Below are 70,202 nucleotides of genomic sequence, written 5' to 3'. Positions count from 1 at the left end.
CAGAGCCACCCCCCACTCTCCCCAGACTCTGCCCGGGGAAGGGCCACTCTGGCTGGGCATGGCCTCCGCCGAGCACCCCCTGGAACCCCCGGAGCACCTCCAGAGCCACCCCCCACTCCTCCAGACTCACCCCGGGGAAGGGCAACTCTGGCTGGGCATGGCCCCCACTGAGCACCCCCTGGAACCCCTGGAGCCCCTGGAGCACCTCCAGGGCCACCCCCCCACTCCACCAGACTCAGCCCCGACCCGGGCACACTCTTCCCCGGGTCCTGGGCTCCGGGACTCCGGGGATGACCACCGGGGACCAGGCTCTCCCTCCGAACCCGGGGACCCACCCTTAAGCACCCCCTCGCGGGCTAAACCCCTTAGGGGCAGCCGCCTGGAAGCCCGTGCCCTTGGTACTCTGACATGGAAGCCCGTGCCCTTGGTACTCTTAACCACACTTTGAAATTTTTCGAGTATAGTGTACTATTTCGGTTTTTACTCTAAGTCCCTCAGGGGCATAGTGTACTATACTATGATGGTCAGATCACCTCCAGGCCCCAGGGGAGTGCTTTTCTGGGGTCAAACAGTGCACTGATGATGGGGGATTATTTCATTTTGCTCATTTTGGTGTTTTTTCACATTTTAATCTATTTTCACCCCTTTTGCTCACAACTTCATACTACGGCCCGGAAAAACGACAGAGTCCCTCGGGTATAGTGTACTATTGCCGAAAAATGACAGAGTCTTTTCGGGAATAGTGTACTATTTCGGTTTTTACTCTAAGTCCCTCAGGGGCATATGGTGCTATACTCTGAAGGTCAGATCACCTCCAGGCCCCAGGGGAGTGCTTTTCTGGGGTCAAACAGTGCACTGATGATGGGGGATTATTTCATTTAGCTCATTTTGGTGTTTTTTCACATTTTAACCCATTTTCACCCCTTTTGCTCACAACTTCATACTACGGCCCGGGAAAACGACAGAGTCGATGGGCATAGTGTACTATTGCCGAAAAACGACAGAGTCCCTCGGGTATAGTGTACTATTGCCGAAAAACGACAGAGTCCCTCGGGTATAGTGTACTATTGCCGAAAAACGACAGAGTCCCTCGGGTATAGTGTACTATTGCCGAAAAACGACAGAGTCCCTCGGGTATAGTGTACTATTGGCTGGAAGCTCGGTTTTTTTTCTAAGTCCAGCAGGGGTATATGGTACTATATTCTGGTGGTCAGATCACCTCCAGGCCCCAGGGGAGTGCTTTTCTGGGGGCAAACTGTGCACTGATGATGGGGGATTATTTCATTTTGCTCATTTTGGTGTTTTTTCACATTTTAACCCATTTTCACCCCTTTTGCTCACATCTTCAAACTCGGGCCCTGATTACAAGTTCTGACCAAATGATGACAAACACGGTATTTATTATGTATTTTTTTCATTTTTTTTATTTTTCCAACTTATACATCCATCATTGGTGCCAGGCAGGTTGTGGAGAAAGCAGTGAAGAAAGGAGAGAGCCATCACAGAAAAGATGTCCATCCAGGGTCAAGGTACCCTGCACTTTTACATATCCAAATGACAGCATTTAAAGTTTTTTAGCGTATGGTATCTCTCGTTGCATGGAACCGCACAGAGGCCAACGCCACACTGACGGCACCTGTACTTTGTTTGCCGCCTGCCTTTGGTACGAGAGCGGTCAGAGCACACGGCGCAGTCTGGACGTCCCTCTGCTTGACAAAGCCAATGACGCTCTGTGAGTCTCTGTGGCATTTCACCCTCCGGTCTTGAGCGCCTTTCTTGTTTTTTGGAGTGATCAGCCAGTAATGCATCAATAATGTTCTGAATGTAAACCTTTAAAGGTTTGTGTGGGCCTGGAGTGGATTTGGTGTATATGATGTGTGAGTTGACAATACTTATGCTTATAATGGCATTGAATATGCGATGATACCATTTCCGGGACCTGTGTGGAAAGAGGTATGTCTTCATCCTCTGGTCAGCAGTGTCCACTCCACCCATGTAGGCGTTGTACTGGTCGACACATACAGGTCTTTTGATGTCACGGAAGCCAGTGTCATCTGTCTTGGATCGGATCCTCCTCTGAACACAATCATTTCCATGGACTGTGGACAACATGGTGAGACGTTTAGTATCGTGCCAAGCACAAGCCAGGAGTTTTCCCTTTCTGCAAAAAACTGGGTCATCTCCTTTTTTCAGCTGTAAGACACTTTTACCAAGGCATTTTGGCATCCCCAACCTGGTAATCCTTACCGTCCCACACAGTCCAGTTTCCAAATCTGCTAATTCATTTGCAATTACAGGCGAGGTATAGTAACTGTCCATGTAAATCTCGTGTCCTTTGCCCGTAAAGGGAGAAACCAACTCACGGACAACTGCGTGTGTTGCACTGATGTTGCTTGCATTATTTTTGTACTGTCCAGTGTGCATTGACCAGCGCAAAACATACCCTGAACAGCTTTCACTCAGGGCATACACTCTATAGCCATATTTGTCAGGTTTATTCGGAGAGTAACATTTTAGTGAAGATCTCCCCTTGAAAGCTATTGTCATTTCATCTAAAGAAAGCTCCTTGATTGGACTGTAAACTGCTGCAAATTTGGGAATAATCAAATCTATTATTGGGCGGACTTTGAACAGTTTATCGTGCCCGGGCTCGCCTGTTCTCACATAATCATTATTGTTGACAAAATGAAAGAACGAAAGAATGATTTCAAATCTGTTTCTTGACATTACATTTCCAAATCCAGGCGTTTGTGTAAGCCAAAATGTTCCCCAGTAATCCTCGATTTCAGGTTTCTCAACAAGGCCCATGGAGAGATGCAAAGCGAAGAAAGCTTTCATTTCGGTGACTGATACATCATACCACTCAAGAAATCTTGAATGTGGCTTCAGAATCATAGGTGCCATACACTGATGTGCATATCTATTTGTCTCATCAGTAATGAAAGTCCAAAACTGATCGGTCAGAAAGAGTGACAGAATATCAAATGGATTAGCATCCGTCAGATCCATCTCTCCTGTGTAGCCAACTGGGTCTTCAAAAGGTTTGATCCATGCCTCAAATACCTCGACCTCTCTCAGCATGTCCCAGCTCTCATCCACCGGGCAAGTTTTACTACAGCCACTGGTTCCACTGGTTCCTTGCCTCCGTCTGTCCTTTGCACCTGTCCGTTGTTTCGAAGTCCCTTCATCTCCACTTGGAAATCCATCGTCACTCTCGGGGAGATAATACCCTTCAGAGTCAGAATCTGCTGTAAATTGCATGCCACGTGTACTTCCTCCAGCCACTTTTTTCCTTACCGGATCTGCCCTGGATCATACCTGGCTAATAAGAGGAAGTTGCACCGAACCGACCAATGACTGAAGTTATTCATTTTCTACTATTATTTCATAAATTTCCTTGTACGGTAAAGTCGCATTTCTGCGACTTTGGCGCTTAAAGGGTTAGTTTGTGTGAACTGTGAGTATACAGAATCAGATCCGTTATTACAGTAGCACAAATGACCGTACCTATACTTTGGTAAAAAAACACATCAAACTGCTGTCTCTTTTTAAAGGAGTTTGATGTGGTTGTTGTTACATCAAACTACTGCGTCCTTTAAAAGTCCACATCAAGCTAATGCTTTTTTTTAAAGTCCATTGCAATTGAGATGTCAGTCGAGAGCCGTAACAGCAGTAGTGCATCCAAGAAAGCTGTGTATTGAATGGATATAGAACCTTTAGTGAAGCAGGAGCCAACAGGCTATTCACATCCTTGTGTAGGGTCTCAAACTACAGGTATTCAGTTTACGATTAAGGAAGATTTCTTAGCAGAAACGAGACAAGACGGGGCACCAGGGTAAAACCCAAAAAGCTAAGATACGGTCCTTAATCACGCTCGTTAAAAGGTTTGAAGGGTGTTTCACGATTCAGGGACTTACGCATAGTCTAATCAAACAAACAATAGTCAATAACTCTTTCGTGTAGTTTATTTATCAAAAGGGCAATCAAAAAGGGCACCGGAGCAGAAATGCGCACAGGTAAATCACAGGTGATGTTATATCAGATTTAACAGCAGATTTCATGCAGATAATGTTAAACCAGGGTTTTGCCTTTGATAATCAAACGTGTCTATGCTAATCTATATCAAAAAGAGGGAAAGTGAGAAGCTAAGGGAGGAGGAACAGCTGAGTTCTACCCAAATCCCGCCACAAAAGAACCGCACACTGAAGTCGGCTTACGATTTTGTAGAACTCGGTCCGGCTGGTCCTTGTCCGCGGACGAGATCCGTGGCGAGGCAGCGGCGTGGAGCGGTGTGGCGGGCGAAGGCAGTGGCGTGCCGCGATATCCGTGATGCGGGGCGGCAGCGGTGGCGCGAGGCGGCGCGAGGAGCGGTGTGGCGGGCGAAGGCAGTGGCGTGCCGCGATGTCCGTGACGCGGGGCGGCAGCGGTGGCGCGAGGTGGCGCGTGGCGATGTCCGGGAGTTCCTTAGCGGTAGAACGCTTTAGCTGCGTGTTAGCTCCTCACGCGGCCTTTACTCAGATGAGAACGTAGCGCTGATCCACGTAAACGGCGTAGATTACTTAAAAAATAGTAGAAGCGAAGTAGAAAAGAAAGTCTCTGTCAGGTTTAGCGCTTAAGCTTAGTTCCAGGTGTTTCCAGGTGTTTTCAGAGTTCAGGGGGGCGATGAGGCTGGCCTAGTCTTGTCGACCCACGTGGCGGACGCTTTGTTGAGACAAAGGAAAAGTAAACAGGCTCGTCCGTGGAGACGGCTTCAAAGAGATAGACAAAGGCTTGAACAAAAAAAAAGGAAGAAGAGAGCAAGAAGAGAAGAGAGGAGAAGAGAGCGTTCCAAGCTCGGAGGGTCTTTTTGTCACCTAGTGCCGCAGGGCACGCTGGGAGCGAAAGGGGCGGGCGCTACTGCGACGACACGTTAAACACTTTTGGCAGTTTGTGCACATTATTCCTTGAGGTAGATACATTTTACATCTTCTTTCACCTGTGATGGGCACTCGAGTTAAAGCATTGGGAATATAAAACCTTAAACAGTGGAAAAATACGTAACACAAGGTGAAACATGAGGTGTACGGAGTTGATTCGGACAAACATTCATGGCATAATCACATAAAACATAGTTTTCATCGGGGCGTCCTCCTGTAAGACTGTGGGGGAGAAGGTCTGTTATCGCCAAAGTCACAGCGGCTCCCTGCGGTGAGGGAGAGAGGGAGAAAGAAAACCCCCCAATGTTCAAAGAGAGTTTTTCTGTTATCTGGCCGTGGAATATCCATCTCCATTCCCCTACACTTGCAATGAGGTCAAATATAGGACAAACCCATTGTCAGGAGTGGGATTAGAACCCATTCCTCCACTTGTAGACCAAATTTGCTTACGCTTAGGTAGGAGTTTACCTTGACCCTGACACCTTGGACATTTCAGCGATGCTGACATTGAGCTCTCTTATCTCGAAGATAACGTTCCAAAAATCAGTACAAAGTAAATGCTTTGGCAACCTTACACTAGATGAAGTCTTTCCAATTATGTACAGTCCATATAAAGAGATGACTTTAACAGGTGATGAGAATTGAGTGAAATAGTTCAAATCTCATTGTTACAGAGGGTTTAATTCTTCTTCTTTCGGTTCCAACAGAAGAAAATTTATGACCAAGATTTCACGGGTTGTAATGGCGAGCAGTCCATAAAGCTTAAAATTAACTCCGCCCAACGTGGGGCTCGAACCCACGACCCTGAGATTAAGAGTCTCATGCTCTACCGACTGAGCTAGCCAGGCTGGCTGTCCAAAAGGCAAAAAAAGGTCATAATGAAAACCCAGAATTTTTCAGTACTAAGTGGTAAATTAATCTGTCACTTTAATTTCTCAGTGAGTGGTCACAATTACAGTATAAGACATATGATACAGTTCACTCTGAATGTACTCAATGCTTTGACAGTACAGCATCTACGTAGTAGATTGGCCATCACATCACAATTCATCATTGGAAGTAACACTTCATTTGAAATCTTAAGCCAATACGAAAATTTTTCATCCATTGTCACACATATGTACTTGTAAATTAGGGTGTAAAAATGGCTTCCTTTCCAAAGGAAATATTTTTTTTTTTGTCAGGAGTGGGATTTGAACCCACGCCTCCATTCAGAGACCAGAATCCCCTGTGGCGAGGAAGGAGTTTACCTTGAGTCTGGCACCTTAGACCGCTCGGCCATCCTGACACTTTATTTATGTGAACTGTGAGTATACAGAATCAGATCCGTTATTACAGTAGCACAAATGACCGTACCTATACTTTGGTAAAAAAACACATCAAACTGCTGTCTCTTTTTAAAGGAGTTTGATGTGGTTGTTGTCACATCAAACTACTGCGTCCTTTAAAAGTCCACATCAAGCTAATGCTTCGTTTTAAAGTCTATTGCAATTGAGATGTCAGTCGAGAGCCGTAACAGCAGTAGTGCATCCAAGAAAGCTGTGTATTGAATGGATATAGAACCTTTAGTGAAGCAGGAGCCAACAGGCTATTCACATCCTTGTGTAGGGTCTCAAACTACAGGTATTCAGTTTACGATTAAGGAAGATTTCTTAGCAGAAACGAGACAAGACGGGGCACCAGGGTAAAACCCAAAAAGCTAAGATACGGTCCTTAATCGCGCTCGTTAAAAGGTCTGAAGGGTGTTTCACGATTCAGGGACTTACGCATAGTCTAATCAAACAAACAATAGTCAATAACTCTTTCGTGTAGTTTATTTATCAAAAGGGCAATCAAAAAGGGCACCGGAGCAGAAATGCGCACAGGTAAATCACAGGTGATGTTATATCAGATTTAACAGCAGATTTCATGCAGATAATGTTAAACCAGGGTTTTGCCTTTGATAATCAAACGTGTCTATGCTAATCTATATCAAAAAGAGGGAAAGTGAGAAGCTAAGGGAGGAGGAACAGCTGAGTTCTACCCAAATCACGCCACAAAAGAACCGCACACTGAAGTCGGCTTACGATTTTGTAGAACTCGGTCCGGCTGGTCCTTGTCCGCGGACGAGATCCGTGGCGAGGCAGCGGCGTGGAGCGGTGTGGCGGGCGAAGGCAGTGGCGTGCCGCGATATCCGTGACGCGGGGCGGCAGCGGTGGCGCGAGGCGGCGCGTGGAGCGGTGTGGCGGGCGAAGGCAGTGGCGTGCCGCGATGTCCGTGACGCGGGGCGGCAGCGGTGGCGCGAGGTGGCGCGTGGCGATGTCCGGGAGTTCCTTAGCGGTAGAACGCTTTAGCTGCGTGTTAGCTCCTCACGCGGCCTTTACTCAGATGAGAACGTAGCGCTGATCCACGTAAACGGCGTAGATTACTTCAAAAATAGTAGAAGCGAAGTAGAAAAGAAAGTCTCTGTCCGGTTTAGCGCTTAAGCTTAGTTCCAGGTGTTTCCAGGTGTTTTCAGAGTTCAGGGGGGCGATGAGGCTGGCCTAGTCTTGTCGACCCACGTGGCGGACGCTTTGTTGAGACAAAGGAAAAGTAAACAGGCTCGTCCGTGGAGACGGCTTCAAAGAGATAGACAAAGGCTTGAACAAAAAAAAAGGAAGAAGAGAGCAAGAAGAGAAGAGAGGAGAAGAGAGCGTTCCAAGCTCGGAGCGTCTTTTTGTCACCTAGCGCCGCAGGGCACGCTGGGAGCGAAAGGGGCGGGCGCTACTGCGACGACACGTTAAACACTTTTGGCAGTTTGTGCACATTATTCCTTGAGGTAGATACATTTTACATCTTCTTTCACCTGTGATGGGCACTCGAGTTAAAGCATTGGGAATATAAAACCTTAAACAGTGGAAAAATACGTAACACAAGGTGAAACATGAGGTGTACGGAGTTGATTCGGACAAACATTCATGGCATAATCACATAAAACATAGTTTTCATCGGGGCGTCCTCCTGTAAGACTGTGGGGGAGAAGGTCTGTTATCGCCAAAGTCACAGCGGCTCCCTGCGGTGAGGGAGAGAGGGAGAAAGAAAACCCCCCAATGTTCAAAGAGAGATTTTCTGTTATCTGGCCGTGGAATGTCCATCTCCATTCCCCTACACTTGCAATGAGGTCAAATATAGGACAAACCCATTGTCAGGAGTGGGATTAGAACCCATTCCTCCACTTGTAGACCAAATTTGCTTACGCTTAGGTAGGAGTTTACCTTGACCCTGACACCTTGGACATTTCAGCGATGCTGACATTGAGCTCCCTTATCTCGAAGATAACGTTCCAAAAATCAGTACAAAGTAAATGCTTTGGCAACCTTACACTAGATGAAGTCTTTCCATTTATGTAGAGTACATATAAAGAGATGACTTTAACAGGTGATGAGAATTGAGTGAAATAGTTGCAATCTCATTGTTACAGAGGGTTTAATTCTTCTTCTTTCGGTTCAAACAGAAGAAAATTTATGACCAAGATTTCAAGGGTTGTAATGGCAAGCAGTCCACTTTTTGATTCTCAGTTTGTTGGCAAGGAATGACTGATGTGGACCCATTTTGGATGAAAACCGTGTTTTGCGTTTGTGGAAATGAGCATCATGGAAGGATGTATGGGCTCTGTGGCGCAATGAGTCGCTAATGGTGAGAGAACATATTTGTTTTTTACAATGGAAAGTCTGCTCGCTTTACTATCTGATGAAAGGCACTGCTGAACGAGGTTCAATTGCCAAGTGTGCTTGAAAAAGTAAGCAAATACATCGGCATTATGTCAAATAACATTATCTTGCAATTTTTCCTCAATATCCAGATTAACTGCAGTATATTGAGTGCGCAATAAATTGGCGAGAGTCGATTGATTGAAAAACTTCCAGTTTTTTTATAGCTACATTGGTACAGGGGATTTAGCTTAAAGGTAGAAAGATTGATGCCCTCGCTCTCCATTAAACACAGTTGATTGGACAGGGGCTGAACTTTCGAATGTTGCTGGCTCGCTTTAAAAAAAAAAAAAGATATTGCGGCTTGTAGAGTCGCAATTCGCGCTCTGCTGTTAACCGGGAGGTTGGTGGTTCGAGCCCACCCAGGGACGATTGGAAGAGCAATTGCAGGCAAAGTCTACGAGGTAAAATTGGTCAATGAATATCGACTAACAGGTTCGAGTAGCATTTTTGAAACGCAGGGTAAACTCCCAATGGATATGGAGTCCGTCGCCTTAACCGCTCGGCCACAACGATACGCTGATACACCGCCCCCTGTAAGTATTATCATTAGTAAGCCATGCCACCTCCCCGGCTTGACCTGCAGGTGTCGCAATTGCGCACGCGCCCGTTTTATCTTCTCTCTCTCTCTCTCTCTCTCTCTCTCTCTCTCTCTCTCTCTCTCTCTCTCTTTCTCTTTCTCTCTCTTTCACTCTACTTCTTCATCGTAAGGACATAATTTTTTTTTTTTTTTTTCATCCTTATTATTTAAAATAAAATAAAAATTGACACAATAGCATTTAAAAAAATATCTATATATTATTTTTCTCTTTTCGGCGTTGTCGCATTCTTTATTCAAAATAGTAGCGTGGCGGCGGCGGCGACCGACCGACCGACCGACACCCCTTTTACAAGCGAGCAACGCCATTATAGGCTTTCACCAGGATGGCCGAGCGGTTAAGGCTTCGGACTCAAGATCCGACGGGCGGTGGCCCTCGTGGGTTCGGATCCCATTCCTGGTATAAGCTTCTTGGACAAATATAAAAAATAAAAAAAACACAACACAGGAAATTTTTGGCGGCGGCAAGGCAACGGCGGCAACGGCAGCGATCGTAAGGTCGACAGATACTTAGGTCCGAGCGCAGCGCGGGCAGTAGCTGGGGGCGCACTCGCCACACACGTGTACGAGGCACCCTCGGTACACGTTCGTCGTTTTAGTGTCCTTGCTCCTGGGGCATATTCGGCACCACTTCCTCTTCGCGGGTACAGCAGCGGGTTCTCTTCCTCCTCCTCCTCCCCCCCTCTCTCCCCTCTCCTCTCCCCTCTCTTCTCCCCTCTCCCGAGATGTCCCCGATGACGCCAGGTCATCCCCCCCCCTCCCCCTCCCCCTCCCTTCCTCCTCCCTCCCGCGTATACGAGGCGCGACGAGCGCGCTCCCCAGCTGCTCCATGAACAGCCTGCGTCTGTGGCGTTTGCCGACCATCCACATCAGGTTCAGCTCCCGCCACAGGACGAAAGCATTGTACGCGGACACGTCGATCATGTTGTGGAACAGGACGAGGGCCCACCGGCAGGTTTTCCTCCTGCAGCTGTAGGTACCTGTCACCTTGTCCAGGTTGTCCACGCCTCCCTTGGTGCGATTGTAATGCAGCACGGCCGCCGGTTTGCTCGGAGGAGGAGGCTCGCCGCCGCCGCGATTGCCGTCTCCGTAGGTGGCGCCGCACCGTGGTGAGGATCTGCAAGTTCTTGCTCTTCTTCGCCAGGTAGGAGACCAAGGCGACCGAGGGGACTCCGTTCGTTGCCGTAGCCGTTGGAAGAGGTCCCCGGCGCGGTCTCGCCCAACGTGAACACGAGACGGAAGACGCGATCGCCCTGCGCTTCGTGTCGACCAGTTCCCGCGGGAACTCGCTCCTGTTGGCGCGCAGCGTCCCCAGCAGGGTGAGGCCGTCCCTCTCGAAGAATAGCCTGCGGGCGAGCTCGTACGAGGTGAAGAAGTTGTCGCACGTGACGTTGCGCCCCCCCCGGCCCCCCTTCCCAGTCCCTCGGTGAGATCGAGCACGACCCGCGTGGCCAGGTTCTTCTCCGGAGGCGCGCGCTTATCGGATTTCCCGGTGTAGACCTGCATCTTCCAGGCGTAACTGGACAGCGAGTCGCACGCGACCCACAGCTTGATTCCGTACTTCGCCGGCTTTGAGGGAAGGGGCAGCGACCTGTCAAAGAAGAAAGAAGAACGAAGAAAGAAGAAGAAAGAAGAAGGAAGAAGAAGAAGAAGAAGAAGAAGAAGAAGAAGAAGAAGAAGAAGAAGAAGAAGAAGAAGAAGAAGAAGAAGAAGAAGAAGAAGAAGAAGAAGAAGGGGAAAAAAAATAAAAAAAAATAATGAAGGAAAAACAAGAACACAAGAACAACAAATATTATTTAATTTGAATTTACTTTTCATGATTTATTGATTTATTAATTTATTAATTTATTAATTTATTGATTTATTGATTTATTGATTTATTGATTTATTGATTATTATTATTTTCTCTTTTTTTTTCTCCATTTGTTTAAATAAAAAAAATCACCTCTAAACGAAACCAGCCTCTCGTCTACGGTGACCTTGGATCCCGGATTGTACATGAGCGGCAGTCGCTTGCACCACAAGTCCCACAGCTCCCTGATGGGCGCCAACTTGTCTACTCCTACTTCTCCTCCTCCTCGCCTTGCCTCTCAAGCGACGGCTTGGAGGTCCACGAGATTTCCCCGCGTTTAGAGAGCATAAGGTGTTCGTCGTCGCCGCCGCCGCCGCCGCCTTCTTCTTCTTCTTCTTCTTCTTCTTCTTCTTCTTCTTCTTCTTCTTCTTCTTCCCTCGCAAGTTCTGATTGATTGGCTTCAACAAAGATTACTGTCAGAGGATTATAGTGGTCATTTCTTTGTTTCATTTCTTGCTTATAATAAGTCCTATAAAAGTCCTGTCTCTCCAAGTCAAAGGATTCCTTCAACACATCAATGCTTTTCATTTGAGTTTCTTTTGCAATGCGGTGAAACGTTTACGCCTTTTGTAATCCAGGCGTTGAATCATAAGCTTGGTCATAAGAAAACCAGCTCCAGATTTTAACAGCTTTGTTTAGTTTGTATGCTTTGGTTGGCTCCTTTCAGGGGGTAAGCACAGATTTTACCCAAAGATTCTTCATGTTTCTGCACTTTTTCAAAAGAGTAACGCTACTCTCGGGGCACTCAAGGTTCCACTGAGATTTGAACTCGGATCGCTGGATTCAAAGTGTGCTAACCATTACACCATGGAACCGCAAAATGCTCCCTGGACGGATAACGGTGATCCAAAGCTACAAGTCTTTACATCAATCATCCCTTGCCAAAAAAATGAGAAACAAGGAGTGCAAACAGTGCAAACAATCTTGATGTGCAGCAATACTTTTCCCTCTCTTAATGCAAAGTGTAGCAGCAGTAAACTTGAGGGAGAAAGGTATGGGTTTGAGGGCTCTTCTTGTGGGCTTTACTCTCCTTGTAAATATTTTTCATAGACAAAAGAGTAGGCATTTCCTGTTTACTAAACAGGCCCTTTGACCAAGGAAGCCCCAGCGCCGTAATGATTTCCTGGTTTCCTTACATAATTACATACAGTGGTTACTTCTGGGATTGTATTTCTTGCTTGCTCTGGCAAGGTGAGCAGTCGTCCCTGGGTGGGCTCGAACCACCAACTTTTCGCCTACCAGCAGAACGCGCTAGCCGATTGCGCCACAGAGGCGAGAATCTTGACATACCCATAAAAGGTTTAACCCTCTAATTGCAATTAAAAATGAAGAAAAACTCTGGATTCAGAGCGCTAGCCGCTATACCGTTGAACCACACCTTTCTACAGGATGTCCTGTTTTGAAAATAAGTATGACATTTGATCATTGGGCTATATCAAAGAGAGCAGCATTGAAGTAGGCAAACTTCTGCTTCATGGTTTCATTGTGTGGTGGTCATCACATCTGCCCTACACGCAGAAGGTCTTGGGTACAACATTCAGCGAAACCAAACATGTTACCAAACATGTTCATGCTAACAATGTTCCAATGAAAGCTTGCTGTTTATGTTTTATAGATCCTTTCCATGCCATTTATGTCCTGATCTCGCAAAATATCCAATAGACCCAGCATTCCTATTCATTGTATTTTTGAGCAAAGACTAACATTCAGGTACACATGCCCAAACCCGGGATTGAACCAGGGACCTTTAGATCTTCAGTCTAACGCTCTCCCAACTATTTCGGCTACTTTTTCAAAAATTTAGGCAAGGGAGCGAAACGTGTGGCATAACGTAGCGAGAAAATGAACTAGTTCTGTGTGTCCTTTTTTCTTTTCTTTTGATTAAAAATAAAAACAATACAGGACACGACCAGGGAGCAAAAATCGAAATAAAAAGAACATAAATAGCACTAAACATAAAATAAAAACAAAATCACATTTAAATGAAAATAGGGGTCCTACTTGGTCCAAAGTCGATCAAATTAGTGCTTATCCAAATTAAGCCTGAATGTCACTGTTTTCCATTCATCCAATGTCTAATGTCTGTTACTATGTCAGTCAAGTCTTTGATCGTTGGCGTGGTTGGTGTCGAGCATTTCTTTGTGATGGCCTTTTTCTCTACAGCCAAAAGTATGTTCCAAGGGTATCCATTTATTGTGTCCATGGCAGGAGTGTTGAGGCCCAAGTACATAGTTTTTAATTTGAGTGGGATGGAAAAGTCAAAAACAGTCTGCAGTGCCCTTTGAATTTCAGTCCATTATTTTTGAGCAACAGCACAGCCCCAAAACACCTGATAGTGGTTTGCCTGCTGGGTTCTCCAGCAGTTAGCATTTCCTTGTGAATAATGGACACTTTGACATGGTGTGGTGAAAAAAACATATTTTTCCCCTTCAGGCATGTGATTTTGTGGTCTTCCTCAGGGCTGTTCCTACATTTCCACACTCTTGGTCAGACAAAACCAGGTTAACTTCTCGTTCCCATTGGTTTAGAATATACTCAGCAGAACGTTGTCCAGATTACCAATGCATTGAGATCATTTAGAAATGATTCCCCTCGCAAGTTCTGATTGATTGGTTTCAACAAAGATTACTGTCAGAGGATTATAGTGGTCATTTCTTTGTTTCATTTCTTGCTTATAATAAGTCCTATAAAAGTCCTGTCTCTCCAAGTCAAAGGATTCCTTCAACACATCAATGCTTTTCATTTGATTTTCTTTTGCAATGCGGTGAAACGTTTACGCCTTTTGTAATCCAGGCGTTGAATCATAAGCTTGGTCATAAGAAAACCAGCTCCAGATTTTAACAGCTTTGTTTAGTTTGTATGCTTTGGTTGGCTCCTTTCAGGGGGTAAGCACAGATTTTACCCAAAGATTCTTCATGTTTCTGCACTTTTTCAAAAGAGTAACGCTACTCTCGGGGCACTCAAGGTTCCACTGAGATTTGAACTCGGATTGCTGGATTCAAAGTGCGCAAACCATTACACCATTGAACCGCAGAATGCTCCCTAGACGGATAACGGTGATCCAAAGCTACAAGTCTTAACATCAATCATCCCTTGCCACAAAAATGGGAAACAAGGATTGCAAACAGTGCAAACAATCTTGAAAAAAGCGAGCCAGCAACTTTCGAAAGTTCAGCCCCTGTCCAATCAACTGTGTTTAATGGCGAGCGAGGGCATCAATCGTTCTACCTTTGAGCTAAATCCCCTGTACCAATGTAGCTATAAAAAAACTGGAAGTCTCTCAATCAATCGACTCTCGCCAATTTATTGCGCACTCAATATACTGCAGTTGATCTGGATGTTGAGGAAAAATTGCAAGATAATGTTATTTGACATAATGCCGATGTATTTGCTTACTTTTTCAAGCACACTTGGCAATTGAACCTCGTTCAGCAGTGCCTTTCATCAGATAGTAAAGCGAGCAGACTTTCCATTGTAAAAAACAACCATGTACTCTCACCATTAGCGACCTTTGAATCCCCTTGCAAATTATGCCTAGAAGTCCAATGCGCTATCCATTGCGCCACAGAGCCCATACATCCTTCCATGATGCTCATTTCCACAAACGCAAAACACGGTATTCATCCAAAATGGGTCTACATCAGTCATTCCTTGCCAACAAACTGAGAATCAAAAAGTGAAAAGAGTGCAGTTAATCTGTGTGTGCAGGGATACTTTTCCATCTCTTATTCCAATTTGTAACAGCAGCGCATTTTCTGTCGTTGTAAATAATTTGCATGCTTGAATGGACAACTGAGTAGTAGTAGGTTTGAGATGGGCCGGTATTTATTTAGCACTGTGGCATCAAGACTGCTCTTCTTTAAGAGAGGCTTAATGACTGCAGTTTTAAGGCTCTTGGGAAAATTCCAGATCCAAGCAACATGTTGACTTTTTCATTGATTGGAGCCAACAGACCGCTCACCATAGACTTTAAAAATCTAGTAGGCAATGCATAAAGGCAGCATGTAGTGGAACTCAGACTTGTGGTGATCTCTTGGAAAGTTTTGTCAGCCACAAATGCAAAATGGGTTAACTCCAGTTGTCTAGTTGGCTGCGTGCTTGTTATCTGCAAATAATGGTATTATTAATGTTCTGAAATGAGTCTTGCAAAGAACACTGCAAACTCATTGCACCTGGAGAAATACAGAAACCATCAGACAAAGTAACATTTACCACACTGTAATTTGAAATATTAACCCGCTTTGTCATTAGCAGGTCCAGAGTGTGCCATTTGCCCTCTGTGGGGCCACTCAGGTGCTGAGTAAGACCAAAGCTTCTGATGACAGCGCCAAGCTCTTTAGAAGAAGACGAGGTTGAGCGGGGCGTGAAGGAAGGAAGGAACAGTCACTCACGTACGGGAAACTCCTACCAAGCAGTGGCCAGCCTATAGCACACTGGGATTCTGTGGTAATTGAACCAAGTTTAGCAGTTCCTTTCATCAGTTAATAACACAAGCAGGCTTTCCTATTTACCAATGTAGATAACAGGGGTTACAACAGTGACTCTGGTGGGTCTCGAACTCACAGCCTTTGAATGCCTTTGCAACTTTTGTCTGATTCCCCTTTTTCACAAAAGCAAAACAGTCATCCGAAAACAGTCTACATCAATCAATCCTTACCATCAAACTGAGAAACAAGGAGTGAAAAGAGTGCATTTACTCTGTTTATTCAGGGATACTTTTCAATCTCTAATTGCAAAATGTAAAAGAGCTCTTTCGGGTGATAAGTTTTTCTGTACATGTAAACAACTGATTTGCTTGAAAGGCTATCATGAAGGCACTGCTGGGATTTGAACCCAGGATGTCCTGTTTACTAGACAGCCACAGCGCCTCTTAAATGCTACTCCACCTGTTTCAGCTAGATATTCAGTGACCAATGTTACCTCGTAGATTTCGCCTTTTTGAGGTGCGTGCAATTTGTGGTGTGCTGCATGGTCTGGAGCTGGAGGTTTGGGAGTTTTTTGGAGTTTTTAATCGTTATTTTGATCATTTTCATTTACTTTTTTCAGTTTTTTTGTTTGTTCCCCTCCCAGTAAACTTACTGGGAGGTGGATTTTTTGTTTTTTTGTGAGCATGGCTCAAAGGACGGACAACACGGCATCGGACACTGGAATGGACACGACAAAGGCAAGACAAAGTTTGAAAGAATCAGTAAATAATAGAAAGAACAAAGAAAGAAGGATGACATTTATGAAAGAACTCACTGTGGTATTGGAACTAACGGAGGGAGCACAAATCACGCCACTAGCTTTTTTGAAATCAACTCAGGAGGTGTGCGGCTCCATAGTAGCGTGCAGACTCATCTCAAAGGACAAATATGAAGTAACCGTCAGTACCACCAAAGCGAAGGAGCGGCTCCTGGATGGGTACTGCATTGGAGGAGTCAGGGTTCACGCCCGTGACATCTCGGTTGATGAGCTGGTCATGTCCTTCATGGGGCTGCCGGCTTATATCGAGGACGAGGAGATCCTGGCCAAGCTCTACGCCTGGGGGGTCTCTGCGGTCTCCGAGGTGAGGAGGAGAATGTGGCCGGGGACGAACATGGCGGACGGCACCAGGTTTGTACGGGTAAGGTTCACGGACACGGTGCAGTCCTTACCGTATTCTGTCAGGTTTGACACCGCGGGGGGCCCCGAGTACTTCAGGGTAATACACGACAGGCAGGTGCGGGTGTGTAGGGGGTGTCTCCAGCCTGGCCATATTCTGAGGGAGTGCCCTGACTTTCTGTGCCGCAACTGCGGGAGCCAGGGGCATTACGCGCGCGAGTGTGTCGCGCAGTGGGCCCCGAAGTGCAGAGAGTGCCGCATGTTCCGCCACTTATGTCCGTGTGGTGCGGGTGACAGAGAGGAGGACAGAGGGGAGGACAGAGGGGAGGACAGGGAGGACGCCATTGGAGGAGAGAGCAGTGACGTGGCCCAGAACGTGCCCGCAACTGCTCTCTCCGAAGTAGAGGAGGTTTTGGAGGAGGAGGCTGTGGAGGAGTCAGGGGAGCCAGAGGTGTTCGGCTCCTCTTGCTCCTCTGACTCCTCAGACGAGGAGGCGCCCGTCGCACTGGAGATGGTGCTCGGCTCAGCGCTGGCGTCTGGGAAGGTGGGAGCAGGACAAACTGCTCCTCCTGACCAGAGGGAAGGGACTCGTGAGGGTCCAACTCCTAAGCCCGTGGAGGCAGAGGCTGAACCCGGGAGGAGGATGGGTGCGGGACAGGCCCCGCATCTTACCTCCAAAGGGGGGGACATCACCACAGGGCTGGGTGATGATCCCAAGCTCCAGTCGGACGGTGGTAAGAGGGGACAGGTGGAGAAGAAGGAAAAGAAAGGGACAAGACGCAGGAAGCAGGTGGCAGGAGATGGAGAGGGCGCTGCTGCTCAGAGCGGCTCCACCTCCTCCGCCTCCTCCATTCCAGCCACATCAAAAGCGCCAGCAGAAAGCTCCATCAACCCACCATCCTCCACACGCAGCTCTGCCCCACGAGGTGAGCTTGAGACTGTTTTTAATGATGACTTCATGGATTTCTCCACCCGTGAAGTCAGAAAAAGAGTGTGGGAGTCAGATGCGACGGGCGCCAAAAAGAAGTCGAAATAAAAGATGGGTTGTATCCTCCAAAGTCTCCTCTTAATGGCGTTCTCCTTGTCCTCTTGGAACGCAGGCGGCCTGCGGAGCCCAGTGCGGATGCAGAGCGCGTTACACTTTTCCAAGTGGGACGTGCTCTGCATCCAAGAAACGCATTGGGATGTCAGCCACGCGCAACGAGTGCGGAACGTGGGAGTAGGCTCTGTATTTTGGGCCCTGGGCACGGCGTGCTCGCGCGATGTGGCCACGGTGGTGAGGCCTGGTGTCTTAGGCCAACCCACCCTGGTACACGCCGACCCAGAGGGCTCCTTCCTGGTCCTGGACTTCACGGACACAGTGAAGTTCAGACTAATTAATATCTACGCCCCGAACGATGATGGTCTGAGGAGGCAATTCTTCAAAAAAATATTTCGCTTTGCAAACGACAATACAATCATAATCGGTGACTTTAATACAACACTTTGCAAGACAGACATCGGCATTAACAACTCTTTTAAAAACAGCACTGCCAGGACAGCCCTGTTGGAAGAAGCCGCCAGCAGGAACCTGACGGAGGTGTGGCGGTTCGTCCACCCCTTCCTGAAGGATTTCTCCAGGTGGCAGGGCGTCCTGAAGCAGTCCCGCATTGACCTCTGTTTTGCCTCCTCAGACCTGGCACAGAGAGTCAGTGGTGCTTCCTACAAGTGGTCAGGCTTGAGTGATCACTCCACTTTAGATATTTATTTTGGGTTAGTTTCATCACCGAGGAATGGAGGACTGTGGGTCCTAAACAGCTCCATCCTCGGTGATGAAACTTTTTGTAGGAAAATGGACTTTTTGTTTGATGTATTTGACATGGAGCTGGAGCTGATCGACAGCGTGGTCGATTGGTGGCCGACGGCAAAAACACGCATTAAAAAGCTCTGTGTCAATTACAGCAAACACAAGGCGTGGCTGTCGACCAGGAGGGAGACCGCTCTCCGCCAGCGCCTGCAGGTCCTGGACCAGGGCGCAGCTTCCACCACTGGCCCTGTGGATCCAGAGTACCTGGTGGTGCGCGCTGAGCTGGAGCAGCTGGAGGTAAGTAGGTGTCAGGGTGCAATTTTGAGGGCAAAAGCCAGACACACAGTCGAAGGAGAACGCTCGACAGCGTTCTTCTTCGGCTGTGAGAAGGCTACACAGGGAAAGATGCACATAGATAAGTTGATAGAGAAGACAGGTAAGATTGTTTCCGAGGTAAGTGAGGTTTTAGAGACAGCGCAGGATTTCTATAGTAGGCTTTTTAGTTCAGACGGAGTGGCAGAGCAGGCTTTAGACCAGGCTGTAGGTGCTCTGGAGCGCAAACTGAGCAGGGAGGATAGGGAGCTGTGCGACGCGCCTCTGTCTCTCATGGAGATAGAGGCTGCAGTCAAGAGTTTAAATACAGGAAAAAGCCCCGGAGAGGACGGACTAACCTGTGAGTTTTTCAAGCGTTTCGCTTCCAGGTTAGCTCCGATCCTACTCCTATTATATCAGGATTTTGAGAGTGAGTGTAGAGTTGGCGATGGTTTTGCGATGAGTGTCGTCACTCTGCTTTTTAAGAAGGGCGACAGGAGCAGCCTCGCCAACTACAGGCCCATTAGCCTTTTGAACGTAGTCTATAAAATTTTAGCAAAGGTATTAGCAGGTAGGTTAAAGCGTGTGATTGGATCCATCATACACCCCTCGCAGGCCTACAGCGTCCCCGGGAGGGACATCTCAGACATAGTTTTGTCTCTGAGATATCTCCTTCGGCAGATGCACGCGACCGGTGGTATTCACGTTAGTGTAGACTTTAACAAGGCGTTCGACAGAGTTGAGCATTCGTTCCTCTGGACTGTATTAGGTAAGTTAGGTTTCGGCAAACGGTTTGTTAATTGGCTACAGCTCATCTATTCCTTTGCGGTCAGTAAGGTCAAAGTCAACGGGTTTCTAATTGACTCTTTCCCCTTAAAAAGATCAGTCAGGCAGGGCTGTCCCCTCTCGTCGCTCCTCTACAGCATCGCCGCTGAGCCTTTGGCGGCCATGTTGCGGGCGGACGCGGCGGTGAGGGGACTGACCACGCCTGCGGGTAGGGAAGTCAAAATTTTTCAGTACGCAGATGACACGAATCTGATCCTCCGAGACGAGGACACGTGGAGAGAGGCGTTCAGGCTCTCCACGTGCTCAATGTTTATGGCCTCGCTTCAGGGGCCAAAATAAATTTCGATAAAACCACGGTTAAATTTTGCGGCAGCGTCACGCCTGTTCCTCTCCCTGTCCAGCTCCGGGAGGCCGGGGACTCCTACAAGGTCCTCGGCGTCCCCCTGGGCAGAGACGAGGAGGCGTGTCGTACTGCACTTTGGTCGCCTTTGTGCGAGAAAATTACAGCGCGCTTGAATTTTTGGAGACGTCGTAATCTGACATTAAAAGGTAAAGTCTTAGTTGTAAATTCTTTGTGCATGTCCATGTTGAACCATGCACTCTCCGTGTACGGCCTGCCGGGGGTCTATGCTAACAAATTAAGGTTAGTGATAAACCACTTTTTGTGGAATCGTGAGAGGGGCTTTATTGCACATAAGGTTATGATAGGTGAGTACGATCAGGGAGGTTTAAAGTTAGCAGATTTAGAGTTAAGGAAGAAGGCCTTCCGGCTGAAAACAATTCGGAAATTTCTAGACGTTGAGGTAGATGCTCCATGGAAGGATTATATAGGTGAGTTTGTTAATAGTCTAGGTAAGTTTGGTGTTTATAATTTGTGTTTGTTGCCCCCTGTTTCGGTCCTGGAAGGCCTCCCCCCCTTCGAGAGGGAACTCTTGGAGGCGTGGAGGACTTTCAGGCCCCTGACTGTGGCGGTTCCAGACAGCGGTGAGGGTCTTGCGCACATGCCCCTCCGTCTGGCTCCTCCTCTTTGGTCCCGGACAGAGTCGCTCTGTAGCCAACACCCATCTCGCCCGACTAACCCTCTCCATAGCCGGTACACATTATATCTCAACAGGAACATCCATCTCCGTGACAATAAAACAGCAGAACCCTGGCCCATCTTCAAAGGACTCTTGGCCGCACACCTCCGACACCTCCACATGGCAGCAGAGCACCGGTTCATCACCCACCTCGTCCCCCACAACACCCTGATCCACCTCACACCCTCTGGAAACCTGGACATCATCTTCTGACCCCGGCATAACCCCCCCAACCACGGCATCAACCCCAACCACGGCATCACCCCCCATCACTGAAGAATGTTTGGAGAATGATTGTGTGTTTGATTTTCTGTAATTTTTTGTCTCGTCTCCCCCTGCCCTTGTGTATCCCATTCCCCTGCCCTTGTGTGTCATGTCTGTCTGTACATTCATGTAAATATATGTAAATACTTGTTTTGATGTTTTTGATAATAAAAGATAAAAAAAAAAAAAAAAAAAAAAAAACAGTAAACATCCAGGGACGGGACATTGAGAGAATGGACTCATACAAGTACCTGGGTGTTGATCTGAACCACAAACTGGACTCATAACACAGACGCACTGTACAGGAAGAGACAGAGTCGGCTCTACCTCCTGAGGAGACTCAGGTCTTTTGGAGTGACAGGGCCACTCCTGAAGACCTTCTACGACTCTGTGGTGGCATCAGCCCTCCTGTACGGTGTGGCCTGCTGGAGCAGCAGCATCACAGAGAGGGAGAGGAAGAGGCTGGACAAAGTCATCAAGAAGTCCAGCTCCGTCCTGGGCTGTGCTCTGGACTCGGTGCAGGAGGTGGGGGACATGAGGGTCCTGGCTAGATTCACATCTATGCTGGACCATGAGTGTCATCCCCTGCAGGACACTATGTCCGCTCTGGAGAGCAGCTTCAGTGAGAGACTAGTCCACCCTCGCTGTGTGAGGGAAAGGTTTCGTAGGTCTTTCCTTCCTGCTTCTGTCAGACTTTATAACAAACACTGTTAGTCCTGAACACTCGCAATACTGACCTAACCTTATACTGATGTGCAATTCCGTCATATGTGCAATTGCTGTTGGAATCCATGTGCAATTCATGTGCAATTACTGTGAAATTCATGTGCAATCTATGTGCCGTCATGACACATATTCATGTGCAATTACTGTTGTGATCACATGCAATGGTATTTATGTATTTATCTTATTATCTTATCTTATCTTATCTTATCTTATCTTCTTTACCATTAAATTAGCTCTTACCTTCTCAAATCCTTCCCATATGGTCTAGCGGTTAGGATTCCTGGCTCTCATCCAGGTGGCCCGGGTTCAACTCCCGGCTTACATTATGTACAAGACTCACTGTGGTTACAATTATATTCAAGCTGGACGGAGGTGAAGAGAGGCATAGAAACATGGCATCAATTAGGGCGCAGCATGCGGAAGTTTGTAATTAACCTTTAGCTTTTCTATGCATCTATAGACTAGCAGGTTTGTTGGTGTTTCTTTTTGGAGCATTTCTAGACAAAGTGGGTCAGCGGTAGAGCGCATACTTTGCTTCATTTGGGATCAGTCATGTTTTCCAGCAATTCTTGACTGGACAAGCATATCTTGATTTTTTTATTGGTCTAAAGCTTTCACTGTAATTTTCCAAAGATGCAGTATTGTGGTGGCCAGGTGGTCAAGCTGATGGGCAAAAAATCCATTGGCATTGCTTCATATTTCTTAGAACCCTGCTGGAAACATACCTTTCTCTTCCCCCTGACCAGCAAAGGATGCCACCTGCTTAACAGTGCTTGATTTGTAAATATATAGGTACAGGAACACTTGTGGACTGGGTGATCAGGCCAAAAAAGTTACTGTAACACACAAAAAGTGACGCACATGTAAGTAAAGTAACAATGGGACAAACCTTTGTGTCACAACCAGTCAAATTGGAATAAACAAAAAAAAAATGAAGAATTGAATTGCCTATCTGGTCACTGTTTCTGTTGATTCTATTCTATCTGTTCTGTTTTTGTCCATCTATCCGTCTATCATTTTAAGGCATTGATAAGGAAGGGGATGTAGCTCAGTGGTAGAGCGCATGCTTAGCATGTATGAGGTCTTGGGTTCAATCCCCAGCAGGTGACACTGTAGTCTTTGCTAATGGCCAGATTACACTGCAGTGAATTTTAGAGACCTTCACTTAAATATTTCAAATCAGCACATGTGGTGATTCAGTGCAAGCTCCCAGTCCCGCATTACCTTTGAACCTTGTAGCACTTATAAAATTCAAACAATATTATTTCATCCATCCACACTACCTGCAGGAAGGTGAGACAAAGTGGCCCATTCAGGTGGCCTGGGTTCAACTCCTGGCATGGGAACATCGTGGTCAGCCTTTTGGAAGACTTGAATCCACAGTATGAATAAGACACGCTGTGGGTTGTTAAGAGAGACATTGAAAAATCCCATCCATTTAGGATGCAGCGTGCAATATGCAGTAATCAACCTTTAGCTGTTCCATGCAACGTAGCAGCGGTTGTACTTGAAAGCATCCCTTCACAGGGACTGGAACTTAAATCTAGCTCCTTAGAGCACTCAGCCAGATTTTCTGGAGCGGGACAACACAAACTCAGAGCTGCTTGATAGTGCTTCCTACCCCATTAAAAAAAACTGTATTAAAAACCAAGACCTGGCTCTATTTGGCTGAACCAAAAGAAAGATACAAATCCCGAGCTATGTGCTTCTCTCCATGACATGCAGAACCAAGCACATTTAGATATTAAAAATGCTTGCTTAAAAGCTGGTGACCCAACTATGCACTGTTCTTTAACCTCTCAAACATCAATGAGGCTTATGTTACAATTCAATCTGTTACACTTGATCTTTATATTTCTCATATGGTCTAGGGGTTAGAATTTCTAGTTCTCGCCGAGGCAGCCTGGGCGACATTCCCAACTTCCAGTATGGGTATGTCTCGCCAAACCTGAGCTTAGAATGTTTAGTAAAACATGCTGTCTCCATGAATTCATGGAGAGTTAAATCTGGTAATGTAATTGCGCTAGTTTCAGAAAATAATGTGGATAATTTCCGCTTTCTTAAACACAGTTCAAATGTGTATTGTTGTTGTGGCCGAGAGGTTAAGGCGATGGACTTGAAATCCAGTGGGGTTTCCCCGCGCAGGTTCGAGTCCTGTCAGCAACGTGTGTTTAGCAGCACAGATTTTGAGGTTTCGTTCTATTCTATAAACCAGCATGTTTGCTGATGTTTAATTTCGGAGCCTCACTTCAGAACGAGGGCATGTATGAAATCCTTGTTTCAATCCCCTGCATCTCCATTCAATATGTTGATGGCACAAAGTGAAAAGTGTTGACTCCAGGTCTCGCTTGGACAATAATCATGACAGACAAGAGATGGTTATGTAGCTCAGTGTTAGAGCACAGTCTTTCGTAGCAAGATCCCAGTTCCACATTCCTTTAAAATTAGATTTCATATTTTGAAGCAATTTGAGTCTATTAGACGTATACAGCCCCATGGGCATTACGCACTGGCCTCTTGAACCAGGGACTGTGGGTTTGAGTCCCATGATCATAACCATTCAGCAGAGTGGCGCAGCGGAAGCGTGCTGGGCCCATAACCCAGAGGTCGATGGATCGATACCATCCTCTGCTAGAATGTTTTTACTTGCATTATTGCCATTGTCAATCCAAATTAACCAAGCTAGTCAGTAATGTGTTGGATGATGGAAGCCGATCTTCAGCGCAAGCTCCCAGTTCCACATTTGCTTTGAATCTAGCAGCACATTTCTTTTATCCATCCTACATTGTTATTTCTTTTTTGGGGAAAAGGATAGCTGAGTAGTGAAAGAAGATGTAGGTCAAAAAAGACCCATGATTAGACATTTTGAAGCAATTTGAGTCTATTATGGGTACATAACCCCATAAGCAATATGCACAGGATACTAGCCTCCAAAATCCGGGATTGTGGATTTCAGGTCCATGGTCTAATAGGCTGAGCCACAAGGAAAATACTAATCACTAGACTTGTTGCACGTGGAATGGGCTTATATCTATTACATACAGAACTGTTCCTTAACTCTCAAGCATCAATGAGGCCTTCTTTATACGTCATAAGGCGCTGGTGCAGCTAGCAGCCCGGTGTAAACGCTCTCTCTTTTTTCTCACACTTATTGTGCTTCATCTCCTATATTTTGTAAATATAGTTAGTACATTTTTTCTATTTTACTGTACGATAGGGACACGCGCTGGAATCGTTTTTAATTCAACTGTTTTTGACTTTTTTCGGCTGGATTTGAGCGTTTTTCATCCGAGCTAGCCCCCCCGCGCCCTCCGGCCGCCGCCAAAGTACGGCGTGTTGTCGGTACACGCTTATATACACGTTTATATGAAAGAGGAACTTCATGAACGATCGGGACACGCACTGGAATCGCTTTAAAATAACTTGTTTTGACTTTATTCGGCTGGATTGAGTGTTTTCGTCGTGTCGTGGCGATGTGTCTTGGCTCTGAGTCCCCCGGCTCCGGCCCCGCCCCCCGGCCGGCGCCGTACCGCGTTTACACAAAGGAGGAACTAATGAAACTGCGGAGAACAGTCGTCTTACCCGGAGATCGTCACGTTATCCCGGCGGACATCCTAAGGAAAACGCAACGAAGCAGACAGGCTGGACGTAAACTCAGAGAGAAGAGAGGGACAAACAGGAAGTCGGTTCCCGCCGTAGTCATGGGTAACGTGAGGTCCCTTCAAAATAAAATGACGGAAATAGCGAGCCTCATGCGGTCCCAGAGGATTTACAGTTTGTGAGAGCACGGGATTGTGTGTCTGACACTCGGACCTGCAGTGTGGGGGCGCCCCAGGGCACTGTCCTCGCGCCCTTTCTCTTCACCCTTTACACTGCAGACTTCAGACATGACACGGACAGCTGTGTCCTGTAGAAGTTCTCTGATGACTCTGCCATTATCGGACTCATCACGGACGAAGATGACGCGGAGTACAGAGGACTGGCGCAGGACTTTGTGGACTGGTGTCAGCGGAACCACCTCATCAACGCGGGGAAGACCAAGGAAATGGTGGTGGATTTCCGCAGACGCCACCCCACTGCCCCCTTACCAGTGAACATCCAGGGACGGGACATTGAGAGAATGGACTCATACAAGTACCTGGGTGTTGATCTGAACCACAAACTGGACTGGACTCATAACACAGACGCACTGTACAGGAAGAGCCAGAGTCGGCTCTACCTCCTGAGGAGACTCAGGTCTTTTGGAGTGACAGGGCCACTCCTGAAGACCTTCTACGACTCTGTGGTGGCATCAGCCCTCCTGTACGGTGTGGCCTGCTGGAGCAGCAGCATCACAGAGAGGGAGAGGAAGAGGCTGGACAAAGTCATCGAGAAGTCCAGCTCCGTCCTGGGCTGTGCTCTGGACTCGGTGCAGGAGGTGGGGGACACGAGGGTCCTGGCTAGATTCACATCTATGCTGGACCATGAGTGTCATCCCCTGCAGGACACTATGTCAACTCTGGAGAGCAGCTTCAGTGAGAGACTAATCCACCCTCGCTGTGTGAGGGAAAGGTTTCGTAGGTCTTTCCTTCCTGCTGCTGTCAGACTTTATAACAAACACTGTTAGTCCTGAACACTCGCAATACTGACCTAACCTAATACTGATGTGCAATTCCGTCATATGTGCAATTGCTGTTGGAATCCATGTGCAATTCATGTGCAATTACTGTGAAATTCATGTGCAATCTATGTGCCGTCATGACACATATTCATGTGCAATTACTGTTGTGATCACATGCAATGGTATTTATGTATTTATCTTATTATCTTATCTTATCTTATCTCATCTCATCTCATCTCATCTCATCTCATCTTATCTTATCTTATCTTTTTTACCATTAAATTAGCTCTTACCTTCTCAAATCCTTCCCATATGGTCTAGCGGTTAGGATTCCTGGCTCTCATTCAGGTGGCCCGGGTTCAACTCCCGGTATGGGAATATCTGGTCTGTCCTTCTGGAATACTTGTAGCCACATTATGTACAAGACTCACCGTGGTTACGAGTACTTTCAAGCTGGACGGAGGTGAAGAGAGGCATAGAAACTTGGCATCAATTTGGGCGCAGCATGCGGAAGTTTGTAATCAACCTTCAGCTTTTCTATGCATCTATAGACTAGCAGGTTGGTTGGTGTTTCTTTTTGGAGCATTTCTAGACAAAGTGGGTCAGCGGTAGAGCGCATACTTTACTTCATTTGGGATCAGTCATGTTTTCCAGCAATTCTTGACTGGACAAGCATATCTTGATTTTTTTATTGGTCTAAAGCTTTCACTGTAATTTTCCAAAGATGCAGTATTGTGGTGGCCAGGTGGTCAAGCTGATGGGCAAAAAATCCATTGGCATTGCTTCATATTTCTTAGAACCCTGCTGGAAACATACCTTTCTCTTCCCCCTGACCAGCAAAGGATGCCACCTGCTTAACAGTGCTTGATTTGTAAATATATAGGTACAGGAACACTTGTGGACTGGGTGATCAGGCCAAAAAAGTTACTGTAACACACAAAAAGTGACGCACATGTAAGTAAAGTAACAATGGGACAAACCTTTGTGTCACAACCAGTCAAATTGGAATAAACAAAAAAAAATGAAGAATTGAATTGCCTATCTGGTCACTGTTTCTGTTGATTCTATTCTATCTGTTCTGTTTTTGTCCATTCTATCATTTTAAGGCATTGATAAGGAAGGGGGTGTAGCTCAGTGGTAGAGCGAATGCTTAGCATGTACGAGGTCTTGGGTTCAATCCCCAGCATCTCCAGGTGACACTGTAGTCTTTGCTAATGGCCAGATTACACTGCAGTGAATTTTAGAGACCTTCACTTAAATATTTCAAATCAGCACATGTGGTGATTCAGTGCAAGCTCCCAGTCCCGCATTACCTTTGAACCTTGTAGCACTTATAAAATTCAAACAATATTATTTCATCCATCCACACTACCTGCAGGAAGGTGAGACAAAGTGGCCCATTCAGGTGGCCTGGGTTCAACTCCTGGCATGGGAACATTGTGGTCAGCCTTTTGGAAGACTTGAATCCACAGTATGAATAAGACACGCTGTGGGTTGTTAAGAGAGACATTGAAAAATCCCATCCATTTAGGATGCAGCGTGCAATATGCAGTAATCAACCTTTAGCTGTTCCATGCAACGTAGCAGCGGTTGTACTTGAAAGCATCCCTTCACAGGGACTGGAACTTAAATCTAGCTCCTTAGAGCACTCAGCCAGATTTTCTGGGGCGGGACAACACAAACTCAGAGCTGCTTGATAGTGCTTCCTACCCCATTAAAAAAAAACTGTATTAAAAATCAAGACCTGGCTCTATTTGGCTGAACCAAAAGAAAGATACAAATCCCGAGCTATGTGCTTCTCTCCATGACATGCAGAACCAAGCACATTTAGATATTAAAAATGCTTGCTTAAAAGCTGGTGACCCAACTATGCACTGTTCTTTAACCTCTCAAACATCAATGAGGCTTATGTTACAATTCAATCTGTTACACTTGATCTTTATATTTCTCATTTGGTCTAGGGGTTAGAATTTCTAGTTCTCGCCGAGGCAGCCTGGGCAACATTCCCAACTTCCAGTATGGGTATGTCTCGCCAAACCTGAGCTTAGAATGTTTAGTAAAACATGCTGTCTCCATGAATTCATGGAGAGTTAAATCTGGTAATGTAATTGCGCTAGTTTCAGAAAATAATGTGGATAATTTCCACTTTCTTAAACACAGTTTTGATGTATATTGTTGTTGTGGCCGAGAGGTTAAGGCGATGGACTTGAAATCCATTGGGGTTTCCCCGCGCAGGTTCGAGTCCTGTCAGCAACGTGTGTTTAGCAGCACAGATTTTGAGGTTCTATTCTATAAACCAGCATGTTTGCTGATGTTTAATTTCGGAGCCTTTCTATCAGAACGAGGGCATTTATGAAATCCTTGTTTCAATCCCCTGCATCTCCATTCAATATGTTGATGGCACAAAGTGAAAAGTGTTGACTCCAGGTCTCGCTTGGACAATAATCATGACAGACAAGAGATGGTTATGTAGCTCAGTGTTAGAGCACAGTCTTTCGTAGCAAGATCCCAGTTCCACATTCCTTTAAAATTAGATTTCATATTTTGAAGCGATTTGAGTCTATTAGACGTATACAGCCCCATGGGCATTACGCACTGGCCTCTTGAACCAGGGATTGTGGGTTTGAGTCCCATGATCATAACCATTCAGCAGAGTGGCGCAGCGGAAGCGTGCTGGGCCCATAACCCAGAGGTCGATGGATCGAAACCATCCTCTGCTAGAATGTTTTTTCTTGCATTATTGCCATTGTCAATCCAAATTAACCAAGCTAGTCAGTAATGTGTTGGATGATGGAAGCCGATCTTCAGCGCAAGCTCCCAGTTCCACATTTGCTTTGAATCTAGCAGCACATTTCTTTTATCCATCCTACATTGTTATTTCTTTTTTGGGGAAAAGGATAGCTGAGTAGTGAAAGAAGATGTAGGTCAAAAAAGACCCATGATTAGACATTTTGAAGCAATTTGAGTCTATTATGGGTACATAACCCCATAAGCAATATGCACAGGATACTAGCCTCCAAAATCCGGGATTGTGGATTTCAGGTCCATGGTCTAATAGGCTGAGCCACAAGGAAAATACTAATCACTAGACTTGTTGCACGTGGAATGGGCTTATATCTATTACATACAGAACTGTTCCTTAACTCTCAAGCATCAATGAGGCCTTCTTTATACGCCATAAGGCGCTGGTACAGCTAGCAGCCCGGTGTAAACGCTCTCTCTTTTTTCTCACACTTATTGTGCTTCATCTCCTATATTTTGTAAATATAGTTAGTACATTTTTTCTATTTTACTGTACGATAGGGACACGCGCTGGAATCGTTTTTAATTCAACTGTTTTTGACTTTTTTCAGCTGGATTTGAGCGTTTTTCGTCGTGTTGTTGTGATGTGAGCTAGCTCCGAGCTAGCCCCCCCGCGCCCTCCGGCCGCCGCCAAAGTACGGCGTGTTGTCGGTACACGCTTATATACACGTTTATATGAAAGAGGAACTTCATGAACGATCGGGACACGCACTGGAATCGCTTTAAAATAACTTGTTTTGACTTTATTCGGCTGGATTGAGTGTTTTCATCGTGTCTTGGCTCTGAGTCCCCCGGCTCCGGCCCCGCCCCCCGGCCGGCGCCGTACCGCGTTTACACAAAGGAGGAACTAATGAAACTGCGGAGAACAGTCGTCTTACCCGGAGATCGTCACGTTATCCCGGCGGACATCCTAAGGAAAACGCAACGAAGCAGACAGGCTGGACGTAAACTCAGAGAGAAGAGAGGGACAAACAGGAAGTCGGTTCCCGCCGTAGTCATGGGTAACGTGAGGTCCCTTCAAAATAAAATGACGGAAATAGCGAGCCTCATGCGGTCCCAGAGGATTTACAGTTTGTGAGAGCACGGGATTGTGTGTCTGACACTCGGACCTGCAGTGTGGGGGCGCCCCAGGGCACTGTCCTCGCGCCCTTTCTCTTCACCCTTTACACTGCAGACTTCAGACATGACACGGACAGCTGTGTCCTGCAGAAGTTCTCTGATGACTCTGCCATCATCGGACTCATCACGGACGAAGATGACGCAGAGTACAGAGGACTGGCGCAGGACTTTGAGGACTGGTGTCAGCGGAACCACCTCATCAAAGCGGGGAAGACCAAGGAAATGGTGGTGGATTTCCGCAGACGCCACCCCACTGCCCCCTTACCAGTGAACATCCAGGGACGGGACATTGAGAGAATGGACTCATACAAGTACCTGGGTGTTGATCTGAACCACAAACTGGACTGGACTCATAACACAGACGCACTGTACAGGAAGAGACAGAGTCGGCTCTACCTCCTGAGGAGACTCAGGTCTTTTGGAGTGACAGGGCCACTCCTGAAGACCTTCTACGACTCTGTGGTGGCATCAGCCCTCCTGTACGGTGTGGCCTGCTGGAGCAGCAGCATCACAGAGAGGGAGAGGAAGAGGCTGGACAAAGTCATCGAGAAGTCCAGCTCCGTCCTGGGCTGTGCTCTGGACTCGGTGCAGGAGGTGGGGGACATGAGGGTCCTGGCTAGATTCACATCTATGCTGGACCATGAGTGTCATCCCCTGCAGGACACTATGTCCGCTCTGGAGAGCAGCTTCAGTGAGAGACTAATCCACCCTCGCTGTGTGAGGGAAAGGTTTCGTAGGTCTTTCCTTCCTGCTGCTGTCAGACTTTATAACAAACACTGTTAGTCCTGAACACTCGCAATACTGACCTAACCTAATACTGATGTGCAATTCCGTCATATGTGCAATTGCTGTTGGAATCCATGTGCAATTCATGTGCAATTACTGTGAAATTCATGTGCAATCTATGTGCCTTCATGACACATATTCATGTGCAATTACTGTTGTGATCACATGCAATGGTATTTATGTATTTATCTTATTATCTTATCTCATCTCATCTCATCTTATCTTATCTTATCTTATCTTTTTTACCATTAAATTAGCTCTTACCTTCTCAAATCCTTCCCATATGGTCTAGCGGTTAGGATTCCTGGCTCTCATTCAGGTGGCCCGGGTTCAACTCCAGGTATGGGAATATCTGGTCTGTCCTTCTGGAATACTTGTAGCCACATTATGTACAAGACTCACCGTGGTTACGAGTACATTCAAGCTAGACGGAGGTGAAGAGAGGCATAGAAACTTGGCATCAATTTGGGCGCAGCATGCGGAAGTTTGTAATCAACCTTCAGCTTTTCTATGCATCTATAGACTAGCAGGTTGGTTGGTGTCCCTCTAATTGCAATAAGAAATGAAGAAAAACTCTGGATTCAGAGCGCTAACCGCTATACCGTTGAACCACACCTTTCTACAGGATGTCCTGTTTTGAAAATAAGTATGACATTTGATCATTGGGCTATATCAAAGAGAGCAGCATTGAAGTAGGCAAACTTCTGCTTCATGGTTTCATTGTGTGGTGGTCATCACATCTGCCCTACACGCAGAAGGTCTTGGGTACAACATTCAGCGAAACCAAACATGTTACCAAACATGTTCATGCGAACAATGTTCCAACGAAAGCTTGCTGTTTATGTTTTATAGATCCTTTCCAGGCCATTTATGTCCTGATCTCGCAAAATATCCAATCGACCCAGCATTCCTATTCATTGTATTTTTGAGCAAAGACTAACATTCAGGTACACATGCCGAAACCCGGGATTGAACCAGGAATAACGTAGCGAGAAAATGAACTAGTTCTGTGTGTCCTTTTTTCTTTTCTTTTGATTAAACATAAAACAATACAGGACACGACCAGGGAGCAAAAATCGTAATTAAAAGAACTTAATAGTTACATAAAACATATCATAACATGACATAACATAAAAACAAAATCACATTTAAATGAAAATAGGGGGCCTACTTGGTCCAAGTCAATCAAATTAGTGCTTATCCAAATTAAGCCTGAATGTCACTGTTTTCCATTCATCCAATGTCTAATGTCTGTTACTATGTCAGTCAAGTCTTTGATCGTTGGCGTGGTTGGTGTCGAGCATTTCTTTGTGATGGCCTTTTTCTCTACAGCCAAAAGTATGTTCCAAGGGTATCCATTTATTGTGTCCATGGCAGGAGTGTTGAGGCCCAAGTACATAGTTTTAAATTTGAGTGGGATGGCAAAGTGTGATAAAATGTGAATATATGATTGTATTTCTGTGATGTATTTTATCTGCATAATAGTGATATATTATCTGCATCATTAGTCTAAGAGAAGAACGGGTGTGTGAGAAACTGGATTTGTGAAGGGGTCGTAAAGATGGCCAAAGGATGTTTACCCGAGGGGGGGTGATAACCCAGAGGAGTCTGGGTAATGTTTACCCAAGGCTTGATCTCTACGGAAAAATACCAAGTGCCTTGATGTGAGGCTGACCAATGAGAAATGTGACCCGCCTATTCCAGAATATCTAATAAAACCAACCAGCATGGGAAATAACAGGGTGAGACGCGGGGGTGAGACACAGGAGGATCACGTAAGCTGCTTACAACAGCTTGCGTGATCAGTCCCCGCGTTTTCTCCCATGCATGCCATACAAATGTCTGATCTTTCTGTGTCGTTTCATATTCTAAGTTGAATTGTGTTCTCTATGTGTTAAGGAATAGCATCGGGTGTATGTCTCATTTCTTGACATTTTCTGGTCCTATCGAGCCGGATGACAAGCAGCCCCTTCGCGGAGATTGACGGGTGAATCGGTGAAGTCTGTGCACAGCTGAAAGAAGTCCACTTTTCCCGTGGCCGCCCATCGCACCTCATTCTCCGCCAGGAGAGCGCGTCGTTTCGAAGCAGCAGGAGAACACAGGCGACAAAGAAGGTCAGACAAAATTTTGTGTGTGAAAAAGAGTTAGCCATAAAACGTTTTTATGCATTAGTTTGATATTTACTGGAAAAATATTGTAGGCTTATGGACGAGATAAGTTTCTCACATAAAGCAAGGCAGTTAGGTATTACTGAGGAAATACCCAGTTTCAAATTACTGAGGAAATACGCAGTTTAGGTATTACTGAGGAAATACCCAGTTTAATATTACTGAGGAAATATGTGTGAATGTAAGCGCTGTGCACGAGCGAAGTAAGTAAGAGAGAAGTGTGAATGTGTGAATGAGGATTAATAAGTGATTAACTAACGAGTGTGAGAATCACAATTAATCAAGGGTCACAAGGCGTTATTCTGAGAGATCTAAAATTTGCAGTCACGGGTGAATCTTAAACACCACGTTTATGTCCGGAGGAATCTAATAAGGAATTTTCTCTAGAAGCTTGACATTAACCGTGACTGTAAAGCAAGTAGCATTTCTGTCAGACGACCGAGACCACATAATGCCAGAATTATCACCCCAAACTGTAAAAAGACAAAGGAAAAGTTATAGAGGATTTTGGAGGGAGACTTCCAGCGTGCTCAGATGACGTGGCAGAGAGGGGGAGATAAGGGGGGTCAACAAGACAGGAGAATGGGGAGAAAGCACTCAGAGGACGCTCTGAATGAATGAATTAGGAACTAAACTCAGCTGTTTTAAATTTTAGTCTGTAGAACAAATTTAAGGGTTTTGTTTGATTGACAACAATCAATTATAAAGATTTCATTAAACTTGATAAGAGATGAAGATGAATTCAGATTTTTATAGATGGCCAATATTTTGGGGAATGTGATCACAGACAGGACACTTCCTGTCCCCGACATAGATGACAAAAGTTGTGTTTTTACGGTATCGTGTTTTTTTGAGTGCACAGAACAAACCTACGTTTTGTTTTGTTTTATTTTTGGATTTGACAAAAAATATTTTTTGGACTTAATGCATGACTAGATCAAAGTACAGGACGAAAAGACAGAAGTGTTTTTAAATTTAGAATCAAATGCAGGCACAGGCCTGGTGTGATAATGTGGGTAAATTAATGACTACTGATGTTTTTGGACAGTAGAATGGGCAGTAAGTAAAGTGAAAAGTTATATCAGTAACTTATTTATTTGTATTATCATGAGGAAACCTCGTATTGCGATGTAGACGTAAGTGAGGGAATAAGTTAAATAGTGACGTGCCAATGTCCTCCTTGGAAAGACATGAATGGGTCATTAACTAAAGACAACAGGACACCAAGTCATAAAGATAGTCAGAGATAAGGGGCTATTGACTGGCAAAGAATCTGGAGAGGACTCAGGATGGAGCAGATGTCGTTATCTTTACGTATCACAGTGACAATTAACAGCAACTCCACCTCAGGGGGGGTTGACGTGATGGGTAATAGGAAAAGTTAAAATTAACAGGGAAAGAATTTGACATTCTAAAGTAAATACCTGAAGGATTGTTGAGATTCAATCAAGAATTGAATAGATTTAAATAAGACAATATCATCTAAATTTAGACGCTATAGAAGTTATGAAAACCAGTGATAATAGGACTTAAACATTATAGGACTCAGGACGGAGGCAAGAGATGGTTAGACTGATAAAATGACGTGCCTTATGGATAAGGGGAAGGTTTAGAATCATTTTGATTGTTAATACACATATAGACTTGCTAGAACAAACTAATACACAATGTTTGTAAAGCACCACATGAGCAGGTGTGAGAGATTGAGTTTGAATCTCACCTGAAGCACATATAAAAGATTAGCACATATTACATTAGATGTGTGACTTTATGCAGGCCACACAAACAGAGGAGATGTGAAATTATTAATTATGTGAAGAATTCTAAGTTGTGAACTGACCCTTATGGCCAGCTCAACGGGGGAATTATTGAGATAATTATTATTGTTTGATGTATTTGTAGTTGTATTGCACATACACACACACATACATACATACGCGCGCACACGTGGACAACCAAACATTTAGAGTTTGAAACTTTTAGAGTTTGAAACAAATGGTGGTAAAACAGATTTACAAGTTACAGATCGCAGAGGCAGTGTCGGATTACAGACACACAGGGTGGGGGCCCAGCGCCGTGGAAGGGGGGCTCAGCCAGGGATGTGACCACTGAACTGTGAAAAGTCAAGAGGTGACATTGCGGAGTGGAGTGACAGATGCAATTCCATCTCTTCCTTGATTACATCCTGGATTAGTGAACGTTGTAAACTATCTGGATTATTGAATTTTGGTTAAATGTAGAAGTTTGAGAAATGGGCAAAGCCATATCTCAAAAAGGAGGGCTATTGTACGTGTAAACAAATATTCCGAATCAAAAATTACTAAAAAAAAAATTGTAAACAAGAAAACTGAAATACACTGAATTGTCGAAAAGACTTTATCACCGCAGAGAACGTGTTGGAGATGTGGTGTTTACAGAAACGAGCCAAGTGGACGAGCAAGGTGGACGGAGCCACATCGTGTCGTCCTCACACCGACCATTGGAGGGACGAGAACATGGGTGCTCTCATGGGAAAGTGAGAGAAATGTCTGGACAACACAGCGGCAGATCCTTAACATCGCAGACGCAGGACTTTGTTTGTATTCTTCGTTTCTGTATGCAGAGACGACAGACAGATTCGTGTAGGCAAAGTACTATACTCTGCTACGATGAACGAGAGCCAGAGGCTACGGTGCGCAGAGTACCATACTCTGTGAAAAAGAATCAACGAGTTATCATCATCAAGTGATGACGGTAATATGGGTGCTGAACACCTGTATTATGCACCGGACAATCGGGACAATCGGGACAATCGATCAACATACACAACTGTGTATACCGGGAAATGAAACATACACAGACCTGGAATAGAGGGAAGCAAATAAGTGATCAACTTGAAAGGTTATGAAATGCATGATGTGTAATAATGTACAATGTATAATTGACATGACAGAGGCTGAAGAAACACAATGGCATATTATACAGCCACTGTTGTTTGCACGAACAGAGTGTATTTTTTATCTGCTACAACATAACTACATGTAATGTTAATGAGATTATGAATTGAGATGGAAAATGTACCAGTTCATATGTGTCATAGGTGTGACCGAAGCGAGCAGCGGGAGGAGGTCTCTTAAGAAACCAAGCAAGGACGTATGGTGATGTGGGGACACTTGTGGGACGTTGTGCCTATGTATCGCTTTTGTGATCAGCATCACCCAGAACCATACCGCAGGGTCAAGGGCGAGAGGTTAGTGGACAATCTGGTCCCAGTAGCACCTGATACTACGTATTTGATTCTATTGGGGTGTCCAGAGAGGTCCCTGACGAGTCAAAGTGACTGACCAGAGAGCAGCGGGTTTAAGGGCTTTCCGCTTGTACTTCTATATTTCCCATCACACCGCACAAAATATAGACAAGATAAATTGTCTGTTTGTCAAATTACAGAGATTGACCAATCTGACTCAAAATTTAGGACAGTAATGCTGTAGAAATGTTGTGGGCCGAGAGAAAAGAAGTGTGTTCAATGTTGAGAAATGTGCATAGACTTTTTGAGTGTAAAAGTGTCATTTTAACACCTATATGAAAGACATGTTGAAAACTGAAAAGAGTAATGTGTTTGGCATATGAGACAGTAGACTAATGCTTTGATAAACAGGAGGGAAATGTGATAAAATGTGAATATATGATTATATTTCTGTGATGTATTTTATCTGCATAATAGTGATATATTATCTGCATCATTAGTCTAAGAGAAGAACGGGTGTGTGACAAACTGGATTTGTGAAGGGGTCGTAAAGATGGCCAAAGGATGTTTACCAGAGGGGGGGTGATAACCCAGAGGAGTCTGGGTAATGTTTACCCAAGGCTTGATCTCTACGGAAAAATACCAAGTGCCTTGATGTGAAGCTGACCAATGAGAAATGTGACCCGCCTATTCCAGAATATCTAATAAAACCAACCAGCATGGGAAATAACAGGGTGAGACGCGGGGGTGAGACGCAGGAGGATCACGTAAGCTGCTTACAACAGCTTGCGTGATCAGTCCCCGCGTTTTCTCCCATGCATGCCATACAAATGTCTGATCTTTCTGTGTCGTTTCATATTCTAAGTTGAATTGTGTTCTCTATGTGTTAAGGAATAGCATCGGGTGTATGTCTCATTTCTTGACACAAAGTCAAAAACAGTCTGCAGTGCCCTGTGAATTTCAGTCCATTATTTTTGAGCAACAGCACAGCCCCAAAACACCTGATAGTGGTTTGCCTGCTGGGTTCTCCAGCAGTTAGCATTTCCTTGTGAATAATGGGCACTTTGACATGGTGTGGTGAAAAAACATATTTTTCCCCTTCAGGCATGTGATTTTGTGGTCTTCCTTAGGGCTGTTCCTACATTTCCACACTCTTGGTCAGACAAAACCAGGTTAACTTCTCGTTCCCATTGGTTTAGAATATACTTAGCAGAACGTTGTCCAGATTACCAATGCATTGAGATCATTTAGAAATGATTCCCCTCGCAAGTTCTGATTGATTGGTTTCAACAAAGATTACTGTCAGAGGATTATAGTGGTCATTTCTTTGTTTCATTTCTTGCTTATAATAAGTCCTATAAAAGTCCTGTCTCTCCAAGTCAAAGGATTCCTTCAACACATCAATGCTTTTCATTTGAGTTTCTTTTGCAATGCGGTGAAACGTTTACGCCTTTTGTAATCCAGGCGTTGAATCATAAGCTTGGTCATAAGAAAACCAACACCAGATTTTAACAGCTTTGTTTAGTTTGTATGCTTTGGTTGGCTCCTTTCAGGGGGTAAGCACAGATTTTACCCAAAGATTCTTCTTGTTTCTGCACTTTTTCAAAAGAGTAACGCTGCTCTCGGGGCACTCAAGGTTCCACCGAGAATTGAACTCGGATCGCTGGATTCAGAGTCCAGAGTGCTAACCATTACACCATGGAACCGCAGACTGGTCATTGGAAGGATAACTTTCATCCAAATCTATAAGTCTTTACATCAATCATCCCTTGCCAAAAAAATGAGAAACAAGGAGTGCAAACAGTGCAAATAATCTTGATGTACAGCAATACTTTTCCCTCTCTTAATGCAAAGTGTAGCAGCAGTAAACTTGAGGGGGAAAGGTATGGGTTTGAGGGCTCTTCTTGTGGGCTTTTCTGTCCTTGTAAATATTTTTCAGAGTAGGCATTTCCTGTTTACTAAACAGGCCCTTTGACCAAGGAAGCCGCAGCGCCATAATGATTTCCTGGTTTCCTTACATAATTAGATAAAGTGGTTACTTCTGGGATTGTATTTCTTGCTTGCTCTGGCAAGGTGCGCAGTCGTCCCTGGGTGGGCTCCAACCACCAACCTTTCGGTTAACAGCCGAACGCGCTAGCCGATTGCGCCACAGAGACGAGAATCTAGGCATATCCATAAAAGACTTGTCCCTCTAATTGCAATAAGAAATGAAGAAAAACTCTGGATTCAGAGCGCTAACCGCTATACCGTTGAACCACACCTTTCTACAGGATGTCCTGTTTTGAAAATAAGTATGACATTTGATCATTGGGCTATATCAAAGAGAGCAGCATTGAAGTAGGCAAACTTCTGCTTCATGGTTTCATTGTGTGGTGGTCATCACATCTGCCCTACACGCAGAAGGTCTTGGGTACAACATTCAGCAAAACCAAACATGTTACCAAACATGTTCATGCTAACAATGTTCCAACGAAAGCATGCTGTTTATGTTTTATAGATCCTTTCCAGGCCATTTATGTCCTGATCTCGCAAAATATCCAATAGACCCAGCATTCCTATTCATTGTATTTTTGAGCAAAGACTAACATTCAGGTACACATGCCGAAACCCGGGATTGAACCAGGAATAACGTAGCGAGAAAATGAACTAGTTCTGTGTGTCCTTTTTTCTTTTCTTTTGATTAAACATAAAACAATACAGGACACGACCAGGGAGCAAAAATCGTAATTAAAAGAACTTAATAGTTACATAAAACATAACATAACATAAAATAAAATAAAAACAAAATCACATTTAAATGAAAATAAGGGTCCTACTTGGTCCAAGTCAATCAAATTAGTGCTTATCCAAATTAAGCCTGGATGTCACTGTTTTCCATTCATCCAATGTCTAATGTCTGTTACTATGTCAGTCAAGTCTTTGATCGTTGGCGTGGTTGGTGTCGAGCATTTCTTTGTGATGGCCTTTTTCTCTACAGCCAAAAGTATGTTCCAAGGGTATCCATTTATTGTGTCCATGGCAGGAGTGTTGAGGCCCAAGTACATAGTTTTAAATTTGAGTGGGATGGCAAAGTCAAAAACAGTCTGCAGTGCCCTGTGAATTTCAGTCCATTATTTTTGAGCAACAGCACAGCCCCAAAACACCTGATAGTGGTTTGCCTGCTGGGTTCTCCAGCAGTTAGCATTTCCTTGTGAATAATGGGCACTTTGACATGGTGTGGTGAAAAAAACATATTTTTCCCCTTCAGGCATGTGATTTTGTGGTCTTCCTTAGGGCTGTTCCTACATTTCCACACTCTTGGTCAGACAAAACCAGGTTAACTTCTCGTTCCCATTGGTTTAGAATATACTTAGCAGAACGTTGTCCAGATTACCAATGCATTGAGATCATTTAGAAATGATTCCCCTCGCAAGTTCTGATTGATTGGTTTCAACAAAGATTACTGTCAGAGGATTATAGTGGTCATTTCTTTGTTTCATTTCTTGCTTATAATAAGTCCTATAAAAGTCCTGTCTCTCCAAGTCAAAGGATTCCTTCAACACATCAATGCTTTTCATTTGAGTTTCTTTTGCAATGCGGCGAAACGTTTACGCCTTTTGTAATCCAGGCGTTGAATCATAAGCTTGGTCATAAGAAAACCAGCTCCAGATTTTAACAGCTTTGTTTAGTTTGTATGCTTTGGTTGGCTCCTTTCAGGGGGTAAGCACAGATTTTACCCAAAGATTCTTCTTGTTTCTGCACTTTTTCAAAAGAGTAACGCTGCTCTCGGGGCACTCAAGGTTCCACCGAGATTTGAACTCGGATGGCTGGATTCAGAGTCCAGAGTGCTAACCATTACACCATGGAACCGCAGACTGGTCATTGGAAGGATAACTTTCATCCAAATCTATAAGTCTTTACATCAATCATCCCTTGCCAAAAAAATGAGAAACAAGGAGTGCAAACAGTGCAAATAATCTTGATGTGCAGCAATACTTTTCCCTCTCTTAATGCAAAGTGTAGCAGCAGTAAACTTGAGGGGGAAAGGTATGGGTTTGAGGGCTCTTCTTGTGGGCTTTTCTGTCCTTGTAAATATTTTTCATAGACAAAAGAGTAGGCATTTCCTGTTTACTAAACAGGCCCTTTGACCAAGGAAGCCGCAGCGCCATAACGATTTCCTGGTTTCCTTACATAATTACATACAGTGGTTACTTTTGGGATTGTATTTCTTGCTTGCTCTGGCAAGGTGCGCAGTCGTCCCTGGGTGGGCTCCAACCACCAACCTTTCGGTTAACAGCCGAACGCGCTAGCCGATTGCGCCACAGAGATGCATATCCATAAAAGACTTGTCCCTCTAATTGCAATAAGAAATGAAGAAAAACTCTGGATTCAGAGCGCTAACCGCTATACCGTTGAACCACACCTTTCTACAGGATATCCTGTTTTGAAAATAAGTATGACATTTGATCATTGGGCTATATCAAAGAGAGCAGCATTGAAGTAGGCAAACTTCTGCTTCATGGTTTCATTGTGTGGTGGTCATCACATCTGCCCTACACGCAGAAGGTCTTGGGTACAACATTCAGCGAAACCAAACATGTTACCAAACATGTTCATGCTAACAATGTTCCAACGAAAGCTTGCTGTTTATGTTTTATAGATCCTTTCCAGGCCATTTATGTCCTGATCTCGCAAAATATCCAATAGACCCAGCATTCCTATTCATTGTATTTTTGAGCAAAGACTAACATTCAGGTACACCTGCCGAAACCCCGGATTGAACCAGGGACCTTTAGATATTCAGTCTAACGCTCTCCCAACTGAGCTATTTCAGCTACTTTATCGAATAAATTAGGCAAGGGAGGGAAACGTGTGGCATAACGTAGCGAGAAAATGAACTATTTCTGTGTGTCCTTTTTTCTTTTCTTTTGATTAAACATAAAACAATACAGGACACGACCAGGGAGCAAAAATTGTAATTAAAAGAACTTAATAGTTACATAAAACATAACATAACATAACATAACATAACATAAAATAAAAACAAAATCACCTTTAAATGAAAATAGGGGCCTACTTGGTCCAAGTCAATAAAATTAGTGCTTATCCAAATTAAGCCTGAATGTCACTGTTTTCCATTCATCCAATGTCTAATGTCTGTTACTATGTCAGTCAAGTCTTTGATCGTTGGCGTGGTTGGTGTCGAGCATTTCTTTGTGATGGCCTTTTTCTCTACAGCCAAAAGTATGTTCCAAGGGTATCCATTTATTGTGTCCATGGCAGGAGTGTTGAGGCCCAAGTACATAGTTTTAAATTTGAGTGGGATGGCAAAGTCAAAAACAGTCTGCAGTGCCCTGTGAATTTCAGTCCATTATTTTTGAGCAACAGCACAGCCCCAAAACACCTGATAGTGGTTTGCCTGCTGGGTTCTCCAGCAGTTAGCATTTCCTTGTGAATAATGGGCACTTTGACATGGTGTGGTGAAAAAAACATATTTTTCCCCTTCAGGCATGTGATTTTGTGGTCTTCCTCAGGGCTGTTCCTACATTTCCACACTCTTGGTCAGACAAAACCAGGTTAACCCTTTAGGCGCCAGAGATTATGGATGAAATAAATGTATAAATAAAAAACTTCCTGAGATACAGAGAACTGAAGCCGGGGCACAGCTCTGGGTCGGCAGTGCCCCTGGAGGCCCGTAGAAGCTCCACACTCCAGTTGATTCTTGGATAAAAGTGCACCCAGCCGGTCTCGAACTCGCGTGAGGCGGAGCAGGGTTCACACACCCCGCACACGGCCAGACTTTGCCCGGCCAGGGAGCACCTTCTGCGGGTCGGAGGCTCCGGGTCGGAGCCCCTGGAGCCTGGAGCCCTCACTGGGCCCCGAACTCGGCTGCCGGAGGCAGTGCAGTGCCTCATGGATAAAGGTGCACCCAGCCGGTCTCGAACTCGCGTGAGGCGGAGCAGGGTTCACCCACCCCGCACACGGCCAGACTTTGCCCGGCCAGGGAGCACCTTCTGCGGGTCGGAGGCTCCGGGTCGGAGCCCCTGGAGCCTGGAGCCCTCACTGGGCCCCGAACTCGGCTGCCGGAGGCAGTGCAGTGCCTCATGGATAAAGGTGCACCCAGCCGGTCTCGAACTCGCGTGAGGCGGAGCAGGGTTCACCCACCCCGCACACGGCCAGACTTTGCCCGGCCAGGGAGCACCTTCTGCGGGTCGGAGGCTCCGGGTCGGAGCCCCTGGAGCCTGGAGCCCTCACTGGGCCCCGAACTCGGCTGCCGGAGGCAGTGCAGTGCCTCATGGATAAAGGTGCACCCAGCCGGTCTCGAACTCGCGTGAGGCGGAGCAGGGTTCACCCACCCCGCACACGGCCAGACTTTGCCCGGGGAAGGGCCACTCTGGCTGGGCATGGCCTCCGCTGAGCACCCCCTGGAGCCCCCGGAGCACCTCCAGAGCCACCCCCCACTCTCCCCAGATTCTGCCCGGGGAAGGGCCACTCTGGCTGGGCATGGCCTCCACTGAGCACCCCCTGGAGCCCCCGGAGCACCTCCAGAGCCACCCCCCACTCTCCCCAGACTCTGCCCGGGGAAGGGCCACTCTGGCTGGGCATGGCCTCCGCCGAGCACCCCCTGGAACCCCTGGAGCCCCTCCAGAGCCACCCCCCACTCCTCCAGACTCACCCCGGGGAAGGGCCACTCTGGCTGGGCATGGCCCCCACTGAGCACCCCCTGGAACCCCTGGAGCCCCCGGAGCACCTCCAGAGCCACCCCCCACTCTCCCCAGATTCTGCCCGGGGAAGGGCCACTCTGGCTGGGCATGGCCTCCACTGAGCACCCCCTGGAGCCCCCGGAGCACCTCCAGAGCCACCCCCCACTCTCCCCAGACTCTGCCCGGGGAAGGGCCACTCTGGCTGGGCATGGCCTCCGCCGAGCACCCCCTGGAAACCCTGGAGCCCCTCCAGAGCCACCCCCCACTCCTTCAGACTCACCCCGGGGAAGGGCCACTCTGGCTGGGCATGGCCCCCACTGAGCACCCCCTGGAACCCCTGGAGCCCCCGGAGCACCTCCAGAGCCACCCCCCACTCTCCCCAGATTCTGCCCGGGGAAGGGCCACTCTGGCTGGGCATGGCCTCCGCCGAGCACCCCCTGGAACCCCTGGAGCCCCTCCAGAGCCACCCCCCACTCCTCCAGACCCACCCAGGGGAAGGGCCACTCTGGCTGGGCATGGCCTCCGCCGAGCACCCCCTGGAACCCCTGGAGCCCCTCCAGAGCCACCCCGCATTCCCCCAAACTCAGTCTGGGGACGGGCCACTCGGGCTGGGCATGGCCTCCGCCGAGCACCCCCCTGGAACCCCTGGAGCCCCTCCAGAGCCACCCCGCATTCCCCCAAACTCAGTCTGGGGACGGGCCACTCGGGCTGGGCATGGCCTCCGCCGAGCACCCCCTGGAACCCCTGGAGCCCCTCCAGAGCCACCCCCCACTCCTCCAGACTCACCCCGGGGAAGGGCCACTCTGGCTGGGCATGGCCCCCACTGAGCACCCCCTGGAACCCTTGGAGCCCCCGGAGCACCTCCAGAGCCACCCCCCACTCTCCCCAGATTCTGCCCGGGGAAGGGCCACTCTGGCTGGGCATGGCCTCCGCCGAGCACCCCCTGGAACCCCTGGAGCCCCTCCAGAGCCACCCCGCATTCCCCCAAACTCAGTCTGGGGACGGGCCACTCTTCCCCGGGTTGCAGGCTCTGGGACTCCGGGGATGACCACCGGGGACCAGGCCCTCCCTTCGAACCCGGGGACCCACACTTAAGCACCCCCACACGGGCTACACACCCTTGGTTCAGCCCCCTGGAGGTCCGTGCCCTTGGTACTATACCATGGAAGTCCGTGCCCTTGGTACTCTGACTGGAGTACCAAGGGAACGGCCCAGCACTCACCACAGAGGCTCGCGCCGGCCCCGGCCCACCTTTCGTCCCCGGGTACCCACACTTAAGCACCCCCACACGAGCTACACACCCTTGGTGCAGCCCCCTGGAAGTCCGTGCCCTTGGTACTCTGAGCCACTTTAAAAGATAAAAAGCACCAGGACCCCAAGGCCCTGGCTCCCCTGTCCCCTACACCACACTTGGAGGCAGGGCCCTTGCCCTCCACTGGCTGCCCCCGCGCCCAATGTACTCCATAACCGAAGAAGAGAGGGGGGACCCGGAGGCCGGCCTACTAGGGTAACAGGTTTAATTTAGAGCCGGGGCTCTGGACCACAAATGCCTACAACCCCGCAGTGCGCAGGAGCCTTCGAAGCTGGATGAAACCAGAACGGGGCCCTACGATGGCGGTGACCAGCCACAGTTGATAGCAAAGTGAGCCCTGGACAGGCGCTGCATTTGACAAACTCAGAGACGAGGAAGGGACCGGAGTCGGACCAAATATATCATCTGGCGCTGTGTCCAGCGTGAGGGTGAGCCAGCGCAAATCAGGACCACAAATGCCTACAACCCCGCAGTGCGCAGGAGCCTTCGAAGCTGGATGAAACCAGAACGGGGCCCTACGATGGCGGTGACCAGCCACAGTTGATAGCAAAGTGAGCCCTGGACAGGCGCTGCATTTGACAAACTCAGAGACGAGGAAGGGACCGGAGTCGGACCAAATATATCATCTGGCGCTGTGTCCAGCGTGAGGGTGAGCCAGCGCAAATCAGGACCACAAATGCCTACAACCCCGCAGTGCGCAGGAGCCTTCGAAGCTGGATGAAACCAGAACGGGGCCCTACGATGGCGGTGACCAGCCACAGTTGATAGCAAAGTGAGCCCTGGACAGGCGCTGCATTTGACAAACTCAGAGACGAGGAAGGGACCGGAGTCGGACCAAAAGTATGCGCCGGCCCTGCCCCCCGCCCCGCGCAGAGCCATCGGACACGTTGAGGCTGAAGGGGACTGGCGCAGAGCCCTTGGGCCCAGGGGCAAAGCGCAGCCATCATCCTTCAAGCCGCGCCTCCTGCTGCGCGGGGGTGAGTGACAATGGGCCCGGACTGTGTTCCCACCGGACGCGTTGAGGCTGAAGGGGACTGGCTCAGAGCACCTGGCACAGGGGCTAAGCACAGCCATCATCCTTCAAGCCGCGCGTCCTTCAGTGCGGGGGTGAGTGACGGTCCCATCTCCGGAGACAAGGGGCCAGGCGCGGGGGAAGCCAGTCAGACTGACGCCCCGCGCCTGGTGGGACCTCTGTCTCGGCCTCGCTTCCAACGTGTCCGGCGTGAGGTTAGCCGGAGCAAACCACAGCCGCAAAATGTAAACAAAACCGCAGTGCGCAGGAGCCTTCGAAGCTGGATAAAACCAGAATGGGGCCCTACGATGGCGGGTCATGTGTGCCCGTCGACCAAGCTCCTTGTCTGGTATACATAGAACCATGATTTGTACCATTTTCATGGTTGATTCATGCTCACGCGAGTTCGAGACCGGCTGGGTGCACTTTTATCCATGAGGCACTGCACTGCCTCCGGCAGCCGAGTTCGGGGCCCGGTGAGGGCTCCAGGCTCCAGGGGCTCCGACCCGGAGCCTCCGACCCGCAGAAGGTGCTCCCTGGCCGGGCAAAGTCTGGCCGTGTGCGGGGTGGATGGCCCTGGGTCTGGGCGAAGCTAAGATCACGGAGCGGGTCACCTCCGCGTACAGCCCGTGGTCAGCGTGACACTGTGCTCTGCCCCGAGCAATCAGAGCAAACAGCAAGCTTCTGGAAGTGCCCGCGAGTCTGGTAAAATCAAGCCGAAAATAGACCCTCTCATGCCCGGTCTGAGCGGCGCTTAGAGCGCGGAGGAGCGCGGAGCGCGGGGCTCCATTCAGAGGCTCCGTGATCCACCTTACAACCAGCTCTCACCTCCACGTACAGCCCGTGGTCAGCGTGACACTGTGCTCTGCCCCGAGCAATCAGAGCAAACAGCAAGCTTCTGGAAGTGCCCGCGAGTCTGGTAAAATCAAGCCGAAAATAGACCCTCTCATGCCCGGTCTGAGCGGCGCTTAGAGCGCGGAGGAGCGCGGAGCGCGGGGCTCCATTCAGAGGCTCCGTGATCCGACGCTCACCTCCGCACCTCCGAACCATGACTTGAGATTACGGCTGTGAAGGAGCCTTGGAAGCTGGATAAAACCAGAACGGGGCCCATCGATCGCGGTTCTCGTGTGTCCGTCAAACGAGCTCCTCCCCCGGTAGCCGCACAACCAGGAAATGTACCTGTTTCGATTGCGAAAAACGTCATTCTCAAAAACCGCCCGCCCGTCCCTCCCAGCATTACCATTTTGCACATCCCGCGTGAGAGCAGCGTAGGAATTTCTCGGGAGCAGCGTGATTTAGCCCGGGACTCTTGAGCTGAACGCTTATTTCCACGAGCCCGAAAAATGACTAAGTCCAACGGTATATAGTGTACTATTGCCGAAAAACGACAGAGTCGCTCGGGTATAGTGTACTATTGCCGAAAAATGACAGAGTCTTTTCAGGTATAGTGTACTATTTCGGTTTTTACTCTAAGTCCCTCAGGGGCATATGGTGCTATACTATGATGGTCAGATCACCTCCAGGCCCCAGGGGAGTGCTTTTCTGGGGGCAAACAGTGCACTGATGATGGGGGATTATTTCATTTTGCTCATTTTGGTGTTTTTTCACATTTTAACCCATTTTCACCCCTTTTGCTCACAACTTCATACTACGGCCCGGAAAAACGACAGAGTCCCTCGGGTATAGTGTACTATTGCCGAAAAACGACAGAGTCTTTTCAGGCATAGTGTACTATTTCGGTTTTTACTCTAAGTCCCTCAGGGGCATATGGTGCTATACTCTGATGGTCAGATCACCTCCAGGCCCCAGGGGAGTGCTTTTCTGGGGGCAAACAGTGCACTGATGATGGGGGATTATTTCATTTTGCTCATTTTGGTGTTTTTTCACATTTTAACCCATTTTCACCCCTTTTGCTCACAACTTCATACTACGGCCCGGAAAAACGACAGAGTCCCTCGGGTATAGTGTACTATTGCCGAAAAACGACAGAGTCCCTCGGGTATAGTGTACTATTGCCGAAAAATGACAGAGTCCCTCGGGTATAGTGTACTATTGCCGAAAAACGACAGAGTCCCTCGGGTATAGTGTACTATTGCCGAAAAACGACAGAGTCCCTCGGGTATAGTGTACTATTGCCGAAAAACGACAGAGTCCCTCGGGTATAGTGTACTATTGCCGAAAAACGACAGAGTCCCTCGGGTATAGTGTACTATTGGCTGGAAGCTCGTTTTTTTTTCTAAGTCCAGCAGGGGTATATGGTACTATATTCTGGTGGTCAGATCACCTCCAGGCACCAGGGGAGTGCTTTTCTGGGGGCAAACTGTGCACTGATGATGGGGGATTATTTCATTTTGCTCATTTTGGTGTTTTTTCACATTTTAACCCATTTTCACCCCTTTTGCTCACATCTTCAAACTCGGGCCCTGATTACAAGTTCTGACCAAATGATGACAAACACGGTATTTATTATGTATTTTTTTCATTTTTTTCATTTTTCCAACTTATACATCCATCATTGGTGCCAGGCAGGTTGTGGAGAAAGCAGTGAAGAAAGGAGAGAGCCATCACAGAAAAGATGTCCATCCAGGGTCAAGGTACCCTGCACTTTTACATATCCAAATGACAGCATTTAAAGTTTTTTAGCGTATGGTATCTCTCGTTGCATGGAACCGCACAGAGGCCAACGCCACACAGACGGCACCTGTACTTTGTTTGCCGCCTGCCTTTGGTACGAGAGCGGTCAGAGCACACGGCGCAGTCTGGACGTCCCTCTGCTTGACAAAGCCAATGACGCTCTGTGAGTCTCTGTGGCATTTCACCCTCCGGTCTTGAGCGCCTTTCTTGTTTTTTGGAGTGATCAGCCAGTAATGCATCAATAATGTTCTGAATGTAAACCTTTAAAGGTTTGTGTGGGCCTGGAGTGGATTTGGTGTATATGATGTGTGAGTTGACAATACTTATGCTTATAATGGCATTGAATATGCGATGATACCATTTCCGGGACCTGTGTGGAAAGAGGTATGTCTTCATCCTCTGGTCAGCAGTGTCCACTCCACCCATGTAGGCGTTGTACTGGTCGACACATACAGGTCTTTTGATGTCACGGAAGCCAGTGTCATCTGTCTTGGATCGGATCCTCCTCTGAACACAATCATTTCCATGGACTGTGGACAACATGGTGAGACGTTTAGTATCGTGCCAAGCACAAGCCAGGAGTTTTCCCTTTCTGCAAAAAACTGGGTCATCTCCTTTTTTCAGCTGTAAGACACTTTTACCAAGGCATTTTGGCATCCCCAACCTGGTAATCCTTACCGTCCCACACAGTCCAGTTTCCAAATCTGCTAATTCATTTGCAATTACAGGCGAGGTATAGTAACTGTCCATGTAAATCTCGTGTCCTTTGCCCGTAAAGGGAGAAACCAACTCACGGACAACTGCGTGTGTTGCACTGATGTTGCTTGCATTATTTTTGTACTGTCCAGTGTGCATTGACCAGCGCAAAACATACCCTGAACAGCTTTCACTCAGGGCATACACTCTATAGCCATATTTGTCAGGTTTATTCGGAGAGTAACATTTTAGTGAAGATCTCCCCTTGAAAGCTATTGTCATTTCATCTAAAGAAAGCTCCTTGATTGGACTGTAAACTGCTGCAAATTTGGGAATAATCAAATCTATTATTGGGCGGACTTTGAACAGTTTATCGTGCCCGGGCTCGCCTGTTCTCACATAATCATTATTGTTGACAAAATGAAAGAACGAAAGAATGATTTCAAATCTGTTTCTTGACATTACATTTCCAAATCCAGGCGTTTGTGTAAGCCAAAATGTTCCCCAGTAATCCTCGATTTCAGGTTTCTCAACAAGGCCCATGGAGAGATGCAAAGCGAAGAAAGCTTTCATTTCGGTGACTGATACATCATACCACTCAAGAAATCTTGAATGTGGCTTCAGAATCATAGGTGCCATACACTGATGTGCATATCTATTTGTCTCATCAGTAATGAAAGTCCAAAACTGATCGGTCAGAAAGAGTGACAGAATATCAAATGGATTAGCATCCGTCAGATCCATCTCTCCTGTGTAGCCAACTGGGTCTTCAAAAGGTTTGATCCATGCCTCAAATACCTCGACCTCTCTCAGCATGTCCCAGCTCTCATCCACCGGGCAAGTTTTACTGCAGCCACTGGTTCCACTGGTTCCTCACCTCCGTCTGTCCTTTGCACCTGTCCGTTGTTTCGAAGTCCCTTCATCTCCACTTGGAAATCCATCGTCACTCTCGGGGAGATAATACCCTTCAGAGTCAGAATCTGCTGTAAATTGCATGCCACGTGAACTTCCTCCAGCCATTTTTTTCCTTACCGGATCTGCCCTGGATCATACCTGGCTAATAAAGGGAAGTTGCACCGAACCGACCAATGACTGAAGTGATTCATTTTCTACTATTATTTCATTAATTTCCTTGTACGGTAAAGTTGCATTTCTGCGACTTTGGCGCTTAAAGGGTTAACTAAACAGGCCCTTTGACCAAGGAAGCCCCAGCGCCGTAATGATTTCCTGGTTTCCATACATAATTACATACAGTGGTTACTTCTGGGATTGTATCTCTTGCTTGCTCTGGCAAGGTGAGCAGTCGTCCCTGGGTGGGCTCAAACCACCAACCTTTCGCCTATCAGCAGAACGCGCTAGCCGATTGCGCCACAGAGGCGAGAATCTTAACATACCCATGAAAGGGTTACCCCTCTAATTGCAATTAGAAATGAAGAAAAACTCTGGATTCAGAGCGCTAACCGCTATACCGTTGAACCACACCTTTCTACAGGATGTCCTGTTTTGAAAATAAGTATGACATTTGATCATTGGGCTATATCAAAGAGAGCAGCATTGAAGTAGGCAAACTTCTGCTTCATGGTTTCATTGTGTGGTGGTCATCACATCTGCCCTACACGCAGAAGGTCTTGGGTACAACATTCAGCGAAACCAAACATGTTCCCAAACATGTTCATGCTAACAATGTTCCAACGAAAGCTTGCTGTTTATGTTTTATAGATCCTTTCCAGGCCATTTATGTCCTGATCTCGCAAAATATCCAATAGACCCAGCATTCCTATTCATTGTATTTTTGAGCAAAGACTAACATTCAGGTACACATGCCGAAACCCGGGATTGAACCAGGAATAACGTAGCGAGAAAATGAACTAGTTCTGTATGTCCTTTTTTCTTTTCTTTTGATTAAACATAAAACAATACAGGACACGACCAGGGAGCAAAAATCGTAATTAAAAGAACTTAATAGTTACATAAAACATAACATAACATAAAATAAAATAAAAACAAAATCACATTTAAATGAAAATAAGGGTCCTACTTGGTCCAAGTCAATCAAATTAGTGCTTATCGAAGTTAAGCCTGAATGTCACTGTTTTCCATTCATCCAATGTCTAATGTCTGTTACTATGTCAGTCAAGTCTTTGATCGTTGGCGTGGTTGGTGTCGAGCATTTCTTTGTGATGGCCTTTTTCTCTACAGCCAAAAGTATGTTCCAAGGGTATCCATTTATTGTGTCCATGGCAGGAGTGTTGAGGCCCAAGTACATAGTTTTAAATTTGAGTGGGATGGAAAAGTCAAAAACAGTCTGCAGTGCCCTGTAAATTTCAGTCCATTATTTTTGAGCAACAGCACAGCCCCAAAACACCTGATAGTGGTTTGCCTGCTGGGTTCTCCAGCAGTTAGCATTTCCTTGTGAATAATGGGCACTTTGACATGGTGTGGTGAAAAAAACATATTTTTCCCCTTCAGGCATGTGATTTTGTGGTCTTCCTTAGGGCTGTTCCTACATTTCCACACTCTTGGTCAGACAAAACCAGGTTCACTTCTCGTTCCCATTGGTTTAGAATATACTTAGCAGAACGTTGTCCAGATTACAAATGCATTGAGATCATTTAGAAATGATTCCCCTCGCAAGTTCTGATTGATTGGTTTCAACAAAGATTACTGTCAGAGGATTATAGTGGTCATTTCTTTGTTTCATTTCTTGCTTATAATAAGTCCTATAAAAGTCCTGTCTCTCCAAGTCAAAGGATTCCTTCAACACATCAATGCTTTTCATTTGATTTTCTTTTGCAATTCGGTGAAACGTTTACGCCTTTTGTAATCCAGGCGTTGAATCATAAGCTTGGTCATAAGAAAACCAGCTCCAGATTTTAACAGCTTTGTTTAGTTTGTATGCTTTGGTTGGCTCCTTTCAGGGGGTAAGCACAGATTTTACCCAAAGATTCTTCTTGTTTCTGCACTTTTTCAAAAGAGTAGCGCTGCTCTCGGGGAACTCAAGGTTCCACCGAGATTTAAACTCGGATCGCTGGATTCAGAGTCCAGAGTGCTAACCATTACACCATGGAACCGCAGACTCCTCCTTGGAAGGATAACGGTCATCCAAAGCGACAAGTCTTTACGTTAATCATCCCTTGCCAAAAAAATGAGAAACAAGGAGTGAAAACAGTGCAATTAATCTTGATGTGCAGCAATACTTTTCCCTCTCTTAATGCAAAGTGTAGCAGCAGTAAACTTGAGGGAGAAAGGTATGGGTTTGAGGGCTCTTCTTGTGGGCTTTTCTGTCCTTGTAAATATTTTTCATAGACAAAAGAGTAGGCATTTCCTGTTTACTAAAAAGGCCCTTTGACCAAGGAAGCCGCAGCGCCATAACGATTTCCTGGTTTCCTTACATAATTACATACAGTGGTTACTTCTGGGATTGTATTTCTTGCTTGCTCTGGCAAGGTGAGCAATCGTCCCTGGGTGGGCTCGAACCACCAACCTTTCGGTTTACAGCCGAACGCGCTAGCCGATTGCGCCACAGAGACGAGAATCCAGCTTTATCCATAAAAGACTTGTGGCTCTAATTGCAATAAGAAATGAAGAAAAACTCTGGATTCAGAGCGCTAACGGCTATACCGTTGAACCACACCTTTCTACCGGATGTCCTGTTTTGAAAATAAGTATGACATTTGATCATTGGGCTATATCAAAGAGAGCAGCATTGAAGTAGGCAAACTTCTGCTTCATGGTTTCATTGTGTGGTGGTCATCACATCTGCCCTACACGCAGAAGGTCTTGGGTACAACATTCAGCAAAACCAAACATGTTACCAAACATGTTCATGCTAACAATGTTCCAACGAAAGCTTGCTGTTTATGTTTTATAGATCCTTTCCAGGCCATTTATGTCCTGATCTCGCAAAATATCCAATAGACCCAGCATTCCTATTCATTGTATTTTTGAGCAAAGACTAACATTCAGGTACACATGCCGAACCCAGGATTGAACCAGGAATAACGTAGCGAGAAAATGAACTAGTTCTGTGTGTCCTTTTTTCTTTTCTTTTGATTAAACATAAAACAATACAGGACACGACCAGGGAGCAAAAATCGTAATTAAAGAACTTAATAGTTACATAAAACATAACATAACATAAAATAAAAACAAAATCACATTTAAATGAAAATAAGGGTCCTACTTGGTCCAAGTCAATCAAATTAGTGCTTATCCAAGTTAAGCCTGAATGTCACTGTTTTCCATTCATCCAATGTCTAATGTCTGTTACTATGTCAGTCAAGTCTTTGATCGTTGGCGTGGTTGGTGTCGAGCATTTCTTTGTGATGGCCTTTTTCTCTACAGCCAAAAGTATGTTCCAAGGGTATCCATTTATTGTGTCCATGGCAGGAGTGTTGAGGCCCAAGTACATAGTTTTAAATTTGAGTGGGATGGAAAAGTCAAAAACAGTCTGCAGTGCCCTGTGAATTTCAGTCCATTAGTTTTTAGCAACAGCACAGCCCCAACACACCTGATAGTGGTTTGCCTGCTGGGTTCTCCAGCAGTTAGCATTTCCTTGTGAATAATGGGCACTTTGACATGGTGTGGTGAAAAAAACATATTTTTCCCCTTCAGGCATGTGATTTTGTGGTCTTCCTCAGGGCTGTTCCTACATTTCCACACTCTTGGTCAGACAAAACCAGGTTAACTTCTCGTTCCCATTGGTTTAGAATATACTTAGCAGAACGTTGTCCAGATTACCAATGCATTGAGATCATTTAGAAATGATTCCCCTCGCAAGTTCTGATTGATTGCTTTCAACAAAGATTACTGTCAGAGGATTATAGTGGTCGTTTCTTTGTTTCATTTCTTGCTTATAATAAGTCCTATAAAAGTCCTGTCTCTCCAAGTCAAAGGATTCCTTCAACACATCAATGCTTTTCATTTGATTTTCTTTTGCAATGCGGTGAAACGTTTACGCCTTTTGTAATCCAGGCGTTGAATCATAAGCTTGGTCATAAGAAAACCAGCTCCAGATTTTAACAGCTTTGTTTAGTTTGTATGCTTTGGTTGGCTCCTTTCAGGGGGTAATCACAGATTTTACCCAAAGATTCTTCTTGTTTCTGCACTTTTTCAAAAGAGTAGCGCTGCTCTCTGGGCACTCAAGGTTCCACTGAGATTTGAACTCGGATCGCTGGATTCAAAGTCCAGAGTGCTAACCATTACACCATGGAACCGCAGACTCCTCCTTGGAAGGATAACGGTCATCCAAAGCTACAAGTCTTACATCAATCATCCCTTGCCAAAAAAATGAGAAACAAGGAGTGAAAACAGTGCAAATAATCTTGATGTGCAGCAATACTTTTCCCTCTCTTGATGCAAAGTGTAGCAGCAGTAAACTTGAGGGAGAAAGGTATGGGTTTGAGGGCTCTTCTTGTGGGCTTTTCTGTCCTTGTAAATATTTTTCATAGACAAAAGAGTAGGCATTTCCTGTTTACTAAAAAGGCCCTTTGACCAAGAAAGCCGCAGCGCCATAACGCTTTCCTGGTTTCCTTACATAATTACATACAGTGGTTACTTCTGGGATTGTATTTCTTGCTTGCTCCGGCAAGGTGAGCAGTCGTCCCTGGGTGGGCCCGAACCACCAACCTTTCGATTAAAAGCCGAACGCGCTAGCCGATTGCGCCACAGAGACGAGAATCTGGACATATCCATAAAAGAATTGTGCCTCTAATTGCAATAAGAAATGAAGAAAAACTCTGGATTCAGAGCGCTAACGGCTATACCGTTGAACCACACCTTTCTACAGGATGTCCTGTTTTGAAAATAAGTATGACATTTGATCATTGGGCTATATCAAAGAGAGCAGCATTGAAGTAGGCAAACTTCTGCTTCATGGTTTCATTGTGTGGTGGTCATCACATCTGCCCTACACGCAGAAGGTCTTGGGTACAACATTCAGCGAAACCAAACATGTTACCAAACATGTTCATGCTAACAATGTTCCAACGAAAGATTGCTGTTTATGTTTTATAGATCCTTTCCAGGCCATTTATGTCCTGATCTCGCAAAATATCCAATAGACCCAGCATTCCTATTCATTGTATTTTTGAGCAAAGACTAACATTCATGTACACCTGCCGAAACCCAGGATTGAACCAGGAATAACGTAGCGAGAAAATGAACTAGTTCTGTGTTTCCTTTTTTCTTTTCTTTTGATTAAACATAAAACAATACAGGACACGACCAGGGAGCAAAAATCGTAATTAAAATAACTTAATAGTTACATAAAACATAACATAACATAAAATAAAATAAAAACAAAATCACATTTAAATGAAAATAGGGGTCCTACTTGGTCCAAGTCAATCAAATTAGTGCTTATCCAAATTAAGCCTGAATGTCACTGTTTTCCATTCATCCAATGTCTAATGTCTGTTACTATGTCAGTCAAGTCTTTGATCGTTGGCGTGGTTGGTGTCGAGCATTTCTTTGTGATGGCCTTTTTCTCTACAGCCAAAAGTATGTTCCAAGGGTATCCATTTATTGTGTCCATGGCAGGAGTGTTGAGGCCCAAGTACATAGTTTTAAATTTGAGTGGGATGGAAAAGTCAAAAACAGTCTGCAGTGCCCTGTGAATTTCAGTCCATTATTTTTGAGCAACAGCACAGCCCCAAAACACCTGATAGTGGTTTGCCTGCTGGGTTCTCCAGCAGTTAGCATTTCCTTGTGAATAATGGGCACTTTGACATGGTGTGGTGAAAAAAGACATATTTTTCCCCTTCAGGCATGTGATTTTGTGGTCTTCCTCAGGGCTGTTCCTACATTTCCACACTCTTGGTCAGACAAAACCAGGTTCACTTCTCGTTCCCATTGGTTTAGAATATACTTAGCAGAAAGTTGTCCAGATTACCAATGCATTGAGATCATTTAGAAATGATTCCCCTCGCAAGTTCTGATTGATTGGTTTCAACAAAGATTACTGTCAGAGGATTATAGTGGTCGTTTCTTTGTTTCATTTCTTGCTTATAATAAGTCCTATAAAAGTCCTGTCTCTCCAAGTCAAAGGATTCCTTCAACACATCAATGCTTTTCATTTGATTTTCTTTTGCAATGCGGTGAAACGTTTACGCCTTTTGTAATCCAGGCGTTGAATCATAAGCTTGGTCATAAGAAAACCAGCTCCAGATTTTAACAGCTTTGTTTAGTTTGTATGCTTTGGTTGGCTCCTTTCAGGGGGTAAGCACAGATTTTACCCAAAGATTCTTCTTGTTTCTGCACTTTTTCGAAAGAGTAGCGCTGATCTCGGGGTACTCAAGGTTCCACCGAGATTTGAACTCGGATCGCTGGATTCAGAGTCCAGAGTGCTAACCATTACACCATGGAACCGCAGACTCCTCCTTGGAAGGATAACGGTCATCCAAAGCTACAAGTCTTACATCAATCATCCCTTGCCAAAAAAATGAGAAACAAGGAGTGAAAACAGTGCAAATAATCTTGATGTGCAGCAATACTTTTCCCTCTCTTAATGCAAAGTGTAGCAGCAGTAAACTTGAGGGAGAAAGGTATGGGTTTGAGGGCTCTTCTTGTGGGCTTTTCTGTCCTTGTAAATATTTTTCATAGACAAAAGAGTAGGCATTTCCTGTTTACTAAAAAGGCCCTTTGACCAAGGAAGCCGCAGCGCCATAACGATTTCCTGGTTTCCTTACATAATTACATACAGTGGTTACTTCTGGGATTGTATTTCTTGCTTGCTCTGGCAAGGTGAGCAATCGTCCCTGGGTGGGCTCGAACCACCAACCTTTCGGTTTACAGCCGAACGCGCTAGCCGATTGCGCCACAGAGACGAGAATCCAGGTTTATCCATAAAAGACTTGTGGCTCTAATTGCAATAAGAAATGAAGAAAAACTCTGGATTCAGAGCGCTAACGGCTATACCGTTGAACCACACCTTTCTACCGGATGTCCTGTTTTGAAAATAAGTATGACATTTGATCATTGGGCTATATCAAAGAGAGCAGCATTGAAGTAGGCAAACTTCTGCTTCATGGTTTCATTGTGTGGTGGTCATCACATCTGCCCTACACGCAGAAGGTCTTGGGTACAACATTCAGCGAAACCAAACATGTTACCAAACATGTTCATGCTAACAATGTTCCAACGAAAGCTTGCTGTTTATGTTTTATAGATCCTTTCCAGGCCATTTATGTCCTGATCTCGCAAAATATCCAATAGACCCAGCATTCCTATTCATTGTATTTTTGAGCAAAGACTAACATTCAGGTACACATGCCGAAACCCGGGATTGAACCAGGAATAACGTAGCGAGAAAATGAACTAGTTCTGTGTGTCCTTCTTTCTTTTCTTTTGATTAAACATAAAACAATACAGGACACGACCAGGAAGCAAAAATCGTAATTAAAAGAACTTAATAGTTACATAAAACATAACATAACATAAAATAAAATAAAAACAAAATCACATTTAAATGAAAATAAGGGTCCTACTTGGTCCAAGTCAATCAAATTAGTGCTTATCCAAGTTAAGCCTGAATGTCACTGTTTTCCATTCATCCAATGTCTAATGTCTGTTACTATGTCAGTCAAGTCTTTGATCGTTGGCGTGGTTGGTGTCGAGCATTTCTTTGTGATGGCCTTTTTCTCTACAGCCAAAAGTATGTTCCAAGGGTATCCATTTATTGTGTCCATGGCAGGAGTGTTGAGGCCCAAGTACATAGTTTTAAATTTGAGTGGGATGGAAAAGTCAAAAACAGTCTGCAGTGCCCTGTGAATTTCAGTCCATTAGTTTTTAGCAACAGCACAGCCCCAACACACCTGATAGTGGTTTGCCTGCTGGGTTCTCCAGCAGTTAGCATTTCCTTGTGAATAATGGGCACTTTGACATGGTGTGGTGAAAAAAACATATTTTTCCCCTTCAGGCATGTGATTTTGTGGTCTTCCTCAGGGCTGTTCCTACATTTCCACACTCTTGGTCAGACAAAACCAGGTTAACTTCTCGTTCCCATTGGTTTAGAATATACTTAGCAGAACGTTGTCCAGATTACCAATGCATTGAGATCATTTAGAAATGATTCCCCTTGCAAGTTCTGATTGATTGGTTTCAACAAAGATTACTGTCAGAGGATTATAGTGGTCGTTTCTTTGTTTCATTTCTTGCTTATAATAAGTCCTATAAAAGTCCTGTCTCTCCAAGTCAAAGGATTCCTTCAACACATCAATGCTTTTCATTTGATTTTCTTTTGCAATGCGGTGAAACGTTTACGCCTTTTGTAATCCAGGCGTTGAATCATAAGTTTGGTCATAAGAAAACCAGCTCCAGATTTTAACAGCTTTGTTTAGTTTGTATGCTTTGGTTGGCTCCTTTCAGGGGGTAAGCACAGATTTTACCCAAAGATTCTTCTTGTTTCTGCACTTTTTCAAAAGAGTAGCGCTGCTCTCGGGGTACTCAAGGTTCCACCGAGATTTGAACTCAGATCGCTGGATTCAGAGTCCAGAGTGCTAACCATTACACCATGGAACCGCAGACTCCTCCTTGGAAGGATAACGGTCATCCAAAGCTACAAGTCTTACATCAATCATCCCTTGCCAAAAAAATGAGAAACAAGGAGTGAAAACAGTGCAAATAATCTTGATGTGCAGCAATACTTTTCCCTCTCTTGATGCAAAGTGTAGCAGCAGTAAACTTGAGGGAGAAAGGTATGGGTTTGAGGGCTCTTCTTGTGGGCTTTTCTGTCCTTGTAAATATTTTTCATAGACAAAAGAGTAGGCATTTCCTGTTTAATAAACAGGCCCTTTGACCAAGGAAGCCGCAGCGCCATAACGATTTCCTGGTTTCCTTACATAATTACATACAGTGGTTACTTCTGGGATTGTATTTCTTGCTTGCTCTGGCAAGGTGAGCAGTCGTCCCTGGATGGGCTTGAACCACCAACCTTTCGGTTAACAGCCGAACGCGCTAGCCGATTGCGCCACAGAGACGAGAATCTAGGCATATCCATAAAAGACTTGTGCATCTAATTGAAATAAGAAATGAAGAAAAACTCTGGATTCAGAGCGCTAACGGCTATACCGTTGAACCACACCTTTCTACAGGATGTCCTGTTTTGAAAATAAGTATGACATTTGATCATTGGGCTATATCAAAGAGAGCAGCATTGAAGTAGGCAAACTTCTGCTTCATGGTTTCATTGTGTGGTGGTCATCACATCTGCCCTACACGCAGAAGGTCTTGGGTACAACATTCAGCGAAACCAAACATGTTACCAAACATGTTCATGCTAACAATGTTCCAACGAAAGCTTGCTGTTTATGTTTTATAGATCCTTTCCAGGCCATTTATGTCCTGATCTCGCAAAATATCCAATAGACCCAGCATTCCTATTCATTGTATTTTTGAGCAAAGACTAACATTCATGTACACCTGCCGAAACCCAGGATTGAACCAGGAATAACGTAGCGAGAAAATGAACTAGTTCTGTGTTTCCTTTTTTCTTTTCTTTTGATTAAACATAAAACAATACAGGACACGACCAGGGAGCAAAAATCGTAATTAAAATAACTTAATAGTTACATAAAACATAACATAACATAAAATAAAATAAAAACAAAATCACATTTAAATGAAAATAAGGGTCCTACTTGGTCCAAGTCAATCAAATTAGTGCTTATCCAAATTAAGCCTGAATGTCACTGTTTTCCATTCATCCAATGTCTAATGTCTGTTACTATGTCAGTCAAGTCTTTGATCTTTGGCGTGGTTGGTGTCGAGCATTTCTTTGTGATGGCCTTTTTCTCTACAGCCAAAAGTATGTTCCAAGGGTATCCATTTATTGTGTCCATGGCAGGAGTGTTGAGGCCCAAGTACATAGTTTTAAATTTGAGTGGGATGGAAAAGTCAAAAACAGTCTGCAGTGCCCTGTGAATTTCAGTCCATTATTTTTGAGCAACAGCACAGCCCCAAAACACCTGATAGTGGTTTGCCTGCTGGGTTCTCCAGCAGTTAGCATTTCCTTGTGAATAATGGGCACTTTGACATGGTGTGGTGAAAAAAACATATTTTTCCCCTTCAGGCATGTGATTTTGTGGTCTTCCTCAGGGCTGTTCCTACATTTCCACACTCTTGGTCAGACAAAACCAGGTTCACTTCTCGTTCCCATTGGTTTAGAATATACTTAGCAGAACGTTGTCCAGATTACCAATGCATTGAGATCATTTAGAAATGATTCCCCTCGCAAGTTCTGATTGATTGGTTTCAACAAAGATTACTGTCAGAGGATTATAGTGGTCGTTTCTTTGTTTCATTTCTTGCTTATAATAAGTCCTATAAAAGTCCTGTCTCTCCAAGTCAAAGGATTCCTTCAACACATCAATGCTTTTCATTTGATTTTCTTTTGCAATGCGGTGAAACGTTTACGCCTTTTGTAATCCAGGCGTTGAATCATAAGCTTGGTCATAAGAAAACCAGCTCCAGATTTTAACAGCTTTGTTTAGTTTGTATGCTTTGGTTGGCTCCTTTCAGGGGGTAAGCACAGATTTTACCCAAAGATTCTTCTTGTTTCTGCACTTTTTCAAAAGAGTAGCGCTGCTCTCGGGGCACTCAAGGTTCCACCGAGATTTAAACTCGGATCGCTGGATTCAGAGTCCAGAGTGCTAACCATTACACCATGGAACCGCAGACTCCTCCTTGGAGTCTTTACATCAATCATCCCTTGCCTAAAAAATGAGAAACAAGGAGTGCAAACAGTGCAAATAATCTTGATGTGCAGCAATACTTTTCCCTCTCTTAATGCAAAGTGTAGCAGCAGTAAACTTAAGGGAGAAAGGTATGGGTTTGAGGGCTCTTCTTGTGGGCTTTTCTGTCCTTGTAAATATTTTTCATAGACAAAAGAGTAGGCATTTCCTGTTTACTAAACAGGCCCTTTGACCAAGGAAGCCGCAGCGCCATAACGATTTCCTGATTTCCTTATATAATTACATACAGTGATTACTTCTGGGATTGTATTTCTTGCTTGCTCTGGCAAGGTGAGCAGTCATCCCTGGGTGGGCTCGAACCACGAACCTTTCGGTTAACAGCCGTACGCGCTAGCCGATTGCGCCACAGAGACGAGAATCTAGGTGTATCCATAAAAGACTTGTGCCTCTAATTGCAATAAGAAATGAAGAAAAACTCTGGATTCAGAGCGCTAACCGCTATACCGTTGAACCACACCTTTCTACAGGATATCCTGTTTTGAAAATAAGTATGACATTTGATCATTGGGCTATATCAAAGAGAGCAGCATTGAAGTAGGCAAACTTCTGCTTCATGGTTTCATTGTGTGGTGGTCATCACATCTGCCCTACACGCAGAAGGTCTTGGGTACAACATTCAGCAAAACCAAACATGTTACCAAACATGTTCATGCTAACAATGTTCCAACGAAAGCATGCTGTTTATGTTTTATAGATCCTTTCCAGGCCATTTATGTCCTGATCTCGCAAAATATCCAATAGACCCAGCATTCCTATTCATTGTATTTTTGAGCAAAGACTAACATTCAGGTACACCTGCCGAAACCCGGGATTGAACCAGGGACCTTTAGATATTCAGTCTAACGCTCTCCCAACTGAGCTATTTCGGCTACTTTATCGAATAAATTAGGCAAGGGAGGGAAACGTGTGGCATAACGTAGCGAGAAAATGAACTATTTCTGTGTGTCCTTTTTTCTTTTCTTTCGATTAAACACTCTACACTCTTGGTCAGACAAAACCAGGTTCACTTCTCGTTCCCATTGGTTTATCTTCTTTACCATGAAATCAACTCTTACCTTCTCAAAGCCTTCCCATATGGTCTAGCGGTTAGGATTCCTGGCTCTCATCCAGGGGCCAGCCGTGGATAGTGGGCATAGAGCGCCAGCCAATCAGAATGAGCCTGTGTGCCATGTGCCACTGTGATGAAGGCCAACCAATCAGAATGCAGAGATTCGTGTTCGTTCACAAATTCATCTCAAGAAACCAGAGTTCAATTCCTGCTGTGCCCAGAAGAAGAGGAACGTTTCAAAGGATCAAAACTTTAAATGTACAAAGTTTATGAGTTCAAACATTAAATGTATAAAGTTTATGAGTTGGTGTGTCAGTTTGCACTTGTTAAAAGGTCAGATCATGAGAAGGACTCACATGCAGCTGCTGGTACTGATTTGCAATTTTAATAAAATCACAAATTGATCACAAATAGTGATTTCTGCTTCACCTTAAGAGATTTACCCACGTCACACCTTCTGCATAAATAAACTTGGAGTGGGTCAGAAAACTCCAGGTGTTTAGTCCGCAGGGGTCAGAGGTCACACTATCACATCTCTAACACTGCAGCACTGAACTGTACTATTGTGTTCAGTTTATGTTCTGCAGAGAAATAAAACATTGACTCATATTGTTAATGATATGATATCTCAATCATTTAAATAATATTGTTGTATTGTTATATTGGAAAGAAAACACAAAAAAACATGTACTTTTAAGAATATTTATTGACAGGGAAAATACCAGAAATATTAAGTTTAATTTATTTACACTTCAGACAGCATTCATTACTTGACAGTAGTATTTACATTAAATATACAGATATATAGAGTCCAGGGAAGTATGTGTGGATGTGAGGACTGTGCAGGGCCTGCTTCAGCACCAGTTTGCAGAACCTGCACGTTCTCCCTGGGGCAGAACCTTCACGTTCTCCCTGGGGCAGAACCTGCACGTTCTCCCTGGGGCAGGTGACTCCTCTCTCTTCCTCTTCTGTTGCTTCCTTTCCTCCTCTCTCTGTCTTGTGGCCTCCAGCTCCCTCTGGAAGAACTCTGTGTCCACAATGTCCTTAAAGGTGGTGTTTCTTCAGGGCTGCTGCTCAGGGCGTCCTGAGAAAGAGACGGTGATGGTCAGAGCTGTAGGAGACGAGGTGATGGTCGTGGTGACGACAGTTGTCGTGGTGACGACAGGCAGAGTTGTGGTGCTGCCAGAGTGTCTGTGTTTGCTCCAGCTTTTTCGGGCTGATGTTGAGTGAAGATGATGCATTTAATAATTTGATGTGATGATGATGTAATGATAAATATGTAGTTTTGTGGTCGGGTGTAGCGCGCTGTTGGCTGATTGGCTCAGGGGCAGTGGAGGGGGAGGCGGCCTGTTGTGACGACTGCGGCTGAAGCTTCACTGGAGGAGGAACTACAGAACAAAACAGATGAATGTTTTAGTGATAAGCAACACGTGTGCACATGAAATACAACACATGACACACATTTAGAACCACTGCACTGGCTGTGAAACTACAGTCAGCATGAAGTATTCATCTGTTCACTCTGTGATGGTTTGACTGAGACAGACACAGACACACATGGAGCATGAAGCATTCATCTGTTCACTCTGTGATGGTTTGACTGAGACAGACACAGACACACATGGAGCTCACTCACTTTGGGTTGTCTCTTCTCCAGGAGCATCAGATGCAGAATGTGTGGGACGAGCTGCATCTGAAACAACCAAAACACCACAATATAGGTTTATGTTTGTTTAGATTATTCTATTAAAATGTCAGACCTGGAGCTGAAGTACTTCCAGACTCGGGCAGAACAAACCTCAGCTCCTGTGGAAGTGGCACTGGAGGCTTAAGGGGCAGCACATCTGCAGCAGCTGAAGAGAGGAAAGAAATATATGATACGTTTGATCAACTTTGATCTTACAGTGAATAAGCAACAAGTAAAAGCTCTTACATCCTGTGGTTCCTCCAGAACAGTTGCTGTAAGAGAAGAAGAAGAATAATGAGTCATATTTAGCTGTTAGTAACAACGCACACTTACATTTGACCTGTTGTTTATATCATAAGTAAGTTTATATTGCTGTTTTATTTAGCAATGTTAGTGTGAATGAGCAGAAAGAGCTCTCACTCATTCATATTGAACACCAGATAATATGACTTACTCTCATCACAGATGCATGAATTCAGAGCAGGACCTGAACAGGGTCAGGAACAACTGAACTCATGCACAGGACAGAACGTGTCCCAAAGTGTCTTTCATGGCAGGACATCTGTGTGTGAACTTCTGTAAACCTGAGGATGATGGAGCTCAGCAGCGACTGGACACGGCTGGAATAAAAGACAAACCTTTTTAACACATGATAAATCCAAAATGGAGCTTAAGCGTTACAGACACATTACACACATCCACGTGTTGTTTGGACGGAGATGCTGAGCATTGTCCTCTCCAGCGCGTCCTCTTCAGCCACTACTAAAGGAAAAGACATGAAATGAAACAGAAGTGACTGCTCCTCTACACGGTGTGACTCTGTGTGACTCCACACAAACCAAAAACACACGATTTATGTAGTTATACTCACCCAAGGGCTCACGAGGAGAGCTGGTGGGGACACGAGTGGGTGGAAAAGAGGACAGGGCAGAGGAGGACAGGAGAGAGGAGGACAGGACAGAGGAGGACAGGGCAGAGGAGGACAGGAGAGAGGAGGACAGGACAGAGGAGGACAGGGCAGAGGAGGACAGGACAGAGGAGTACGGGGCAGAGGAGGACGGGGCAGAGGACAGGACAGAGGAGGATGGGGCAGAGGAGGACAGGAGGAATTGTTGAGTCATTCATATGGATTTTGGCTCTTGTTTATAGTCTGTTGCTAGGTAACAGTTGTGTAATGTCCTCCACATTAACATGAAGTGAAGGCATTTCCCCATTGTGGGACAAAGTCTCTCTTACTTGTGATGAATTGTTGAAGCTACAACTACTTTTATGCACAATAAGAGACAACACAACACACAGATCACGTAATATTGCACCTTATATAAAACTGCACAACTGCAAACCTTTAAATGTAATAAAGTTTAACTTCACAGGGCTGAATATCACACAAAACTGACAGAAAAGTCGCGTTTAGTTGTTCAACAGAGACATGGAAGTAGCAGTGACTTTATGTGACTAAAAACACAGTTTCAAAAGTGCAAAACACAAGACGAACTTTACCTGAAAACGTCTTCAAATGCCCGTTATAAATGCCACAAAATACGAGTGTTCTGGGGCAGTAAAATGTCCATAAGAAGGTGAAAACAGGAGCAGATCTAGTGCTAAACTTGTCCAGGTCGCACTGAATGAATGACGTCACTCTGCATTCAAACATGGCGCGCTCTCGCCACAGCGCCGCCGCTGGCCAAAAGTATATTACATCCGTAGTGGTTTAACACTACCATAGGAAATGAATGGGATTCTGTTTAGGGCTGTTTAGCTAAAGAATCCAGGTGGCCCGGGTTCAACTCCCGGTATGGGAATATCTAGTCTGTCCTGCTGGAACACTTGTAGCTGCATTATGTACAAGACTCGCTGTGGTTACGAGTACATTCAAGCTGGACGGAGGTGAAGAGAGGCATAGAAACATGGTATCGATTTGGGCGCAGCATGTGAAAATTTGTAATCAACCTTTAGCTTTTCTATGCATCTATAGACTAGCAGGTTGGTTGGTGTTTCTTTTTGGAGCATTTCTCTTAGACAATTGCCAGATTACACTGCAGTGAATTTTAGAGACCTTCACTGAAATATTTCAAATCAGCACATGTGGTGATTCAGTGCAAGCTCCCAGTCCCGCATTACCTTTGAACCTTGCAGCACTTATAAAATTCAAACAATATTATTTCATCCATCCACACTACCTGCAGGAAGGTGAGACAAAGTGGCCCATTCAGGCAGCCTGGGCGACATTCCCAACTTCCAGTATAGGTATGTCTCGCCAAACCTGAGCTTAGAATGCTTAGTAAAACATGCTGTCTCCATGAATTCATGGAGAGTTAAATCTGGTAATGTAATTGCGCTAGTTTCAGAAAATAATGTGGGTAATTTCCACTTTCTTAAACACAGTTTAAAGGTGTATTGTTGTTGTGGCCGAGAGGTTAAGGCGATGGACTTGAAATCCATTGGGGTTTCCCCCCGCAGGTTCGATTCCTGTCAGCAACGTGTGTTTAGCAGCACAGATTTTGAGATTGCGTTCTATTCTATAAACCAGCATGTTTGGTGATGTTTAATTTCAGAGCCATTCTTTCAGAACGAGGGCATGTATGAAATCCTTGTTTCAATCCCCTGCATCTCCATTCAATATTCTGTTGATGGCACAAAGTGAAAAGTGTTGACTCCAGGTCTTGTTTGGAAAATAATCATGACAGACAAGAGATGGTTATGTAGCTCAGTGTTAGAGCACAGTCTTTCGTAGCAAGATCCCAGTTCCACATTCCTTTAAAATTAGATTTCATATTTTGAAGCAATTTGAGTCTATTAGACGTATACAGCCCCATGGGCATTACGCACTGGCCTCTTGAACCGGGATTGTGGGTTTGAGTCCCATGATCATAGCCATTCAGCAGAGTGGCGCAGCGGTAGCGTGCTGGGCCCATAACCCAGAGGTCGATGGATCGAAACTATCCTCTGCTAGATTTTTTTTTACTTGCATTATTGCGATTGTCAATCCAAATGAACCAAGCTAGTCAGTAATGTGTTGGATGATGGAAGCCGATCTTCAGCGCAAGCTCCCAGTTCCACATTTGCTTTGAATCTAGCAGCACATTTCTTTTTTCCATCCTATATTGTTATTTCTTTTTTGGGGAAAAGGATAGCTGAGTAGTGAAAGAAGATGTAGGTCAAAAAAGACCCATGAATAGACATTTTGAAGCAATTTGAGTCTATTATGGGTACATAACCCCATAAGCAATATGCACAGGATACTAGCCTCCAAAATCCGGGATTGTGGATTTCAGGTCCATGGTCTAATAGGCTGAGCCACAAGGAAAATACTAATCCCTAGACTTGTTGCACGTGGAATGGGCTTATATCTATTACATACAGAACTGTTCCTTAACTCTCAAGCATCAATGAGGCCTTCTTTATACGTCATAAGGCGCTGGTACAGCTAGCAGCCCGGTGTAAACGCTCTCTCTTTTTTCTCACACTTATTGTGCTTTATCTCCTATATTTTGTAAATATAGTTAGTATATTTTTTCTATTTTACTGTAGGATAGGGACACGCGCTGGAATCATTTTTAATTCAACTGTTTTTGACTTTATTCGGCTGGATTGAGTGTTTTCGTCGTGTCGTGGCGATGTGTCTTGGCTCTGAGTCGGCGCCGTACCGCGCTTACACAAAGGAGGAACTAATGAAACTGCGGAGAACAGTCGTCTTACCCGGAGATCTTCACGTTATCCCGGCGGACATCATAAGGAAAACGCAACGAAGCAGACGGGCTGGACGTAAACTCCGAGAGAAGAGAGGGACAAACAGGAAGTCGGTTCCCGCCGTAGTCATGGGTAACGTGAGGTCCCTTCAAAATAAAATGACGGAAATAGCGAGCCTCATGCGGTCCCAGAGGATTTATAGGGACAGCAGTGTCTTGATTTTCACAGAGACCTGGTTAACAGCAGAAATGCCAGACTCTATTGTAGGTTTGGACAATTTTCATCTGCTGCGGGCGGACAGAACGAGAGAATGCGGGAAGAAAAGATATATTATCTGCCCCGGGAGTTCTCACATGTGATTTTGATCGCAGTCTATGTGGCCCCGTCTGCCAATGCTGAATATGCTTGTGAAGCACTGCTCTCCTGCACTTGTAGGCTGCAAACACAGCACCCACAGGCTCTCTCCCTCGTCTCTGGTGACTTTAACCACGCTTCTCCCTCTTCTGTTCTACCAACATACACCCAGTATGTTACCTGCCCCACCAGAAACAATAGAACATTGGACTTGTTTTTTGCCAACACCAAGGAGGCTTATTCCTCTTTCCCCCTCCCTCCCCTGGGCAGCTCGGACCACAACCTTGTACATCTGGGGCCTGTGTATGAACCCATCGTGCCCATGTGGGACAATAAAGGAATATCTTATCTTATCTGATCTGATCTGATCTGATCTTATCTTATCTTATTGATTGTTTTTGTCCATTCTATCATTTTAGAGCTCATGCTTAGCATGTATGAGGTCCTGGGTTCAATTCCCAGCATCTCCAACCAGCACTCACCTCCGCGTACAGCCCGTTGTCAGCCTGGAAGTGCCCCGGAGTCTGGTAAAATCAAGCCGAAAATAGACCCTCTCATGCCGGGTCTGGGCGGCGCTAAGAGCGGGAGGAGTGCGGGGCTCATTCAGAGGCTCCATGATCCGCCTTACAACCAGCTCTCACCTCCACGTACAGCCCGTGGTCAGCGTGACACTGTGCTCTGCCCCGAGCAATCAGAGCAAACAGCAAGCTTCTGGAAGTGCCCGCGAGTCTGGTAAAATCAAGCCGAAAATAGACCCTCTCATGCCCGGTCTGAGCGGCGCTTAGAGCGCGGAGGAGCGCGGAGCGCGGGGCTCCATTCAGAGGCTCCGTGATCCGACGCTCACCTCCGCACCTCCGAACCATGACTTGAGATTACGGCTGTGAAGGAGCCTTGGAAGCTGGATAAAACCAGAACGGGGCCCATCGATCGCGGTTCTCGTGTGTCCGTCAAACGAGCTCCTCCCCCGGTAGCCGCACAACCAGGAACTGTACCTGTTTCGATTGCGAAAAACGTCATTCTCAAAAACCGCCCGCCCGTCCCTCCCAGCATTACCATTTTGCACATCCCGCGTGAGAGCAGCGTAGGAATTTCTCGGGAGCAGCGTGATTTAGCCCGGGACTCTTGAGCTGAACGCTTATTTCCACGAGCCCAAAAAACGACTAAGTCCAATGGTATATAGTGTACTATTGCCGAAAAACGACAGAGTCTTTAGGTATAGTGTACTATTTCGGTTTTTACTCTAAGTCCCTCAGGGGCATATGGTGCTATACTATGATGGTCAGATCACCTCCAGGCCCCAGGGGAGTGCTTTTCTGGGGGCAAACAGTGCACTGATGATGGGGGATTATTTCATTTGGCTCATTTTGGTGTTTTTTCACATTTTAACCCATTTTCACCCCTTTTGCTCACAACTTCATACTACGGCCCGGAAAAACGACAGAGTCGCTCGGGTATAGTGTACTATTGCCGAAAAATGACAGAGTCTTTTCAGGTATAGTGTACTATTTCGGTTTTTACTCTAAGTCCCTCAGGGGCATATGGTGCTATACTATGATGGTCAGATCACCTCCAGGCCCCAGGGGAGTGCTTTTCTGGGGGCAAACAGTGCACTGATAATGGGGGATTATTTCATTTTGCTCATTTTGGTGTTTTTTCACATTTTAACCCATTTTCACCCCTTTTGCTCACAACTTCATACTACGGCCCGGAAAAACGACAGAGTCGCTCGGGTATAGTGTACTATTGCCGAAAAATGACAGAGTCTTTTCAGGTATAGTGTACTATTTCGGTTTTTACTCTAAGTCCCTCAGGGGCATATGGTGCTATACTCTGATGGTCAGATCACCTCCAGGCCCCAGGGGAGTGCTTTTCTGGGGGCAAACAGTGCACTGATGATGGGGGATTATTTCATTTTGCTCATTTTGGTGTTTTTTCACATTTTAACCCATTTTCACCCCTTTTGCTCACAACTTCATACTACGGCCCGGAAAAACGACAGAGTTGCTCGGGTATAGTGTACTATTGCCGAAAAATGACAGAGTCTTTTCAGGTATAGTGTACTATTTCGGTTTTTACTCTAAGTCCCTCAGGGGCATATGGTGCTATACTATGATGGTCAGATCACCTCCAGGCCCCAGGGGAGTGCTTTTCTGGGGGCAAACAGTGCACTGATGATGGGGGATTATTTCATTTTGCTCATTTTGGTGTTTTTTCACATTTTAACCCATTTTCACCCCTTTTGCTCACAACTTCATACTACGGCCCGGAAAAACGACAGTCGCTCGGGTATAGTGTACTATTGCCGAAAAATGACAGAGTCTTTTCAGGTATAGTGTACTATTTCGGTTTTTACTCTAAGTCCCTCAGGGGCATATGGTGCTATACTATGATGGTCAGATCACCTCCAGGCCCCAGGGGAGTGCTTTTCTGGGGGCAAACAGTGCACTGATGATGGGGGATTATTTCATTTGGCTCATTTTGGTGTTTTTTCACATTTTAACCCATTTTCACCCCTTTTGCTCACAACTTCATACTACGGCCCGGAAAAACGACAGAGTCGCTTGGGTATAGTGTACTATTGCCGAAAAATGACAGAGTCTTTTCAGGTATAGTGTACTATTTCGGTTTTTACTCTAAGTCCCTCAGGGGCATATGGTGCTATACTATGATGGTCAGATCACCTCCAGGCCCCAGGGGAGTGCTTTTCTGGGGTCAAACAGTGCACTGATTATGGGGGATTATTTCATTTTGCTCATTTTGGTGTTTTTTCACATTTTAACCCATTTTCACCCCTTTTGCTCACAACTTCATACTACGGCCCGGAAAAACGACAGAGTCGCTCGGGTATAGTGTACTATTGCCGAAAAATGACAGAGTCTTTTCAGGTATAGTGTACTATTTCGGTTTTTACTCTAAGTCCCTCAGGGGCATATGGTGCTATACTATGATGGTCAGATCACCTCCAGGCCCCAGGGGAGTGCTTTTCTGGGGGCAAACAGTGCACT

The 70,202-nt window shown here is 45.6% G+C and overlaps 20 non-coding genes across 20 annotated transcripts; 7 read left to right on the top strand and 13 right to left on the bottom strand.

Moving 5' to 3' along the window:
- Positions 1–5,691: 5,691 nt before the first annotated feature.
- Positions 5,692–5,764, bottom strand: trnak-cuu (transfer RNA lysine (anticodon CUU)). The gene has a single exon. It is a non-coding gene; the product is annotated as a tRNA-Lys (tRNA).
- A 330-nt stretch (positions 5,765–6,094) lies between these two features.
- On the bottom strand, positions 6,095–6,204 carry trnal-caa (transfer RNA leucine (anticodon CAA)). The gene is made up of 2 exons: positions 6,167–6,204; positions 6,095–6,140 (listed from the first exon to the last, which is right to left on the bottom strand). It is a non-coding gene; the product is annotated as a tRNA-Leu (tRNA).
- A 3,358-nt stretch (positions 6,205–9,562) lies between these two features.
- On the top strand, positions 9,563–9,645 carry trnal-caa (transfer RNA leucine (anticodon CAA)). The gene has a single exon. It is a non-coding gene; the product is annotated as a tRNA-Leu (tRNA).
- A 14,069-nt stretch (positions 9,646–23,714) lies between these two features.
- Positions 23,715–23,796, top strand: trnas-uga (transfer RNA serine (anticodon UGA)). Its single transcript has one exon. It is a non-coding gene; the product is annotated as a tRNA-Ser (tRNA).
- Positions 23,797–26,536: 2,740 nt separating this feature from the next.
- On the top strand, positions 26,537–26,608 carry trnae-cuc (transfer RNA glutamic acid (anticodon CUC)). Its single transcript has one exon. It is a non-coding gene; the product is annotated as a tRNA-Glu (tRNA).
- A 742-nt stretch (positions 26,609–27,350) lies between these two features.
- On the top strand, positions 27,351–27,422 carry trnaa-agc (transfer RNA alanine (anticodon AGC)). Its single transcript has one exon. It is a non-coding gene; the product is annotated as a tRNA-Ala (tRNA).
- A 982-nt stretch (positions 27,423–28,404) lies between these two features.
- Positions 28,405–28,486, top strand: trnas-uga (transfer RNA serine (anticodon UGA)). The gene has a single exon. It is a non-coding gene; the product is annotated as a tRNA-Ser (tRNA).
- Positions 28,487–31,214: 2,728 nt separating this feature from the next.
- Positions 31,215–31,286, top strand: trnae-cuc (transfer RNA glutamic acid (anticodon CUC)). Its single transcript has one exon. It is a non-coding gene; the product is annotated as a tRNA-Glu (tRNA).
- A 6,679-nt stretch (positions 31,287–37,965) lies between these two features.
- trnaq-cug (transfer RNA glutamine (anticodon CUG)) lies at positions 37,966–38,037 on the bottom strand. Its single transcript has one exon. It is a non-coding gene; the product is annotated as a tRNA-Gln (tRNA).
- Positions 38,038–40,108: 2,071 nt separating this feature from the next.
- trnaq-cug (transfer RNA glutamine (anticodon CUG)) lies at positions 40,109–40,180 on the bottom strand. Its single transcript has one exon. It is a non-coding gene; the product is annotated as a tRNA-Gln (tRNA).
- An 892-nt stretch (positions 40,181–41,072) lies between these two features.
- Positions 41,073–41,145, bottom strand: trnaf-gaa (transfer RNA phenylalanine (anticodon GAA)). The gene has a single exon. It is a non-coding gene; the product is annotated as a tRNA-Phe (tRNA).
- Positions 41,146–51,667: 10,522 nt separating this feature from the next.
- On the bottom strand, positions 51,668–51,739 carry trnaq-cug (transfer RNA glutamine (anticodon CUG)). Its single transcript has one exon. It is a non-coding gene; the product is annotated as a tRNA-Gln (tRNA).
- A 385-nt stretch (positions 51,740–52,124) lies between these two features.
- On the bottom strand, positions 52,125–52,198 carry trnay-gua (transfer RNA tyrosine (anticodon GUA)). Its single transcript has one exon. It is a non-coding gene; the product is annotated as a tRNA-Tyr (tRNA).
- A 1,614-nt stretch (positions 52,199–53,812) lies between these two features.
- trnaq-uug (transfer RNA glutamine (anticodon UUG)) lies at positions 53,813–53,884 on the bottom strand. The gene has a single exon. It is a non-coding gene; the product is annotated as a tRNA-Gln (tRNA).
- A 2,080-nt stretch (positions 53,885–55,964) lies between these two features.
- On the bottom strand, positions 55,965–56,036 carry trnaq-cug (transfer RNA glutamine (anticodon CUG)). Its single transcript has one exon. It is a non-coding gene; the product is annotated as a tRNA-Gln (tRNA).
- Positions 56,037–56,420: 384 nt separating this feature from the next.
- trnay-gua (transfer RNA tyrosine (anticodon GUA)) lies at positions 56,421–56,494 on the bottom strand. The gene has a single exon. It is a non-coding gene; the product is annotated as a tRNA-Tyr (tRNA).
- Positions 56,495–58,115: 1,621 nt separating this feature from the next.
- Positions 58,116–58,187, bottom strand: trnaq-cug (transfer RNA glutamine (anticodon CUG)). The gene has a single exon. It is a non-coding gene; the product is annotated as a tRNA-Gln (tRNA).
- A 2,079-nt stretch (positions 58,188–60,266) lies between these two features.
- trnaq-cug (transfer RNA glutamine (anticodon CUG)) lies at positions 60,267–60,338 on the bottom strand. Its single transcript has one exon. It is a non-coding gene; the product is annotated as a tRNA-Gln (tRNA).
- An 876-nt stretch (positions 60,339–61,214) lies between these two features.
- trnaf-gaa (transfer RNA phenylalanine (anticodon GAA)) lies at positions 61,215–61,287 on the bottom strand. The gene has a single exon. It is a non-coding gene; the product is annotated as a tRNA-Phe (tRNA).
- Positions 61,288–65,552: 4,265 nt separating this feature from the next.
- Positions 65,553–65,634, top strand: trnas-uga (transfer RNA serine (anticodon UGA)). Its single transcript has one exon. It is a non-coding gene; the product is annotated as a tRNA-Ser (tRNA).
- The last annotated feature ends 4,568 nt before the right edge of the window (positions 65,635–70,202 follow it).

The sequence above is a fragment of the Eucyclogobius newberryi genome, unplaced genomic scaffold (genome assembly GCF_026437365.1).
Source record: "Eucyclogobius newberryi isolate DKJ021-1_F unplaced genomic scaffold, fEucNew1.0.hap1 SCAF_29, whole genome shotgun sequence".
In the NCBI taxonomy this organism is placed as follows: Eukaryota; Metazoa; Chordata; class Actinopteri; order Gobiiformes; family Gobiidae; genus Eucyclogobius; species Eucyclogobius newberryi.
Note: the sequence above shows the minus strand (reverse complement) of the source record. Positions and strands in the feature narration are given on the sequence as shown.